This window comes from Triticum urartu, chromosome 2 (assembly GCF_003073215.2).
Source record: "Triticum urartu cultivar G1812 chromosome 2, Tu2.1, whole genome shotgun sequence".
NCBI classification, from domain to species: Eukaryota; Viridiplantae; Streptophyta; class Magnoliopsida; order Poales; family Poaceae; genus Triticum; species Triticum urartu.
The window spans coordinates 34,080,335-34,152,009 of NC_053023.1; the positions used below are offsets into that span (position 1 = coordinate 34,080,335).

Below are 71,675 nucleotides of genomic sequence, written 5' to 3' on the forward strand. Positions count from 1 at the left end.
CGGTAGTGCGCGGCGTGCTAGCTGCCGGTGCAGCGTGCACTCACCTCGCGGGCCAGCGCGCTGTCGGCACTGCTTGCGGATTCGTCTCCAAACACCGGCGATCGGCGACGAGCGGCGTTGGTGGACTTCGCCCACCGTACACCGAGCTCGAGCTATAAAATAGCCGGGGTGCCCCTCTTCTTCCTCACACCTGGCCTCACTTCTCCTCCTCCTTCTTCCTCCATTACTGCTTACAAAAGCTCGGGTTAGGCTCTAATGGCGGAGGCGATGCCGGACTGGTTTGCGATCCTGATATGCGGAGGGCTGGCGACACTGCTGGGGCTCTCCGCTCTGTGCGCGATGATCCTCGACGATCGTCGCGACGCTGCTGCTCGGGTGTTGGCTCTCCGCGGTGGTGGTGATCACGAGGAGTAGATGGGGTGTGCCGGGTGCTAACTGTTGTTAGGGGGTGATTAGCTGGATGCAACACTGTTGCAAAGTTTTGCAAACAGTGTATGTGTCCGAATGATTATGGTTGTGAGTCTGCTGCCGTGGTGCTGTGTGAAATTAATAATCCACGCCGTGAGAAGGTCAGATGTAGCAACTCAGGGAAAAGGAATCTCACTCCAGAATTTTGCGAGGGAAAAACAGTTAATTTAAAGGAGCATAAACCACAACAAAAACTACACACATTAGTAGAAAGCCAAATAATTGACTCGTCGTACAAACTCAGGGTATCACGCATAAGTCACACACATAAATAAATGTTGCAATAATGAACACCGCAGCGACGTCTAAAATGGAAACGGTAACTGGACGGGGTCCCTAGAAAACGTCTCTGGTACTGGGATACACTCCTCTTCTATCGGGGGAAGTGGATTGACCAGTCGATGCACGTGTCTCTCCTGGTCGGGCCTTAGTGCTCTGCCGATGGCGATCTGAGGATTTAAATCTGCGAGGCTCTGGAGATAACCCATCACACGTTGGGTTAAACGCTCTTGAGCGATGACGTACTGGACAAGGTTGGCCAGGACTGGGTCTCTCTCAATGCGTCCACCGGGAAAAGATGTCACTCCTCCGGGTGCTGCACGGCTCGGGAAGTAATAATACCCTCGTTCGCTGGCATAGGGTACCGCGAATCGAAGGCGAGCAAGCGCTGTTGGAATATGCCTAGAGCCAATAATAAATTGATTTATTATTATATTTCCTTGTTCATGATAATCGTTTATTATCCATGCTAGAATTGTATTGATAGGAAACTCAGATACATGTGTGGATACATAGACAACACCATGTCCCTAGTAAGCCTCTAGTTGACTAGCTCGTTGATCAATAGATGGTTACGGTTTCCTGACCATGGACATTGGATGTCGTTGATAACGGGATCACATCATTAGGAGAATGATGTGATGGACAAGACCCAATCCTAAGCCTAGCACAATATCATGTAGTTCGTATGCTAAAGCTTTTCTAATGTCAAGTATCATTTCCTTAGACCATGAGATTGTGCAACTCCCGGATACCGTAGGAGTGCTTTGGGTGTGCCAAACGTCACAACGTAACTGGGTGGCTATAAAGGTACACTACAGGTATCTCCGAAAGTGTCTGTTGGGTTGGCACGAATCGAGACTGGGATTTGTCACTCCGTGTAACGGAGAGGTATCTCTGGGCCCACTCGGTAGGACATCATCATAATGTGCACAATGTGATCAAGGAGTTGATCACGGGATGATGTGTTACGGAACGAGTAAAGAGACTTGCCGGTAACGAGATTGAACAAGGTATCGATACCGACGATCGAATCTCGGGCAAGTATCGTACCGCTAGACAAAGGGAATTGTATCGGGATTGATTAAGTCCTTGACATCGTGGTTCATCCGATGAGATCATCGTGGAACATGTGGGAGCCAACATGGGTATCCAGATCCCGCTGTTGGTTATTGACCGGAGAACGTCTCGGTCATGTCTGCATGTGTCTCCCGAACCCGTAGGGTCTACACACTTAAGGTTCGATGACGCTAGGGTTATAGGAATAGATATACGTGGTTACCGAATGTTGTTCGGAGTCCCGGATGAGATCCCGGACGTCACGAGGAGTTCCGGAATGGTCCGGAGGTAAAGATTTATATATGGGAAGTCCTTTTGGTCACCGGAAAGGTTTCGGGTTTTATCGGTAATACCGGGACCACCGGGAGGTCCCGGGGTCCACCAAGTGGGGCCACCTAGCCCGGAGGGCCACTAAGGACATGAAAATAGGAGATGGTCAAACTTGCCTATCATGCCAAGGCACCAGCGCCCACTAGCCCATGAAACCAAACTAGAAGGGGAGCGGAGCAAACCTTAAGGGCAATGCCCTAAGCCCATATCTGGTGCGCCTCCCTCTCCTCTCCCCTCTTGGCCGCCACCCAAAACTCCATCTAGGGCTGCCGCCCCTAGGGGTGGGAACCCTAGAGGGGCGCAGCCCCTCCCCTTCCCTATATATAATAGGCCTAGGCTGCCCATCAACCACGATTCGATCCCTGTTGGTGCAGCCCTGCATCTCTCTCCCTCCTCTCTGTGGCTTGGGCGAAGCCCTGCAGGATTGCCACGCTCCTCCATCACCACCACGCCGTTGTGCTGCTGCTGGATGGAGTCTTCCTCAACCTCTCCCTCTCTCCTTGCTGGATCAAGGCTTGGGAGACGTCACCGGGCTATACGTGTGTTGAACGCGGAGGTGCCGTCCGTTCGGCACTTGGTCATCGGTGATTTGAATCACGACGAGTACGACTCCATCAACCCCGTTCACTTGAACGCTTCCGCTTAGCGATCTACAAGGGTATGTAGATGCACTCTCCTTCCCCTCGTTGCTAGATTACTCCATAGATCGATCTTGGTGATGCGTAGAAAATTTTGAATTTCTGCTACGTTCCCCACAGTGGCATCATGAGCTAGGTCTATGCGTAGATTCTATGCACGAGTAGAACACAAAGTAGTTGTGGGCGTTGATTTTGTTCAATATGCTTGCCGTTACTAGTGTTATCTTGATTCGGCGGCATCGTGGGATGAAGCGGCCCGGACCAACCTTACACGTACTCTTACGTGAGACCGGTTCCACCGACAAACATGCACTAGTTGCATAAGGTGGCTGGCGGGTGTCTGTCTCTCCCACTTTAGTCGGATCGGATTCGATGAACAGGGTCCTTATGAAGGGTAAATAGCAATTGGCATATCACATTGTGGTCTTTGCGTAGGTAAGAAACGTTCTTGCTAGAAACCCATAGCAGCCACATAAAACATGCAACAACAATTAGAGGACGTCTAACTTGTTTTTGCAGGGTATGCTATGTGATGTGATATGGCCAAAGGATGTGATGAATGATATATGTGATGTATGAGATTGATCATGTTCTTGTAATAGGAATCACGACTTGCATGTCGATGAGTATGACAACCGGCAGGAGCCATAGGAGTTGTCTTTATTTATTTATGACCTGCGTGTCAACTTAAACGTCATGTAATTACTTTACTTTATTGCTAACCGTTAGCCATAGTAGTAGAAGTAATAGTTGGCGTGACAACTTCAAGAAGACACGATGATGGAGATCATGATGATGGAGATCATGGTGTCATGCCGGTGACGATGATGATCATGGAGCCCCGAAGATGGAGATCAAAAGGAGCAATATGATATTGGACATATCATGTCACTATTTGATTGCATGTGATGTTTATCATGTTTATACATCTTATTTGCTTAGAACGACGGTAGTAAATAAGATGATCCCTCATTAAAATTTCAAGAAGTGTTCTCCCCTAACTGTGCACCGTTGCTACAGTTCGTCGTTTCTAAGCACGCCGTGATGATCGGGTGTGATGGATCCTTACGTTCACATACAACGGGTGTAAGACCGTTTTACACAGCAAAACACTTAGGGTTAACTTGACGAGCCTAGCATGTGTATAGACATGGCCTCGGAACACAGAAGACCGAAAGGTCGAGCATGAGTCGTATAGAAGATACGATCAACATGAAGATGTTCACCGACGTTGACTAGTTCGTCTCACGTGATGATCGGACACGGCCTAGTTGACTCGGATCATGTAATCGCTTAGATGACTAGAGGGATGTCTATCTAAGTGGGAGTTCATAAGATGAACTTAATTATCCTGAACATAGTCAAAAGGATTTTGCAAATTATGTCGTAGCTCGCGCTTCAGTTCTACTGTTTAGTTGTGTTCCTAGAGAAAATTTAGTTGAAAGTTGATAGTAGCAATTATGCGGACTAGGTCCGTAAACTGAGGATTGTCCTCATTGCTTTATAAAAGGCTTATGTCCTTAATGCACCACTCAGTGTGCTGAACCTCGAACGTTGTCTGTGGATGTTGCGAACATCTGACATACACGTTTTGATAACTACGTGATAGTTCAATTAAACGGTTTAGAGTCGAGGCACCGAAGACGGTTTTTTGAAACGTCGCAAAACATATGAGATGTTTTGAGGGCTGAAATTGGGATTTCAGGCTCGTGCCCACGTCAAGAGGTATAAGACCTCCGACGATTTTCTTAGCCTACAAACTAAGGAGAAAAGCTCAATTGTTGAGCTTGTGCTCAGATTGTCTGAGTACAACAATCGCTTGAATCAAGTGGGAGTTGATCTTCCATATGAGATAGTGATGTTTCTCCGAAGTCATTACCACCAAGCTGCTAGAGCTTCGTGATGAACTATAATATATCAGGGACATATATGATGATCCTTGAGATATTCGCGTTGTTTGACACCGCGAAAGTAGAAATCAAGAAGGAGCATCAATTGTTGATGGTTTGTGAAACCGCTAGTTTCAAGAAGGGCAAGGGCAAGAAGGGATACTTCGTGAAACGGCAATTCAGCTGCTGCTCTAGTGAAGAAACCCAAGGTTGAACCCAAACCCGAGACTAAGTGCTTCTATAATAAGGGGAACAACCACTGGAGCAGAATTACCCTAGATACTTGGTAGATTAGAAGGCTGGCAAGGTCGATAGAAGTATATTGGATATACATTGTGTTGATGTGTACTTTACTAGTACTCCTAGTAGCACCAGGGTATTAGATACTGGTTCGGTTGCTAAGTGTTAGTAACTCGAAATAAAAGCTACGGAATAAACGGAGACTAGCTAAAGGTGAGCTGACGATATGTGTTGGAAGTGTTTCCAATGTTGATATGATCAAGCATCGCACGCTCCCTCTACCATTGAGTTTGGTGTTTGCGTTGAGCATAGACATGATTGGATTATGTCTATCGCAATACGGTTATTCATTTAAGGAGAATAACGGTTACTCTGTTTATTTGAATAATACCTTCAATGGTCTTGCACCTAAAATGAATGGTTTATTGAATCTCGATCGTAGTGATACACATGTTCATGCCAAAAGATAGTAATGATAGTACCACCTACTTGTGGCACTGCCACGTAAGTCATATCGGTATAAAACGCATGAAGAAGCTCCATGTTGATGGATCTTTGGGCTCACTCGTTTTTGAAAGGTTTGAGACATGCGAACCATGTCTATTGGTGTATATGCATGAAGAAACTCCATGCAAATGGACCGTTTGGACTCACTTGATTTTGAATCACTTGAGACATGCAAATCATACCACATGGGCAAGATGACTGAAAGCCTCGTTTTCAGTAAAATGGAACTAGAAAGCAACCTGTTGGAAGTAATACATTTTGATGTGTGCAATCCAATGAGTGCTGAGGCATGTAGTGGATATCGTTATGTTTTTACTTCACAGATGATTTGAGTAGATGTTGAGTATATTTACTTGATGAATCACGAGTCTGAATTATTGAAAGGTTCAAGTAATTTCAGTGTGAAGTTGGAAGATCGTCGTGATAAGAGGATAAAAATATCTATGATATGATCATAGAGATGAATATCTGAATTACGAGTTTGGCACAGAATTAAGACATTGTGGAAATTGTTTCAAAACTAATACAGCCTGGAACACCATAGTGTGATGGTGTGTCCGAACATCATAACTGCACCCTATTGGATATGATGCATACCATGATGTCTCTTATCGAATTACCACGATAGTTTATGGGTTAGGCATTAGAGACAACCACATTCACTTTAAATAGGGCACCATGTAATTCCGATGAGATGACACCGTATGAACTATGGTTTAGAGAAACCTAAGCTGTCATTTCTTAAAAGTTTGGGGCTGCGACGCTTATGTGGAACAGTTTCAGGCCGATAAGCTCGAACCCAAAGCGGATAAATGCATCTTCATAGGACAACCCAAAAACAGTTGGGTATACCTCCTGTCTCAGATCCGAAAGCAATAAAGGATTGTTTCTAGAATCGGGTCCTTTCTCGAGGAAAAGTTTGTCTCGAAAGAATTGAGTGGGAGGATGGTGGAGACTTGATGAGGTTATTAAACCGTCTCTTCAACTAGTGTGTGGCAGGGCACAGGAAGTTGTTCCTGTGGCACCTACACCAATTGAAGTGGAAGCTTATGATAGTGATCATGAAACTTTGGATCAAGTCACTACCAATCCTGTCTTGGAAGTCATGTTTCTAGACAACAATGAACCTACGAGCTATGGAGAAGTGATGGTGGGCCTGGATTCCGATAAATGGCTCGAGGCCATATAATCCGAGAGAGGATCCATGTATGAAAACAAAGTGTAGACTTTGGAAGAACTACTTGATGGTCGTAAGGCTGTTGAGTACAGATGGGTTTAAAAGGAAGACGGACAATGATGGTAAATGTCACCATTAAGAAAGCTCGACTTGTCGTTAAGATGTTTTCTGACAAGTTCAAGGAGTTGACTACGGTGAGGTTTTCTCACTCGTAGCGATGCTAAGAGTCTGTTGGAATTATATTAGCGATTACTGCATTATTTATGAAATCTTGCAGATAGGATGTCAAAACATAGTTTCCTCGACTATTTTCTGAGGAAAGGTTGTATGTGATACAACCGGAAGGTTTTGTCAATCCTGAAAAGATGCTAATAAGGATGCAAAGCTCCAGCAATCCTTCTGAGGACTGGAGTAAGCATCTCGGAGTTGGAATGTATGCTTTGATGATGATCAAAGATTTTGGGTGTACGCAAAGTTTATGAGAAACTTCTATTTCCAAAGAAGTGAGTGGGAGCACTATAGAATTTCTGATAAGTATATGTTGACATATTGTTGATCAGAAATGACGTAGAATTTCTGGAAAGCATATAGGGTTATTTGGAAAGTGTTTTCAATGGAAAGCCTGGATTAAGCTACTTGAACATTGAGCATCAAGATCTATAAGGATAGATCAAAACGCTTAAAAGTACTTTCAAATGAGCACATACCTTGACATGATCTTGAAGGTGTTCAAGATGGATCAGTCAAAGAAGGAGTTCTTGCCTGAGTTGTAAGGTATGAAGTTAAGACTTAAAGCTCGACCACGGCAGAATAGAGAGAAAGGACGAAGGTCGTCCCCTATGCTTAAGACATAGGCTCTACAGTATGCTATGTTGTGTACCACACCTGAAGTGTGCCTTGCCATGAGTCAGTCAAGGGGTACAAGTGTGATCCAAGAATGGATCACAGGACAGCGGTCAAAGTTATCCTTAGTAACTAGTGGACTAAGGAATTTTCTCGATTATGGAGGTGATAAAGAGTTCGACGTAAAGAGTTACGTCGATGCAAGCTTAACACCTATACGGATAGCTCTGAGTAGAGATGTCGGATACGTATAATGGAGCAACAATTTAGAATAGCTCCAAGTAGAACAGTTATTTGGAATAGCTCCAAATAGAACGTGGTAGCTACATCTAGGAGATGACATAGAGATTTGTAAATCACACACGGATCTGAAAGGTTCAGACCCGTTGACTAAAACCTCTCTCACAAGCAACATGATCAAACCCAGAACTCTTTGGGTGTTAGTCACATGGCGATGTGACCTGTGAGTGTTAATCACATGGCGATGTGAACTAGATTATTGACTCTAGTGCAAGTGGGAGACTGTTGGAAATATGCCCTAGAGGCAATAATAAATTGATTATTATTATATTTCCTTGTTCATGATAATCGTTTATTATCCATGCTATAATTTTATTGATAGGAAACTCAGATACATGTGTGGATACATAGACAACACCATGTCCCTAGTGAGCCTCTAGTTGACTAGCTCGTTGATCAATAGATGGTTATGGTTTCCTAACCATGGACATTGGATGTCGTTGATAACGGGATCACATCATTAGGAGAATGATGTGATGGACAAGACCCAATCCTAAGCCTAGCACAAGATCATGTAGTTCGTATGCTAAAGCTTTTCTAATGTGAAGTATCTTTTCCTTAGACCATGAGATTGTGCAACTCCCGGATACCGTAGGAATGCTTTGGGTGTGCCAAACGTCACAACGTAACTGGGTGGCTATAAAGGTACATTACAGGTATCTCCGAAAGTGTCTGTTGGGTTGGCACGAATCGAGACTGGGATTTGTCACTCCGTGTAAACGGAGAGGTATCTCTGGGCCCACTCGGTAGGACATCATCATAATGTGCACAGTGTGATCAAGGAGTTGATCACGGGATGATGTGTTATGGAACGAGTAAAGAGACTTGCCGGTAACGAGATTGAACAAGGTATAGGGATACCGACGATCGAATCTCGGGCAAGTATCGTACCGCTAGACAAAGGGAATTGTATACAGGATTGATTAAGTCCTTGACATCGTGGTTCATCCGATGAGATCATCGTGGAACATGTGGGAGCCAACATGGGTATCCAGATCCCGCTGTTGGTTATTGACCGGAGAACGTCTCGGTCATGTCTGCGTGTCTCCCGAACCCGTAGGGTCTACACACTTAAGGTTCGATGACGCTAGGGTTATAAAGGAAGTTTGTATGTGGTTACCGAATGTTGTTCGGAGTCCCGGATGAGATCCCGGACGTCACGAGGAGTTCCGGAATGGTCCGGAGGTAAAGATTTATATATGGGAAGTCCTGTTTTGGTCACCGGAAGAGTTTCGGGGTTTATCGGTAATGTACCGGGACCACCGGGAGGGTCCCGGGGGTCCACCAAGTGGGGCCACCTGCCCCGGGGGGCCACATGGGCTGTAGGGAGTGTTCCTTGGCCTACATGGGCCAAGGGCACCAGCCCCACTAAGGCCCATGCGCCTAGAAGGGGAGAGGGGGCAAACCCTAAGGGCAGATGGGCCCTAAGGCCCATATACCCTGCGCCTCCCTCTCCTCCCCCTTGTGGCCGCCACCCCTTGGCCATCTAGGGCTGCCGCCCCCCTAGGGGTGGGAACCCTAGAGGGGGCGCAGCCCCTCCCCTTCCCTATATAAATAGAGGCCTAGGGCTGCCCCAAAACACACGTGATTCGATCCCTGTTGGTGCAGCCCTGCATATCTCTCTCTCCCTCCTCTTCTGTGGTGCTTAGCGAAGCCCTGCAGGATTGCCACGCTCCTCCATCACCACCACGCCGTTGTGCTGCTGCTGGATGGAGTCTTCCTCAACCTCTCCCTCTCTCCTTGCTGGATCAAGGCTTGGGAGACGTCATCGGGCTGTACGTGCGTTGAACGCGGAGGTGTCGTCCGTTCGGCACTTGGTCATTGGTGATTTGAATCACGACGAGTACGACTCCATCAACCCCGTTCACTTGAACGCTTCCGCTTAGCGATCTACAAGGGTATGTAGATGCACTCTCCTTCCCCTCGTTGCTAGATTACTCCATAGATCGATCTTGGTGATGCGTAGAAAATTTTGAATTTCTGCTACGTTCCCCAACAAGCGCTTCGTATGCAACAGCTTCTATGGCCATATGTGGGGTTGGCATAGATTTCCCCACGAAGGAGACCTCCGTTGGATCTTGGTTTGAGTTTACGGGTGGGATGTGTACTGCTGCCCAATATCTCAAGGTGGAAGGGGTAATTCTCGATTTGAACAGCTCGTACTGGGGTGGCTGGGTAGCGCCCATGGTACTGTAGGTAAAATCCCACAATATCTTGACAAAACTACCCTGGATTGCATCTGGGGTTCTCAGGTAAATGCTGGGGGTCGACATGGCAAGAAATGGTTGTGAGGGTGGTGCACAAGGTGAGAGGTGCTTGGCAAGGTCACGCGGTGGCTTTTTTATAGCACCGGAGCTGGGTCCTTTTTTTTATCATGGTGAATGGTAAAGAAAAATTTTCAGCTCTGTTCCAAGGGTCGGGTTCAAGCCACAGATTCACACATTTCACTATAGTGATGTGTTACTGTTGGGGTTGTCGGGGAGGTTTTTTGTGACTGTGTCTGGGATAGAAATCTTATACTGCATACTGGCGTATCCAGGCAAGGCTACTATTAAAACAGAGGCACGACAACAGGCGGCATTTAATTACAAGGCCACACGATTTCAAAGCGAGGGTACACTGGAACTCGATACGACTCGGGTGACCTAGTCTACCTCGTTTACATCCAAGTGGGCGTGCCTTGTGGATGTTGAGGCTTCTTCACGGGTCTCGCCGTCGGAATTAGCTGGAGTGTGGTGAGGGGCTGCAGGCTCGGGGTAGCGATGAGGACCATCTCGGGGATTGTTGGCCACAACCTCGTTGGAGTGTGCTCCCAATATGCGACGAAGCACTTCTGGGGTTATCACAGCACCTTGGCCGATGGCTGGGGCAGGCCTCAGGGACTCGATCGGGTGTCCAAACAACACGACTGGGTTGTTGGCGTTGGGCTTGTTCTCTTCTCTCGCCGGGGCTCGACGAACCAGCTCTCCACGAGCTGCGATTAGATCAATAGTGATTTGATCGCACAGTTCCTCTAGTGCACTTACATAGCGCACTAGGTGCAACAATGCAGGATCTGTCTCGTGATCTCCGTTGGCAACTTGGGGTGGTCTACCATACCCTTCACGTCTGGGGTAGTAGTGGAACGAGCGACAGTTAACTTTGGGCGACAAGTGCCGGAGATGAACTATAGCTTCTCGAGCAGCTAGTTGGATGGCTTGTGGCTCAAAGGAAGTCGTTCTTCCGGTGAACCTGTAGGGGCGCTCGGGCTCTAGACCCCTACCATAGATGTGTACAGTGGCCCAGAATTGACGGTTCTCACCGCTCATGGGTCCTTGGTACACAACATATTCTGGGGGCTCTTCTAATGCATAGGAACGACGGGTGAGGTTTGCGAGTATGGTCACAAAGCCTCCAAGGTTGGTTGCCGTGGTCTCATTGTGCACGACAGGGCCAGGCACTGTAGCTTGGTTTGGGGTAGAGGCTGTGTTGTGCTGTGTTGGGGCTAGCGTGCCCCTCTTTATAGGAAAAGGGGACGGAGTCTTCCTTCGCACGTTTGCGAGAAAGGACTATTTAGGATTCGATCACTGGCGCATGAGCGACAGGTTAGGTTGATAGGTTGGGCACCGACTGCCAAAAGGTGTTGGGTCACTGTGTGGCTATCTTGCACGAGAAGCTTGGCTGGGGTGTGGTTATGGTTTGGTGGGTTGGTTTGCCTAAGTTTATAGACCCGGCTAAGATAGGATTAGCCAATGGTCAGCCTGGCTCTGATACCAAGTCTGTCACGACCGGGTTTTCCGGGTATAAATTTCCATAAAATGGCCGTCGTGCTCACCAGCCCCAGGATTACTGTTAGCTGATGAGGCACCAACTTGATACAGAAATTCCAAGCAAAAATACAAAATATGTAGTACAAGACCATTCTAGCCTGTGAGTACAACAATTGGGTTTCTAGTGGTCGATGGCGGAAGCGGTTTGTGAGTCATCAGTGTCTATGGGACTCCATTTCCCACAGGAACAGCTGACCAGGTTAACTCCTATCTTCGCGAGGCTGCTATCACCGTTGCTTAGGTTCCGGGGCTGTCACCGCAATGCTCCTCTCCAGGCAGAAATCTGGCCAAGACAATAGCCAGGGACAAGCCAGTGAGTACTTTGAATGTACTCGCAAACATTAAGAACACAGGTATAATATAATTGATAATCATGCACTGAAAAAAATTCCATGATCACATCGTCAGTCATAAATAAAACATCTTTTATGCATGCAAGCAGGTTATTTTCATGCAACATGAATAAGCAGTAATAGAGTGGGAATAAAATGCCGCAGTCGGGCGTCTGAGCGACACCACATAAAGGGCTTTAAAAGAAATGCCACAGTCGGGCGTCTGAGTGACACCACATAAAGGGCTTATAAGAGAAATGCCACAGTCGGGCGTCTGAGCGACACCACATAAAGGGCTTTAAAAGAAATGCCACAGTCGGGCGTCTGAGCGACACCACATAAAGGGCTTTAAAAGAAATGCCACAGTCGGGCGTCTGAGCGACACCACATAAAGGGCTTATAAGAGAAATGCCACAGTCGGGCGTCTCAGCGACACCACATAAAGGGCTTAAATAAATAATCACAATGAATATCCAGGGGGTAGAACCGTCCCAGGGATACTCGATAATACAGATAATGCAACGGGTTAGTTCATCACAAAATAATAATCATGGTCCTCACAAGTAACCAGTCAGTATCCAAGTTTGGTTTAACAATTTCACCTCCGAAGACCGACACTAAGACCAACACTTGACCCATCCCAGACTGTAATCCTTAACCATGGACACGGCTATTCGAATAGGTTTTAATCTCTGCAGAGGGTGTACTCTTTACCCACGAGTAACGGATTCCTTTAGTCCATCGGGACTAATTCCGTCTACGGCCTTTTAGTAGAAAACACGCCTAACTTGCACACACCAGCTTAACTCATCGGTGTCTGGAATCACCCACGACACTTGTTAAGCAAAACTCTAAGTGGGGAGGCTACAACCTCGCGTAGCATGGATCAAATTTATATCGCGCGCTCTAAGGGGTGGCCTCCCCTCTCGGTCCCAACCGGAAACACCCATGCCCCCGGACCAGGTGGCCTGCCTACCGGCTACAACCGGTATCTTCCACCATGGCCTCTCTGTATGGTGTGTGCTTGAAAGGGGTTGACGACTTACTGAACCGTACCCTACCTGCGGCAGGGACGAGTGGTAGTACGAGGCAAGTATGGGGTTACTGGAACAAGACTCGGTCTACAGTCGACTCAGGAGGTTTATAAATTCCCTGCATGACATGTATATCAAATATATTTCAACCGACGAAATCACCACCCATTATACCTTACTATGCCATACCGGACCTAACCGTCCCGACGGGGACCGGCGACAAGCTCACTCCTACCCAAGGCAGAGGCTTTCCCGGATTCCTTTCCGGCATGCATGCAAGGCACATGAGGATGATTACCATCACAAGTATATTCATTTCCAATAGCAAGGAAATCAGTAGTATGCATTCATGCAAATGATCGTATCACCACATAAAATAACGAGTTCTCCGAAATAAGGTGGTGTTATAAACGTGCCATCTAACACATCAAAAATATTATTCCGGGGTTCAGGATGCTTGCCTTCAAGTTGTGGAGGGGTGAGGTGCTCTCCAAAACTTTTGAAAGTTTTCTTCTCTTCCAAAATCCTATTTTCAAAAATATGCAAATAACACATATTTCAAAAACAGTACAAAAAAATTGTTTGGAAAATTTTCAAATAAATCTTAAAATAAACTAGACAGAATTTGAGAGATGTAGGAAAAAGAATCAATTCATTTGGAGTTATATTTAAAAAGTTATAGACAGTCAAAGCTGTGGTCAAAATCTGTTTTTAATAAAATCAGGAAAAAGAAAACGTTTCAAAAGAGATTACACCTTCGGTGCAGAGAAAACGTACTGGGGAATTATACGCTTTCACTTAATCCCACGTGGACAGGCACGGGGTCGCTGACAGTGGGTCCAGGGGGCCCACTGGTCAGGTTTGACCAGTCGCCTTTCCCTCTCCTTCCTCTGCCCGAGAGGGGGCGGGACTCCGGCGATCGCCGTCGGCGAACGACGGTTCTTTGCGGGCATCTGAATGCAGGGATGGATCCGCCACTCCTAGGCGGTCCTCCCGGTGGTTGTAGGGTCGTCGGGGGTGGAGGGAACTGCCGGCGGCGAGCTTCTCGGCGGAGGTGGCCTCGGGAGCAAAGTGCTTTTGGGGCTGCGGTGGCTCCCGATCAAAATCGAGCAAGGGGAAGTGTTCACGGGAGGAAGAGAAGGCTCCTGGTGGAGAGAGTGGAGAGGGGGAGGTACTAGAGGTGCCGAAATGGCCGGGGCGGCGGCGGCGACAGGAGTTGCCGGAGACGGGGAAGAAAACCTCCCTGGGTCGAATGCGAGCTAGGGGAGCGCCATTGGGGTGGCCTGAGGTCGCCTGAGTGCTCGGACGAGCTCGGGGGCCTCCTTTTATAGCGCGATGAGGTCGGTTCCGCAGCGGTGGATAAGGCTGCCGGCGACCGACGTTCTGTAGCTTGCAGGGCAACGCGGCGGGGCTGGGGATGGCGGCAGGAGCTAGCGGATGAGCGGGCACTGTTCCAGCGGTGAGCTGGCGAGCGGGAGAGGCTCGGGCGGCGCCGACATGAGCAGGGGCTGTCGGGCGGCCGTGGCGGCTAGCTCTTGGCTTGCCGGAGCCGTGGCGAGGGGCTCTTGGCGCGTTGCGGTGGGAAGGGGAGCGCGTGGCGTGGTGCTGCAGAGCGGGCCAAAACCAGGGGGGCCAGCGTGTCGGCTCGGCGCACGTGCGTGCCAAACGCACGCTCTGCTCGCGCTCTGGGCGTGCACGGGACATGCTCGTCGTAATGCCAGGGCCTGCTACAGGGCTTGGGTGAGGCTGGCACTTAACAGACCCAGGTTAGGAGTAACTGGAAGCCTAGTGGACAAGTTGGTTTGATCAAAGGTGCAAGCTCACAGTGCAATGTCAAAATTCATGTCAAAACAGATCATGCCCGTAAGGTGTTTGACAAAATGCCAAGGGCACTTAGGCATTTCTTGGAGTGGCCAAATTCTCCAGATCAGGGTCTCCTTAGATGCAAGAGAGAGTGGTCAGGTCATTTGGACAAAAGGAGAAACTTTCTAGTGCAAGTTTTACAAAACTTAATTCTGGACAGGAGATAAATGGCATTATTTCATGAACCAAAAATGACCCAAAGGGTGCATGCTCCTGGACTTAAGGGTTTGGTAAGGCTGTCGAAAAAGTAGGAGAAGGTACAAGGTTACTGGAGCAAAAATAAATAGGGTTGTAGTAGAAATCACAAGGCTGGACCAGAATGAAAATGAGGTTGATTCACTCAAAATTTTCAAAGAACAGTACTAGGTTTTTTGCATAATGTTGAATCATATGCTACTACCAACATCCCATAATTTTGGTGGAGGCTAGAAAGAAATATTTAGATGGGTTGTAGTGCAAAATTGCACTCTGGACCAGAGAAGAAAAATTGAGTGTAGAGCTCAAAATATTTCATGAATAAAAGATATTTTTGTATAAAAGTGATTTAAAAACATCACATGACATCTCCAAATTTTGGTTAGAATTTTAGGTGAATTTATCAAATGGTTGTAGTTCAATTATGGCCATATAACCTTGGAAAACCATTTTTCAAGAAAATAAAGATTAAGCAAATTAATTATGTAATTAGTTATACTGATAAAATAAAAGTTTTTCTTGAGAGGTTAAACAAGTCCAATAACATATTTGAAAGATTTTCACTTTAGGAAACAACTCCATGATAATAAGAAAGGGAATGTTTAAAAAAATCAAAAGGGAGTCCAAAAAAATCAAAGTTTTAATTCCTGGCAAAAATTTTAATTTAATAAAACAAGGCCAAAATTTTGGGGTGTCACACTCGGGGTATTCTTCATCGAATGACTTCCATGCTTCCCCTCCCGATGGATGTACGGTTTTTTTTGGATTATACCTTACACCTTCCTTGTGCCACTTCATCATTTTGGCAGACTCCTTCGTGATGAAAAGGCGCTGCAGTCTTTTTATAAAATCAAGATACCGAAGAACCTTAACGGGGATGGTTAGCTGCTTTTTCTCACCATCTGCTTAGAGGGAATTTTTCGGATACTTCTCCATCACCAAAAATTATGAAAAAATACCATCCTTCCTATAGCACATGTGCCCACGTCGTGCAAAAAAACTCATGATTTTATCGCGCTCCGAGTATTTAGTAATATTGACGCCGCATCGTTACCGCAGAACGTCTACTACCATGTCATCGCCGTCCGTGAGGGGGGGCCACGCACCGGAGACGCGTCCCGCCTCTTCGGACATGCCACCACACCACCCCGCATGTATGAGGGCCCGGTGCGACGCTCTGGTGGCATTGCTACCCCCCCCCCCCCCACCCAGTGCCCCCGTCCCGCCTAACCCTGTAGCGTTTGACCACGGGATCTAGCCCTTTGACTTTGCACGGACGGGCATTGACCAGTGGACCTCCCCACCCGGTTGTGTTAGGTCAGGCCATAGGAACACTTTGGAGCAACATCCGGGCCAGACCCATAGCAAGATCCCCTTCGTGTAGACCCCACGCGTCCGTTTCCCCCCTCCAGGTGCCGGCGGCGGCGCCGTCCGTGAGGGGGGCACACCCCGGACACGCGTGCCGGGCGTTTGCAACCGCCACAACACTTCCAGACTTGTGAGAGGCCGCCTACGCAAGATTTGGCGGCATGCTAGCCCCCGGAGGCCGCTGGCCACAGCCGTAGACGCGCGAAGGGCAATCTGCGTAGAGGGAATTTTTCGGATACTTCTCCATCACCAAAAATTATGAAAAAAATACCATCCTTCCTATAGCACATGTGCCCACGTCGTGCAAAAAACTCATGATTTTATCGTGCTCCGAGTATTTAGTAATATTGACGCCGCATCGTTACCGCAGAACGTCTACTACCGTGTCATCGCCGTCCGTGAGGGGGGGCCACGCACCGGAGACGCATCCCGCCTCTTCGGACATGCCACCACACCACCCCGCATGTATGAGGGCCCGGTGCGATGCTCCGGTGGCATTGCTACCCCCAGTGCCCCCGTCCCGCCTAACCCTGTAGCGTTTGACCATGGGATCTAGCCCTTTGACTTTGCACGGACGGGCTTTGACCAGTGGACCTCCCCACCCGGTTGTGTTAGGTCGGCCCATAGGAACACTTTGGAGCAACATCCGGGCCAGACCCACAGCAAGATCCCCTCCGTGTAGACCCCACGCGTCCGTTTCCCCCCTCCAGGTGCCGGCGGTGGCGCCGTCCGTGAGGGGGGGCACACCCCGGACACGCGTGTTGGGCGTTTGCAACCGCCACAACACTTCCAGACTTGTGAGAGGCCGCCTATGCACGATTTGGCGGCATGCTAGCCCCCGGAGGCCGCCGGCCACAGCCGTAGACGCGCGAAGGGCAATCCGCGTAGAGGGAATTTTTCGGATACTTCTCCATCACCAAAAATTATGAAAAAATACCATCCTTCCTATAGCACATGTGCCCACATTGTGCAAAAAAACTCATGATTTTATCGCGCTCCGAGTATTTAGTAATATTGACGCTGCATCGTTACCGCAGAACGTCTACTACTGTGTCATCGTCGTCCGTGAGGGGGGGCCACGCACCGGAGACGCGTCCCGCCTCTTCGGACATGCCACCACACAACCCCGCATGTATGAGGGCCCGGTGCGACGCTCCGGTGGCATTGCTACACCCCCAAGTGCCCCTGTCCCGCCTAACCCTGTAGCGTTTGACTGCGGGATCTAGCCCTTTGACTTTGCACGGACGGGCTCTGACCAGTGGACCTCCCCACCCGGTTGTGCTAGGTCAGCCCATAGGAACACTTTGGAGCAACATCCGGGCCAGACCCACAGCAAGATCCCCTCCGTGTAGACCCCACGCATCCGTTTCCCCCCTCCAGGTGCCGGCGGCGGCGCCGTCCGTGAGGGGGGGGGGCACACCCCGGACACGCGTGCCGAGCGTTTGCAACCGCCACAACACTTCCAGACTTGTGGAGGCCACCTACGCAAGATTTGGCGGCATGCTAGCCCCCGGAGGCCGCCGGCCACAACCGTAGACGCGTGAAGGGCAATCCGCGTAGAGGGAATTTTTCGGATACTTCTCCAACACCAAAAATTATGAAAAAATATCATCCTTCCTATAGCACATGTGCCCTCGTCGTGCCAAAAAACTCATGATTTTATCGCGCACCGAGTATTTAGTAATATTGACGTCGCATCGTTACCGCAGAACGTCTACTACCGTGTCATCGCCGTCCGTGAGGGGGGGCCACGCACCGGAGACGCGTCCCGCCTCTTCGGACATGCCACCACACCACCCCGCATGTATGAGGGCCCGGTGCGACGCTCCGGTGGCATTGCTAACCCCCCCCTAGTGCCCCCGTCCCGCCTAACCCAGTAGCGTTTGACCATGGGATCTAGCCCTTTGACTTTGCATGGACGGGCTCTGACCAGTGGACCTCCCCACCCGGTTGGTTAGGTCAGCCCATAGGAACACTTTGGAGCAACATCCAGGCCAGTCCCACAGCAAGATCCCCTTCGTGTAGACCCCACGCGTCCGTTTCCACACTCCAGGTGCCGGCGGCGGCGCCGTCCTTGAGGGGGGCACACCCCGGACACGCGTGCCGGGCGTTTGCAACCGCCACAACACTTCCAGACTTGTGAGAGGCCGCCTACGCAAGATTTGGCGGCATGCTAGCCCCCGGAGGCCGCCGGCCACAGCCGTAGACGCGCGAAGGGCAATCCGCGTAGAGGGAATTTTTCGGATACTTCTCCATCACCAAAAATTATGAAAAAATACCATCCTTCCTATAGCACATGTGCCCACGTCGTGCCAAAAAACTCATGATTTTATCGCGCTTCGACTATTTAGTAATATTGACGCCGCATCGTTACCGCAGAACGTCTACTACCGTGTCATCGCCGTCCGTGAGGGGGGGCCACGCACCGGAGACGTGTCCCGCCTCTTCGGACATGCCACCACACCACCCCGCATGTATGAGGGCCCGGTGCGATGCTCCGGTGGCATTGCTACCCCCCCAGTGCCCCCGTCCCGCCTAACCCTGTAGCGTTTGACCACGGGATCTAGCCCTTTGACTTTGCACGGACGGGCTCTGACCAGTGGACCTCGCCACACGGTTGTGTTAGGTCAGCCCATAGGAACACTTTGGAGCAACATCCGGGCCAGACCCACAGCAAGATCCCCTCTGTGTAGACGCCACGCGTCCGTTTCCCCCCTCCAGGTGCCGGCGACGGCGCCGTCCGTGAGGGGGGGCACACCCCGGACACACGTGCCGGGCGTTTGCAACCGCCACAACACTTCCAGACTTGTGAGAGGACGCCTACGCAAGATTTGGCGGCATGCTAGCCCACGGAGGCCGCAGGCCACAGCCGTAGACGCGCGAAGGGCAATCCGCGTAGAGGGAATTTTTCGGATACTTCTCCATCACCAAAAATTATGAAAAAAATACCATCCTTCCTATAGCACATGTGCCCACGTCGTGCCAAAAAACTCAAGATTTTATCGCGCTTCGAGTATTTAGTAATATTGACGCCGCATCGTTACCGCAGAACGTCTACTACCGTGTCATCGCCGTCCGCGAGGGGGGGCCACGCACCGGAGACGCGTCCCGCCTCTTCGGACATGCCACCACACCACCCCGCATGTATGAGGGCCCGGTGCGATGCTCCGGTGGCATTGCTACCCCCCCACCCCCAGTGCCACCGTCCCGCCTAACCCTGTAGCGTTTGACCACGGGATCTAGCCCTTTGACTTTGCACGGACGGGCTTTGACCAGTGGACCTCCCCACCCGGTTGTGTTAGGTCAGCCCATAGGAACACTTTGGAGCAACATCCTGGCCAGACCCACAGCAAGATCCCCTCCGTGTAGACCCCACGCGCCCGTTTCCCCCCTCCAGGTGCCGGCGGCGGCACCGTCCGTGAGGGGGGGCACACCCCGGACACGCGTGCCGGGCGTTTGCAACCGCCACAACACTTCCAGACTTGTGAGAGGCCGCCTACGCAAGATTTGGCGGCATGCTAGCCCCCGGAGGCCGCCGGCCACCGCCGTAGACGCGCGAAGGGCAATCCGCGTAGAAGGAATTTTTCGGATACTTCTCGATCACCAAAAATTATGAAAAAATACCATCCTTCCTATAGCACATGTGCCCATGTCGTGCAAAAAAACTCATGATTTTATCGCGCTTCGAGTATTTAGTAATATTGACGCCGCATCGTTACCGCAGAACGTCTACTACCGTGTCATCGCCGTCCGTGAGGGGGGCCACGCACCGGAGACGCGTCCCGCCTCTTCGGACATGCCACCACACCACCCCGCATGTATGAGGGCCCGGTGCGACGCTCTGGTGGCATTGCTACCCCCCCCCCCCACCCAGTGCCCCCGTCCCGCCTAACCCTGTAGCGTTTGACCACGGGATCTAGCCCTTTGAATTTGCACGGACGGGCTCTGACCAGTGGACCTCCCCACACGGTTGTGTTAGGTCAGCCCATAGGAACACTTTGGAGCAACATCCGGGCCAGACCCATAGCAAGATCCCCTCCGTGTAGACGCCACGCGTCCGTTTCTCCCCTCCAGGTGCCGGCGGCGGCGCCGTCCGTGAGGGGGGGCACACCCCGGACACACGTGTCGGGCGTTTGCAACCGCCACAACACTTCTAGACTTGTGAGAGGCCGCCTACGCAAGATTTGGCGGCATGCTAGCCCCCGGAGGCCGCCGGCCACAGCCGTAGACGCGCGAAGGGCAATCCGCGTAGAGGGAATTTTTCGGATACTTCTCCATCACCAAAAAATATGAAAAAATACCATCCTTCCTATAGCAGATGTGCCCACGTCGTGCAAAAAAACTCATGATTTTATCGCGCTCCGAGTATTTAGTAATATTGACGCCGCATCGTTACCGTAGAACGTCTACTACCGTGTCATCGCCGTCTGTGAGGGGGGGGGCACGCACCAGAGACGCGTCCCGCCTCTTCGGAAATGCCACCACACCACTCCGCATGTATGAGGGCCCGGTGCGATGCTCCGGTGGCATTGCTACCCCCCCCCAGTGCCCCCGTCCCGCCTAACCCTGTAGCGTTTGACCACGGGATCTAGCCCTTTGACTTTGCACGGACGGGCTCTGACCAGTGGACCTCCCCACCCGGTTGTGTTAGGTCAGCCCATAGGAACACTTTGGAGCAACATCCGGGCCAGACCCACGGCAAGATCCCCTCCGTGTAGACCCCACGCGTCCGTTTTCCCCCTCCAGGTGCCGGCAGCGGCGCCGTCCGTGAGGGGGGCACACCCCGGACACGCGTGCCGGGCGTTTGCAACCGCCACAACACTTCCAGACTTGTGAGAGGCCGCCTACGCAAGATTTGGCGGCATGCTAGCCCCCGGAGGCCGCCGGCCACAGCCGTAGACGCGCGAAGGGCAATCCGCGTGGAGGGAATTTTTCGGATACTTCTCCATCACCAAAAATTATGAAAAAATAGCATCCTTCCTATAGCACATGTGCCCACGTCGTGCAAAAAAACTCATGATTTTATCGCGCTCCGAGTATTTAGTAATATTGACGCCGCATCGTTACCGCAGAACGTCTACTACCGTGTCATCGCCGTCTGTGAGGGGGGGCCACGCACCGGAGACGCGTCCCGCCTCTTCGGACATGCCACCACACCACCCCGCATGTATGAGGGCCCGGTGCGATGCTCCGGTGGCATTGCTACCCCCCCACCCCCAGTGCCACCGTCCCGCCTAACCCTGTAGCGTTTGACCACGGGATCTAGCCCTTTGACTTTGCACGGACGGGCTCTGACAAGTGGACCTCCCCACCCGGTTGTGTTAGGTCAGCCCATAGGAACACTTTGGAGCAACATCCGGGCCAGACCCACAGCAAGATCCCCTCCGTGTAGACCCCACGCGTCCGTTTCCCCCCTCCAGGTGCCGGCGGCGGCGCCGTCCGTGAGGGGGGGCACACCCCGGACACGCGTGCCGGGCGTTTGCAACCGCCACAACACTTCCAGACTTGTGAGAGGCCGCCTACGCAAGATTTGGCGGCATGCTAGCCCCCGGAGGCCGCTGGCCACAGCCGTAGACGCGCGAAGGGCAATCCGCGTAGAGGGAATTTTTCGGATACTTCTCCATCACCAAAAATTATGAAAAAATACCATCCTTCCTATAGCACATGTGCCCACGTCGTGCAAAAAAACTCATGATTTTATTGCGCTCCGAGTATTTAGTAATATTGACGCCGCATCGTTACCGCAGAACGTCTACTACCGTGTCATCGCCGTCCGTGAGGGGGGGCCACACACCGGAGACGCGTCCCGCCTCTTCGGACATGCCACCACACCACCCCGCATGTATGAAGGCCCGGTGCGACAATCCGGTGGCATTGCTACCCCCCCCCAGTGCCCCCGTCCCGCCTAACCCTGTAGATTTTGACCACGGGATCTAGCCCTTTGACTTTGCACGGACGGGCTTTGACCAGTGGACCTCCCCACCCGGTTGTGTTAGGTCAGCCCATAGGAACACTTTGGAGCAACATCCTGGCCAGACCCACAGCAAGATCCCCTCCGTGTAGACCCCACGCGCCCGTTTCCCCCCTCCAGGTGCCGGCGGCGGCACCGTCCGTGAGGGGGGGCACCGGGAGCTATTGCAGGAGATTCCTCGGTCTCGCAAGCTATTGTAGGAGATTCGTCGAAAACTTTTCCAAAATCGCGAAGCCTCTCTCAAATCTTCTTCAGAAGCACGTCAAGTACGTTTGGTCTCCGGAGTGTGATATGGCTTTCAACACTTTGAAAGAGAAGTTGATCACTGCTCCAGTTCTGACTCCACCTGATGAATCCAAGCCGTACGAGGTCTTTTGTGATGCCTCTCTCCAAGGTCTTGGCGCAGTATTGATGCAAGAGAAGAAAGTTGTTGCTTATACATCTCGCCAGTTGCAGCCTAATGAGAAGAACTACCCCACTCATGATCTCGAGTTGGCGGCAGTTGTGCATGCTCTTTTGACTTGGAGACATCTTCTATTGGGAAGAAAAGTGGACATTTTCACTGATCACAAGAGTCTCAAGTACATCTTCACTCAGCCTAATCTCAACCTAAGGCAAACTCGATGGGTCGAAATGATTCAAGAGTATAATCCGAGTATTGAGTATACTCCAGGCAAGGCCAATGTGATTGCTGACGCTTTGAGCAGAAAGGCCTATTGCAACAGTCTGATTCTCAAGCCTTATCAACCCGAGCTTTGTGAAGCTTTCCGCAAACTGAATCTGCAAGTTGTTCCTCAAGGTTTCCTCGCCAACCTTCAAGTCTCTCCTACCTTAGAAGACCAGATTCGCCAAGCACAGCTTCTTGACGCTATGGTGAAAAAGGTGAAGATTGGGATTGCCAAGAGTCAGTCCAAGTACAAGTGCTACCGCCTTGATGACAAGGACACTCTCTTCTTCGAGGATCGTGTTGTTGTGCCCAAAGGTGAACTTCGTAAAGTGATCATGAACGAGGCTCACAACTCTCTCCTCTCCATCCACCCTGGTAGTACGAAGATGTATCAGGATCTCAAGCAAGCTTATTGGTGGACTCGAATGAAGCGCGAGATCGCTCAATTCGTGAATGAATGTGATGTCTGCAGAAGAGTGAAGGCAGAACACCAAAGGCCAGCTGGTCTCCTCCAACCTCTTGCCATTCCAGAATGGAAGTTTGACCACATTGAAATGGACTTCGTGACTGGGTTTCCAAAGTCCAAGCGTGGCAATGATGCTATATTTGTTGTCATCGACAAGCTCACCAAAGTGGCTCATTTTCTGCCTATCAAAGAGTCGATCACTGCAGCTCAATTGGCGGAACTCTATACCTCTCGCATTGTCTCTCTGCACGGTATTCCTCAAGTGATCTCTTCAGACCGTGGCAGTATCTTTACCTCGAAGTTTTGGGATTCTTTTCAGAAGGCCATGGGCACCAACATCCGCTTCAGCACAGCTTTCCATCCTCAAACGAGCGGTCAAGTCGAGCGTGTCAATCAGATTCTTGAAGATATGCTCAGGGCTTGTGTGATCTCCTTCGGCATGAAGTGGGAGGATTGTCTTCCTTATGCTGAATTCTCCTATAACAACAGTTTTCAAGCAAGTTCGGGCAAGGCCCCCTTTGAAATTCTGTATGGCAGGAAGTGTCGTACCCCTCTCAACTGGTCTGAAACCGGTGAACGTCAGCTGCTGGGCAATGACTTAATCACAGAAGCAGAAGAAATGTGCAAAGTCATTCGTGATAACCTCAAAGCAGCCCAATCCCGCCAGAAGAGCTACTATGATAGTAAGCACCGTGATTTGGCTTTCCAGATCGGAGATCATGTTTACCTCCGCGTCTCTCCTATGAAAGGTACTCGTCGCTTCGGTATCAAAGGGAAGCTTGCCCCTAGATACGTGGGACCTCTCAAGATTGCTAGCAAGAGAGGTGACCTCGCCTATCAGCTCGAGCTTCCTTCAAACTTTGCCAATGTTCATGATGTGTTCCATGTCTCCCAACTCCGAAAGTGCTTCAAGACTCCTGACTGCACCGTCAACTTCGAGGACATTGAGCTCCAAGAAGATCTCTCCTATCGTGAGCACCCAGTTGCTATTCTTGAAGAGACTGAACGCAAGACTCGCAACAAGTCAATCAAATTTCTCAAAGTCAAGTGGTCTCACCATTCCGACCGTGAAGCTACCTGGGAACGCGAGGATCACCTCCGTTCTGAGTACCCGGAATTCTTTCAGTCCTAGATCTCGGGGCGAGATCTTTTCGTAGTGGTGGAGTGTTGTAACACCCCGGATGTAACTTTCCATATTTGTATCCAACTCTTGCCGTTTCCGGTGTTAAGTTATATTTATTTTCGGGTTCGGGTCTTGGTCTCCGTGTGTTGTTTTTCTTTTCCATGCATCTCTTATCATGTCATCACGTGCATTGCATTTGCATACATGTTCATCTCATGCATTCGAGCATTTTCCCCGTTGTCCGTTTTGCATTCCGGCGCTTCGTTCTCCTCCGGTGGCCATTTCTAGCTTTCTTTCGTGTGTGGGGATTAAACATTTCCGGATTGGACCGAGACTTGTCATGCGGCCTTGGTTTACTACCGGTAGACCGCCTGTCAAGTTTCGGGTCATTTGGACTTCGTTCGATACTCCAACGGTTAACCGAGGGACCGAAAAGGCCTCGTGTGTGTTGCAGCCCAACACCCCCCAAATTTGGCCCAAAACCATCCAAACTCTGCTCCATGTCCTAGAGCGTTCGATCACGATCGCGTGGGCGAAAACCGCACCTCATATGGACTCTCCTAGCTCCACTTATGCCTATATATACACCCCCATTCCGAAATTCGCGGGTCTCCCTCCCCTAACCCTAGATCCAACTCCTCCCGCCGCCGCCGGACACAACCGCCGCCGACGGACATTGTCCGCCCGTCATCCCGCCGCCGCGCCCAGCCACTCAGGGGCCGCCACGTCACCCCGCCGCCGCCGCCTCCCACCGCGGCCCGGGAGCCCGCGTCCGGCCCCCGCGGCCCGGTGAGCTCCGCCGCCGCCCGGGTCTCGCCTCCCGCCCGGATCCGCCGCCTCCCTCGTCTCCGGCCACCGCGCCGCTGTCTCCGGCGACCGCGACTCCGGCGAGCCGCGCCGCTCCGCCTCGACTTCCGCGCCGCCGACGCCCGAGCCGGCCCCGCCGCCTCTTCGCCGCGCCGCCGCGGGACGCCGCCCCCGCCGGCGCCGCCGACCGCCGCCGCCGCCGACCGCCGCCGCCGCCCCGGCCTCGCCCCGCCTCGTCGGCCTCCTCCCCAAGCTCCGGCTCCGGCGAGCTCCTCCGGCTGCTACAATAACTCGGGCGGTGCCTCGGTTTCCGTGCGCTGGATCTGGATCTGGGTTGACCCCTCTCCCCCGAAACCCTAACTCCCAGATCTTTATGCCTACTTTGACTGCTTGTATCTCCGCAACCGTAGCTCCGTTTTAGGCGTATAATATATCAAAATCTTCGTCTCGACATGTACATCATTTCATTCCATTGCATCGTTTGCATTTGAGTTCATCTTGATGCCCAAAATGCTGTTAGAAGGAGGCTTCGTGAGTTAAATTGCAGATCCGTTAGTTCATCATGCACTTTTGTCATTTTTTCCATGTTTAATCCGTGCATGTTATGCCTGTGCCCCTTTGGGATGGATTGTTAAGCATTTTGTCTTCTTTCCAGAGGTGTCACCCATGCATTTTTAGGATGTGTGTGTTGTCTTGTGCAAGCTTGTGAAGAGAGGTACCTGAGATTGCTGATTTCAGGGACTTAGTGATTTTCACTAAGTCTGGGATATTTTAGTTCGTGATGCTATATGTCCAGCTTGTTTCCTAGTGATCCGTGCCTCTTTTGAGGATGATCAGTAAGGGAGTTTTGATATTTATGTTATGCTCTATCCATCCGTGTCTTTGTTTGCATATGTGGAGTGCTCTAGGTTGACTCAATCGAGCTCAACTTTTGCTTCGTTGTTAATCTGGGCAGATCGTCAACTTGTTTGCGATTTTGCCGATGCTACCGTTAGTGTTCCGTGCATGCTATGCCTTTGTTCTTGCCATGTGTAGCTAGCATATTGTGCCTTCTTGCTGGTTATATGCTTGCCTTGCCATGACTTGCACCGTAGTGAGTGCATCGAGCTCGTTTACATGCCTTCGTGAGTTATAATTTCAGCATGTCTCAGTTTTCACTAAGTCTGAAAACTGATTGTGTTCGAGCTATGTTCGTGAGCTCGGTAGAGTATTTTGTGAACCCTTTTGGGCCCAGGTCACTTTGGGTGTTTTGTTAATCTTGTTGAGTAGCTCCATGCCATTTTCTTACTTGTCATGTTCAGGTTATCTATCATGTTGTTTTGCTGCTCCAAAGAGAGCATCGTGATCTGAAATTTCAGGCTAGTGTTAATTTCACTAAGTCTGGAATCTGTTTTGCATTTGCGTTTTTTCCATGCTTGTTTGAACCTCTTATTGGATGAATTTGCCTATGGCTCAGTGCTAGTGTTTTGTTAAAAATCTTGTGTACATCACTGCCATGCATTTTGTTTTCATGTTTGGTGGCTGTAGCATGTTCATTTCGTTGCGTTTAGATGCCTACTTGCTGTAAATCGCAGACCGGTGACATATCTTAAAACGCTTGCCATTTCCAAACCGTAACTCCGATTCCAATGATCTTTATATCGTTTTCAAGCGATTTCATCCCCTCTATCCAGTGGCACACTTGGTTTTCCAAGTTGAGGCCAGGTTCATGCATTTCCTGTCATATCTTGCATTTTGCATCCCGCATCGCATCCCGCATAGCATATCATCATTTCATCATATTGCTTGGTCTTGCACGTGGTTGATTGTATCCTTGTTGCTTGTTTGTATTGTTGGGTAGAGCCGGGAGAAGAGTTCGCTACCGAGGAGCCCGTTGAGTTTGCTTGTGAGGATCCAGTCAGCTTTGACAACTGTGCAGGCAAGATGATCATACCGTCGAAATCACTACTATCTTTGCTATGCTAGTGTGCTCGCTCTTTTGCTTTGCCACTGCTACGATGCCTACCAATTGCTTGTCAGCCTCCCAATTGCATGATTGAACCTCTAACCTACCCTTGTCCTAGCAAACCGTTGATTGGCTATGTTACCGCTTTGCTCAGCCCCTCTTATAGCGTTGCTAGTTGCAGGTGAAGATTGGAGCCGTTCCTATTGGAACATCTTTTATTTGCTTGTTGGGATATCACCATATTGCTATGTTACATTAATGCATCTATATACTTGGTAAAGGGTGGAAGGCTCGGCCTCTCGCCTAGTGTTTTGTTCCACTCTTGCCGCCCTAGTTTCCGTCATATCGGTGTTATGTTCCCGGATTTTTGCGTTCCTTACGCGGTTGGGTTATAATGGGAACCCCTTGATATTTCGCCTTGATTAAAGCTTTTCCAGCAATGCCCAACCTTGGTTTTGCCATTTGCCACCTAGCCTTTTCTTTCCCTTGGGTTCTGCAGACTCAAGGGTCATCTTATTTTAACCCCCCCGGGCCAGTGCTCCTCTGAGTGTTGGTCCACCTGTCAGCTACCGGTGGCCACCAGGGGCAACTCTGGGCTGGCCTACCCGTACCTAGGACAATCTGAGTGTGCCCTGAGAAAGAGATATGTGCAGCTCCTATCGGGATTTGTCGGCACATTCGGGCGGTGTTGCTGGTTTTGTTTTAACCTGTCGAAGTGTCTTGAATTACCGAGATACCGAGTCTGATTGGAACATCTTGGGAGGAGGTCTTTTCCTTCGTTGACCGTGAGAGCTTGTCATGGGCTAAGTTGGGACTCCCCTGCAGGGATTGAACTTTCGAAAGCCGTGCCCGCGGTTATGGGCGGATGGGAATTTGTTAATGTCCGGTTGTAGATAACTTAAACCTTAATTAATTAAAATGAATCAACTGCGTGTGTTGCCGTGATGGCCTCTTCTCGGCGGGGTCCGGGAAGTGGACACGGTGTTGGAGTTATGCTTGCGCAGGTTGTTCCTCTAGTTTCTCGCTCGCGCCTTGCCTCCTCTTCTCGCTCTCTTTTGCGGATAAGTTAGCCACCACATATGCTAGTCACTTGCTGCAGCTCCACATACTTGCCTTATCCTTCCTATAAGCTTAAATAGTTTTGATCGCGAGAGTGCGAGATTGCTGAGTCCCTATGGCTCACAGATACTATAATTCCAGATGCAGGTCCAGGTGATTCCGCTCCAGGTGACGAGTACGAGCTCAAGTGGGAGTTCGACGAAGACTCTCAGCGTTATTATGTTTCCTTTCCCGACGATCAGTAGTGGTGCCTAGTTGGGGTTATCGATTCAGGGCCTTGTCGCATGTTGGGTTCTTTTCCATTTTGGCGCCGTAGTCGGGCCATGAGTGTTTGCTTGATGGATGTTATTTATGTACTTTGATGTGACGTGGCGAGTGTAAGCCAACTATGTTCCTCCCCTTTATATTATTTATGTACATGGGATGTGTGATGATTTCCTGACTTGCGACATTGCTTTCAATGCGGTTATGCCTCTAAGTCGTGCCTCGACACGTGGGAGATATAGCCGCATCGAGGGCGTTACACGGGGCACGGCGGCATCGACGCCCGTGAGGGGGGAGGGGGCACACCCCGGAGCCGCGTGCCTACGCCTGCCACCACGTTTCCACAACCGTAGGAGGGCCCACCGCAACACCTGGCGGCATTGCTACCCCCCACAGGTACCCGGCCCGTCCCGTCTAACCTCTCCGTGACACGACGGAAGAAGGCCCGTGTGGGGGGCAATCGGTATATGTTTTATGTACATTTAAGTTAATGAAATTAGTATTGAAAAAAAATTAAAAAATAAGAGAAAATACAAAAAATATAAAAATATTATTAGAAATCTAAACGCCTACGGCAAAAACCATGGGCCAGGCCTATGCCGACGGCCTAGCCGTCAGCATAGAAATGCCACCCCACGGGACCGGCGAACGACGCGGATCGATAACGTGGCGGCGCAGCGGATCGATGACGTCGGCGTAGCTATGCCGACGGCCACCGTTAGCCCGTCGGCGTAGCCTGACGCCGTCAAACTGTCGTCGCCGCCTTGGTAGACAGGCCCACGCGATATGCCGACGGCCTGCTCTATGCCAACGGCCCCTGTCGGTATATTCGGAGAAACGCCGACGGCTTATCTATGCCGACGGCCCCCGTCGGCATAGATGGTTATACGCCGACGGCCTTTCTACGCCGACGGCTTTTATTGGGCCGTTGGGGTATGCCCATATATGCTGACGGGGGCCGTCGGCATAGATATGGCCGTCGGCAAAACAAGTTTTTCTGGTAGTGAATACAAAGTCTGATAGATAAAAAGAAGGTGGAGTTGGCATCCAGCAACCGACAAGGGGAAAATCAAGGTGGTTAAAATATTCTGTCGAGCAAGCTAAGCCCAGCCGCTGACCAACATCTTGCCTCATCCATGATTCGTCCCATGAGTTGTTGAGCGGAGCATATGTCAGCATTGAACACACGGTTGTTTCGTTCCTTCCATATCATCCAGGAGACCAAGCAGATGACCGACTTCCATTATTTCTTCTTATTAGCTGGGAGCAACTGCAGTTGCATCATCCAATTGTTTTTGAGATGAAGGCGTTGCTGATGGGAGTTCACCATTGGCGCTAGGTTGAGAAAAGGGCCCCCAAGGTTGCTGATGACCATCATCCAGAGCTGCTTGGAGAAACTGCAATCTGCGAGCAAATGGGTGGCCGTCCCCGGTGCAGCACAGCAGAGCGAGCAAACAGGGTTGTGTGGGATGCCCTTGATAGCCAGGTTGTCAGCCGTGAGGCAGCGCCCGCGGGCAGCAAGCCAAAGGAACGTCTTGGCTCGTGGCGCCGCTCTGGTGGACCATATGAGTGCTTTATCGTCTGACCGCACAGCTCCTTCGAATTGGCATAGGTACGCCGACTTGGCTGTGTAGTTGCCATCCGCGGTCCAGCACCAAGTCATCGTGTCCTCCACTGCATCATTGAAACTGATACCCGCCGCTATCTCTGATAGGCAACAGAGCTGTCTGAGCACCAGCGCAGATGGATTGGGCTTAACTAGGCGCATCCATCGATTGCCTGTTATGGCTTCTCGCAAAGAGAGATGTCGCTTGGTGCAGTGCTGCAACAGCACCAATGACGCCACAAAGTCGTCCCCGCACCTGGAGTGGAACAAGCAGCTTGATGAGCAATTTATCTTAGTCAAGGAATTATACATATTATCAAGGCAAACAGGATATATGCACACAATGGAAAAAAACACAGTCACTTTTTTCCTGCTTTCTACACAAAAAATATTTGAAAGATGAGAATTCAGACACCGGCAAGTAGTGGCGGCATGAATCCGACTGAAATGCATATGATCTTCAGTTTGTCTTCAGTTGACTGATATATGATAATAAAAGAAAACAACCCAATTTGGACGGGACAAAGTAGAAAATTGATGGCTTGGGATCTGGCACATACGGATACGGTGGCTGATAGCAGAAAGGCAAGGGGCGGCCCAGGGTGGAGCAGACTCTGTTGATGATCCCCTGCATGCTAGGGCACGACCGGAAGACGCAGCAGGGGAGGTGGGTTCTGGTGAAGTAACCCCCATCAACATCTACCTCGACAAGGACGAGCGGGCCCTCGCCGAAGGAGGTGACGACGTCGGGCATGGTCTCCCGGCGCTCGCAAGGACCGTCCGGCCAGCTCCGCAAGGTCTTCCCGGACCCATCGACGGACAGCAGGACGTCCGGGCCGCGCCCCATGGGAATCCGGAAGTCTATCGGCGTGTCGAGCGGGATGGGGATGGGATCCACCGGGTCGAGTGAAGGGACGGAGGTGGGGGGTCGATTTTCCATGCCCGGCCGATCTCCGGTGCGGTGGAGGGGAAAGGAGGGGGAGGGCGAGCGGGGCGAAGGGTGTAGACGAGAGAAAGCAGGAAGCGATGCACCTTGGGTGTCGCTGTGTGTATTACAGTATTACTCGAGGCTATATAGCCTGTGTTACAACAGAGCGCATGAGCGCGAAAGGTTACAAAGGCGCGACGTGCACATGCGAGGGAGGATCGTGGGATTAGTGCATGGGGCACGTACAAGCATGCATGGGAGACGAGGAGTTACAGTCAACACCCCGCCGCAGGCTGAGCATCGGGAGGCCGAATGCACAGGCTGGACCTGAACTCCTCGAAGGCCGGCGTCGGGAGGCCCTTCGTCATGACGTCGGCGAACTGCTGAGCCGTGGGCACGTGAAGGACGTGAAGCTGCCCCAAGGCCACCTTCTCTCGGACGAAGTGGATGTCCAGCTCTATGTGTTTTGTGCGCCGATGGTGGACTGGGTTGGCCGCCATGTACACGGAGGAGATGTTGTCGTAGTAGGTGACCGTGGCGGCAGGTAGTGGAACACGCAGCTCCCTGAGAAGTTGACAAAGCCAGCAACACTCAGCTACCACATTGGCGACGGCGCGGTACTCGGCCTCGGCACTCGAGCGCGAGACGGTGGGCTGGCGTTTGGAGGACCAGGACACCAGCGCATCACCGAGGTAGACGACGAAGCCTGACGTAGAGCGCCGCGTGTCCGGGCAGCCGGCCCAGTCGGCGTCAGAGTAGGCGACCAGGGTGAGCTCGGGGGAGCGACGGAGATGCAGCCCGTGCGTTGTCGTGCCATGCAGGTAGCGTAGAATGCGCTTGACCAGCGCGAGGTGATGCGTCCGAGGATCGTGCATGTAGAGACACGCCTGTTGCACGGCGTACGCCATGTCCGAGCGGGTCAGGGTGATGTACTGAAGGGCACCCACTAGGCTCCGGTACTCGGAGGCGTCCTGGACAGGTGCACCGTTGGCAGCGGAGAGCTTTGAGCGGGTGTCGAAGGGTGTTCACCATCAGCGCCGAGAATTCATCATGCATAGCTGTTAGCCAATTGACATCATGTAGCGCGGCGTGCGCGGATTTGGGGATGGGTGAGATGGTAGGAGTGGTCGAGACAGAGTTGTTTTCAGCGTATTTGGGGTTGGGAAAGAATTTGTCGGCGCGAGCGCGTGTGATCATGGTGTGGGTAGGAGCAAGGGGACGGGCCGAGGGCTCAGACGGGTCGGGGGTCGGGGAGGGGCTCGCGGTGGCAGATGCGCCTGGGCAAGTATGGTCTATTGACGCTGGGTTTGTCATGATAGTGTTTGTGGACGTGCAGAGAGGTGTCGGAGGGCTAGGCTCGGCAGCCACTACAGGTGTGTGTGGCGTCGCCGTGGTGTGGGCGGCGTGTGGTGGCCGAGCGGAGCACGGTCGCCGTGGGATGACGGGGAGGTGGGGTGGTTCCTCGTCGGCTATGGTGGGAGGGGGGCTAAGGATGGTACTGAACGGGAATTGCGTCTCGTCAAAGACCACATGGCGAGATATAAGGACGCGATTCGTAGCGCTATCAAGGCACCTGTAACCCTTGTGGGCGACAGAGTAGCCGAGGAAGGTACACGGCATGGACCGCCGCGCGAGCTTGTGTGGCGTCGTGGACGAGATGTTGGGATAGCAAAGGCATCCAAAGACACGCAAATGAGTGTAGTTCGGGTGAGCACCGTACAGGAGGTAGAACGGGGTATGCCCATGATGAGCGCGGCATGCACGGCGGTTAAGGAGAAATGTGGCAGTGTTGAGGGCCTCCGCCCAGTAGGTGTATGGCATGGACGCGTGAACGAGCAGCGAGCGAACGATGTCGTTCAGTGTGCGGAGGATCCGCTCAGCGCGCCCATTTTGCGGCGACGTGTAAGGGCAGGACATACGTAAAACAATGCCCTCGGTGGATAAGAACGTGCGTGCCATGGCGTTGTCGAACTCACGTCCATTGTCACACTGGACAGTGAGAACGTTGAGGTTAAACTGACGACGAACGAAGGCGGCAAACGAGTGGAGGATGTGGTACACATCAGACTTGCGATCGAGGGGGAACGTCCATATAAAGTGGCTATAGTCGTCGAGTAGAACAAGATAATATTGCTTGCCAGAGACACTAGATACAGGCGAAGTCCACACATCACAGTGAATCAACTGGAAAGGAAAATACGAAACATGTTCTGAAGATGAAAATGGCAACCTAACACTTTTCCCTAACTGGCAAGCATGACAGAGCTCGGAAGACGATGGCGGTGGAGGGATGGAGCAGGCACGCAGAGTGTGGGCGAGGGTGTCGTGGCCGGGGTGCCCTAGGCGTTGGTGCCACACCTTGGCCGGGATGACGGTGGCGGAGAGGGCAGTGTGGCATGGCGGCTGCGTGACTGGATACAGATCCTCGTCGGAGTTACACCGGAGGCTGACCCGCTTCGTCCTTCGATCCTTAACAGAAAAACCGAGATCGTCAAACTCGACGTTAAGAGGATTATCACGTGCATGCTTTTTGACAGAGATTAAGTTTTTGATCAGGTGGGGGAGACTAGGACATTCTGAAGATGGATGGGGGTACTGGAGGTGGGAATGGAGGTAGAGCCGGTGTGTGTGACCGCGAATGTGTTGCCATTGCCTACAACAATGCGTGAAGAATTATAGGGCTGATATGTGGTGAGCAGACCTGATGAGGACGCCATGTGTGTAGTCGCCCCAGTGTCGAGGTACCAGTCCCCGCCGGAGTGGGCGCTCTGCTGCTGCTGGAGTCCGAGATTGTTCAGCGCGTGGACGAGTGCAGCTTGGTCCCACATGGGTGGCGAGGGCGTAGTCGAAGACGAGGCACCCATGTTGTACAGTGGGGGAGCAGGGACGACACCCGGGGTCTAGTGCGTCGGGGCGGCGCCGGGCAGGATCAGGGGAGGTGCGCCGTAGTGGGCGGCGTGGCCAGCGAACGGAGCAGGAGCGCCCGGACGGGGCCCGAGCACACCAGCGCCAGGTGTGTGGGGGCGCCAGGGCATGGGCCACGCATGGACCATCCCAGTCCAGGGCGTGGTTGCAGGCGCCGGCGGCCCTGCGGGACGCGGCACGGAGGAGCTCCCACCGCCACCGCCATCAGCGGCGGCCTTGCCCTTGCCCTTGTTGCGACCGCCGTTGCCACCCGAACGGCGGTTGGTGTTGTCGCCCGTGGACGAGCCCCCGCCGGAGTTGGGGGCACGCACAGCATGCCATCTCGCTAGAGCTCTCCGGCGTCAGGCGGCTCTCCTCGAGCAGCAGGAAGGCGCGGCAGCGAAGAAACAAAGGAAACGGAGTCTGCATTGTGAGGATGGGAATAGCATAGCGAAGGCGGGGGTGCAACCCACGAAACATGTTCAACACTTGTTCACGATCACCGACGGGCTCACCGAGGTCCGCGAGTCTGTCGGCGCGGTCCTTCAGTCGCGCAAAGTATGAGAGGACGGAGCCGGCACCTTGCTCGATGCGACGAATGTCGGTGGCGAGGAAGACGGCTTGGTGCTCGCGGTTCTCCAGGAAGATGGAGGAGATGGCCGCCCAGAGCTCGGCGGCGGTCGCGTCGCGCTGGTGGACGAGCCCGAAGATCTCAGGGCTGATGCGGTTGTAGAGCCACGAGATCACATAGGCGTCGTCCTGGAGCTACACGGGGTCGTCGGGGAGCGCCGGAGCAGTGATGTGAGGGAGCACGCCGGTCTTGCAGAAGGTGACCTCGAACAGCGTCCGCCACTGAGAGAAGTTGGGCGGGTTGAGGTTGAGGACGATCGACACATGTTGGTTGATGTAGACAGCCGCAAGGTGTGATGGAGCCGGCGCGATCGCCGCAGAGGGGCCGCCGGAGCCGTGGACGAGCGCGTTAGTGTGCGAGGCAGCGGCAAGGGCCGATGGGGTGAGGAGCTCGGTGCGGTTGGGGGTGGCCGCGCCAGCGGCGGCGGCCGTGAAGGCGTCGTGGAGACCACGGCCAAAGGAGGGAGGGGGTGGGGGTGGGGGTGGCGGCAGAGGCGTAGCCATGACGCCGCGAGGAGAGATCGGCAGCGGAAGCGATCTACAGGCGCTGGACGATGCCGGCGTCTGATACCATGTAGACGAGAGAAAGCAGGAAGCGATGCACCTTGGATGTCGCTGTGTGTATTACTCGAGGCTATATAGCCTGTGTTACAACAGAGCGCATGAGCGCGAGAGGTTACAGAGGCGCGACGTGCGCATGCGAGGGAGGATCGTGGGGTTAGTGCATGGGGCACGTACAAGTATGCATGGGAGACGAGGAGTTACAGTCAACAAAGGGGAGCTCTTTTTTTTTGATTGAAGGGAAGGGGAGCTCCTATTCCGCGCCCCTCTTGCCTAGCCCATCCGCCGGGCCGGAAACAGATTTTTTTTCTGGCTTTTCTCTGTTTTAACTTTTTTTAAACAATAATTTGGGATTTTGAAAAAAATTGCAATTTGTGAAATTTTCCTGAATTCAAAAATCATAGTTTGAACAAATTTTCGGGAAATGATAAATGCTCACGGATTTAAAAAAATGTTCACCGAATTCAAAATATTTCTTGAATTAAAAAATGTCCGCAATTTCAAAAGAATGATTTTTTTTAATTTTAACGAACCTTTTTTATTTTTATGGAAAATTTTGTATGATAATTTTCTAATAATGATGAACATTTTTTTGTATTTGATGAACAATTTTTGAATTCGATGAATATTTTTTGAACTTGGTGAACAAAATGTATACGGGCGGTCTGCGGGTCCGCCTTGAAGATGCCCTTAAGAGCTATCTCTTTGGTTTGTGATTTTGTTATCTTGTGTGCGGATGTTGTTCAATAGAGTGCTTTCCCCCTTTGTGATCTTTGTGTTCCTCCTCAAATCCACCTCCAATTCATGAAGGTCAGACAAACAAGAGCTTGACCCTAAATCACTCCCCAACTGCCTATTTTATCTAGTGATAAAATTAAACACACATTCTAAAGAAGAGCTAAGCAGAATTCACGGATTATAAGATGAACAAAAATTGCATATATTTTTGGATTGTCCAGATTTCCAAATAATATTAATTCTACAAATTTCCACAAAATCTAATATAACCAAATAGCTCAATGAAATTCACACACTTCAAATTAATTCATAAAATAGTTTCAATATGAGCTATGTCTAATTCTTAATTTTAATTCAAAATTTTCAATTATTTTGGCGATGTTTAAACAAAAATCATTTTTATTAAAAAATATTCAATTAATTTAGTTACTATTCATTGATCTAGAAGAACTTATAAGTATGATCCATATATATTTACATAATTTTCAATTATTTAAGTCATATTCCAATGTATTTAAAAAATTCCATAGAAATTGCACAATGATTGTAATTGCTTTACTCATATGCAATCAATTTCATAAATACTCAAGAGATGTTTCACACAAATTTAAATTAATTTAGCAATTTTAAAATCAACTTTAGAGGCATTTCTTACAGGTAACAAAATGCCCATTCCTTTAACAAAGTTTAGAAATATAATTTAATAATATTCAATAATTTTCAGTTTCAGTAGCATCCCATAGTCATGTCACACCAAGTTCAATTCTTGTATTCACATTTTTATATGAAAAGATGAAATGTGCATTTCAAACTTCTGAATCTTTTTAAAAAATTATATTGAATTTTATAGACTTGATTTTTTAGATTAACTAGAAAATTGTATTGAAATTCATAGGTGATATTATTTTTGATATTATCTTGTAGTTTCTAGGGTGCCAATATAAAAAATATCCATTTTGTGTGTGTTTGTACTATAATGTTGTTAAGATATCTCATCGGTCCTAAATTATTTGTAGACGGCTGATACTGCTCCACTAAACTAGAAATGCAGGCGGGCGACACCTGCATATACATGCTCAAGTTTTGAAGCAACAATGCATTCTTGTTGGGAAATATTTGCGGCCGGACGACCGGCTAACAACTCGGCCGGTCCCATGTGAGCCACGCGATTGAAGCGCGACCGCGTGTCTCGTAAGCATCATCTCGTGTGGGCCATGCGTTGTCCTTCCACTTCCCTCAGCCTGATCCCCTTCCCCTCCCTTCAATTTTATTCGACAAACATATCACACCCCATCCTCCCTCGCATCTCCCTTTCTCATGGCTCACGGACAAGCTCCCCCCATGGCTGCTCCGCTCGCATGCGTCCTCACCAGAGCTTCATACGGCTGCGAACTGGAACCCCGGCGCCCTTCGCAGCTGCATCTCAGGCTGGCCGCGAGCTGCAATGGGCAGGCGATGGTGGGTGACCACGACTGATGAGTGATACAAGCGCGATGCGGCCGCTGCCGATGCTGCATATGACAGAAAAAAAAGCTGCAACTGGCGACAAAAAAGTTGGCACCGACTAGAGCATGGGCTAGGAGAGAAACGCCCGCGTGCTATCGACGTTGCAACAGACGGATAAAAATGCTGGAACCAGCCACGCCCAATGCTGGAACTAGGGTCTTCTTTTGCTACCACCGGCTCGGTTGGCTAGTGACGTCGTGGCCGTATTAATACTGGAGGGACCACAACGCCTGCGAGGACCGGTGTTTTGCGACCGGCGCCAGAGAGGGAGCACCCATGGATGCAACAGGGAGCGGGGGGAGGCAACAAAAAAGCTACTACGGGTCAACGCCCTATTTTTTTTTTTTGCGTTTCTGACGACGGTGAGCATCAACAGGGAGCTTCAACGGCGAGCATCGGGGGGCAACGCAAATAGGTGAGGCCGGACGCACGCTGCACGCGGTGGCGGGGGAGGGGAAGCGGAAAGAAGAGAGGGACAACCCGCCATGGATTTCCCCCCGTGTTCTGTTCCCTAGAGAGAAGACGCACAAGATGTGAGGTAGGCGATAGCTCCCATCGAACGGCTACGCGGACCAAGATCCCACGGCTATGCGGCGACCAGCCAAATTTTGGGCTGGTCCACGGATGCCTGGTGGTCGCAATTATTTTATTACTCCTCCCGTCCCATAATGTAAGAGCGTTTAGTGTCAAAACCACTCTTATATTATACTCCCTCCGTTCGTAAATACTTGTCGGAGGAATGGATGTATCAAGACGTATTTTAGTTTTAGATACATCCATTTTTATGCATTTCTCCGATAAATATTTTTAAACAGAGGATTAGAAGCGAAAGAGTACCTCAGAAAAGAAAAGAAAAAAAATGTATGTATTAGTACTCTATCCATTTCAAAATATGTGTCGTGATTTTAGTTCAAACACTTGTTTCTGAAACGGGGAGAATAGTAATTTTCGGCTGCCGCCGACGTACACAGACGATGCGAACGTGTCCGCTTGCATCCCTACACCAGGTAGCCAAGTCTTTGGAAAATCCCGTTGGGTGAACTGACACAGATTGGAGTATGATACGTGCCTGCACTTCGTCTACGTCCATCAGATCCGACACGTGTCACCACACCGTAGAAGTGTCCACCTCCGCGCGACGCAGACGATTACAACTCCGAATCTCCTCAAAAGGAGGAGAAACGTTACAACTCTGAATCAGATGGCCGTTCGAATTCAAACTCCCGATGCAATGCGATCGTGCCCTTTAAATCTCTAGCTACCTGCCGTAAACGAACTCACGCAAACCCGCAAATCGTTCTGCTCGATCGACGGAGCGTTTGTTCCGACGAAACCACCGGCGCTGCAGCTCATGGGGCGCCGCGGATCCGCGAGCGGGTGGCTCGTCCTCCTGCTCGCTCTTCTCGTCGTCTCTGTGGCCCCGTCGTGCTCGGCCGCGGAGGTAAAGACCAGCCCGACGGAGTGGAGCCTCCACCTCCCCCTGCCCAACGGCGTCACCGGCGCCGAGAGCCTGGCCTTCGACGCGCGCGGCCAGGGCCCCTACACCGGCGTCTCCGATGGCCGCGTCCTCAAGTGGGGCGGCAGCGCCGTCGGCTGGACGACCTTCGCCCACCACGCCAACTACAGGAAGTTCCCCATGTGCACCGTGCCTGTGGCGCCGTCCGAGGAGACCGAGAGCCTGTGCGGGCGGCCGCTGGGGCTCGCGTTCCACCGCAAGTCCGGCGACCTCTACATCGCCGACGCGTACAAGGGGCTCATGAGGGTTGGCCCCGACGGCGGCGAGGCCGAGGTGCTTGCCACGACGGCCAATGGCGTCCGGTTCAACTTCGTCAACGGCATCGACATCGATCAGGTCACCGGTGATGTCTACTTCACCGACAGCAGCGTGACATATCCACGAAGGTACGTACTTAATCCAGATCCCTTCTGCATGCTCAACTTCACAAATTGGTAATACGAAAGTTAAAACTACTGACCTCGGCAGATTTAATACGGAGATCATGATGAACGCGGATGCGACGGGGAGGCTGCTCAAGTACGACGCGCAGACGAAGCAGGTCACCGTGCTCAAGGACGGCTTGCCGTACCCCAACGGCGTCGCAGTGAGCTACGACAGGACGTTCATCGTCGTCGCGCACACCGTGCCGTGCCAGGCACACAGGTACTATCTCCAGGGACCAAAGGCTGGCCACTACGAGCTGCTCGCCGACCTGCCGGGCTATCCGGACAACGTGCGGCGGGACGGGAAGGGCGGCTACTGGGTGGCGCTGAACCAGGAGAAGGGTCGCCCGGGCGCCACCACAGCCCCCGTGAAGCACTTGGTCGGTGTCCGGCTCGACGGCGGCGGCGTGGAGGTCGAGGAGCTGACGGCAGCCAAGGGTGTGACGCTCAGCGAGGTGACGGAGAGGAAAGGACAGCTGTGGCTCGGCTCCGTCGAGCTCGATTATATCGGCCTAGTTGCCTAGTCTTTTTTTTTGTTAGAAGATTGTCATAACATGGTCAGTTATGTAGGTTAAAAATTTGTTGGTGGACGTAATTGATCTCGTTTTTAGTTTGACATAAATTCAAAGACAATATTTCATTTTTTGAATTCTCTTTGTTCTCAATCTTGGGTGGAAGTTTCTTTTCATGGGACATTTTGGCATGCACATATCGTGTGGCAGTGTGCGTGCACGTCCTAAAACTTAATACATTCGTTCAAAAAGTCCAGTTAAATAGCTATTTAAATTCTCTCAATTCACTAAATCTATTTGGCGAACAAAGGCCGTACGCTTGCATGGTTTTCATATTGGGTCAGTCTATTTTCTGACCTTTGATTCTTTTGTCAAGATTTGTGCTGTTCTTTTTCCCTCTTTGTGTTCTTTCACGGCTTTCGGGTTGAATTTTCGACTTACCCTTGTTTTGGGTCTATCAATTTTCTTATTGAGCTTGAAACCCATAGTTTTTCTTTTTCTATGTTTATGTGTTTTTGCTTTTGCCTTTTCTGTTTTTAGTTAGTTTTTTCCTTTTCCTTTATGGGTATTTTTGGGATGTTGGATGAGTGTAAGTTTTTACACACAAATACTATACAATATGTGTGTTAATTATCCTAGAGTGCATAAATTGCACTATTATATGTTTATCATTTGCATATATTATAAACAGTGTGGTTTCATTGCATAGTTGCGTGAAAGTTTTCAGTTTTTATTTTATTTTGTTTCTTCTTAAAGGGTATTCATTCTTAGAAGAACAATGCCACTAATACAGTCTTCAAAACTTTTTTGAGTTTATATTTCATCTTCTTTCTTATTTAAGGGTATTCATTCTTAGAAACTTCTTATTTGTGAATCCACCATTACATGTTCATTCTTAAATATTATAAAAATCAAATTTATATGTACTAGTGTGACTATTTTTTCATTATTTATTTTATTTTTTGCATCTTCTTTCATCTTATAAAGGAAAATGTCAATGCCACTAGTTCATGCTTCCTGAAAACATTAATTTTGTGTGTGTAAGTATACGTGCAAATACTATACATTACGCGTTTAATTATACAATAGCGCGGAAATTGCATGTGCATATTACAAAAAGTTCAGTGCAAAAGTTGTGTGCTAGTTATATTAGAGTGTGAAAGTTGCAGTATTAAATGCTTATTCTTTGCATATTACCAAAAAGTCAATTTCAATGCAAAGTTGTGTCCAAGTTTTGTAAAGTTTTTTCAAAACAAAGAAAACAAATAAACCAGAATAAGATTTGAGATTGCTAAGTGGGTTTGTCTCCTGATAAATTTCCAAACATATTAGATATACCGTCAGTGAAAGATTTAAAAACCACGTACACCGTCTGCTATAGAAGGCATGCGAGGAATAAGAATTGGATCATTTCATGTTCATTGCAAAAACAACACTTCTTCAGTTTTCGTACATATATATACATTTGCGACGACGGAGCGGGTGGATAGGACATCAAGGTGTATGTAGCATTATTGACATGATCATGAGAAAACCTGATGGCGCGGTGGTCTTCGCGGCATATTGCTATTTGTTTAACTGTAATGACGCACCAGAGGCAGAGTTACACGCTTTGATGCAGGGGATGTATTGGCGTTGCAGCATAGTGATGGCCCGATTATTGCATAGTCAGACTCCTCGGAGGCGCTGTCAGCTTTGACGGGGAATGGCTTGTCGAGATTGGCACACGGGCATTTGGTGGCGGAGATCGGGTTTCTTATGGAAGATGGAGAGTTTATTCCCTTGAAAATTAAACGTGAGCAAAATAGGGTGACAGATCGGTTGGCGTCGTATAGTCGTACGGAGAGCACCACTGCCGTATCGCTACAAATATAGAGGACCGCCATGTATTGAGGAATTTCTGCCTCTCGACTGTAATCCTGTTATAACGGAATAAAACTCTTTTCACTCGCAAAAAAAAAGAAAGAAAAAAATTTGACATTGTTTTTGGACCTGACAATGCCCTTGTTCACAAAGGGGTAAACAGTCGGTGTAAAATTTGCTTCCTTTGGTCCCGTTGGAAATTTCCTATTTTCAAATGGCCGATTCTCGTGTTCTTTTTCTTTTTTGCTCTCAGTCAAAGGACTTTTCTGTATGAAAAACAATGCCCGGTCGCACTAAAAAACCTTTGTTGCGTGATTGGGATGTATGCATGCATGCGCCCTCCTGGAAGAGACGCGCGCGGGTGGCTTGAGCGGCCATGGAGGTGGCCATGGTGTTGATGTGTGGACGAAGAGCGAGACACGATCGCGCAACCATCGCCGATCACCTGAAAGCAAGTAGGAATCTCGATCCGAATACTCTCGGCCGCCGTTCATGATTATAGAATCCTCCAAACTGTGACGTTTTCTGTTGACGGAAAATGTTGACGCGTCCAGATGCATGTGCAGCGACACTTCCTTCCTAGTACCCATCCTTATCGCTCCCGGGAAGACGACGACACGGGCGGGCGGGCGGGCGGTTCCGGGCAACAAGCAAACTTGCCGTGCAATCACTCATACCATTCAATCGAGTGAACGATGACTTGGTCCGTGCTGCTTGCCTATATATAGTGCCGCCGATCTTATAGGAGAGCATTGTGCAGTCAGTCGACGATCCCCGCTCCACATCCACAGTGCCTAGCTCAAGAAAGCAACACGCCGCCATGGCCATGGAGCAAGCAGTTTATCTCGTCTTGGCTCTTGTGCTCCCCCTCCTACTCCTCAAGCACATCATAAAGCGCAGCGGCGGCGCTGGGCAGAAGCTGCCGCCTGGCCCCTGGCGGCTGCCGGTCATCGGCAGCCTGCACCACCTCGCCGGCAAGCCGCTGGTCCACCGCGCCTTCGCCGACATCGCGCACCGGCTGGGCGACGCGCCGCTGGTGTACCTCAAGCTCGGCGAGGTGCCGGTGGTGGTGGCCTCGTCCGCCGAGGCCGCGCGTGAGGTCATGAAGACGCAGGACGTCACGTTCGCGACGCGGCCATGGAGCCCCACCACCAAGATCCTCATGTCGGACGGGGTCGGGGTGGCGTTCGCGCCCTACGGCGCTCACTGGCGCCAGCTCCGCAAGATCTGCATCATGGAGCTGCTCAGCGCCCGCCGGGTGCAGTCGTTCCGCAACGTCCGGGAGGAGGAGGCGGGACGCCTCGTGGCAGCCATCGCAGCGGGTGCCGGTAACGGCGAGCCCGTCAACGTCAGCGAGCGGCTCGCCGTTCTCATCGCGGACATGACCGTGCGCGCCATGATCGGGGACAGGTTCAGTAGGCGGGAAGAGTTCCTTGAGGTGCTCCAGCAGGGAGTCAGGATCCTCTCTGGGTTTAACCTCGGCGACCTCTTCCCCTCATCCCGGCTCATCGGCTTCGTCAGCGGCTCCGCCCGACAGGCGTGGGAGAATCACACCAAGGGCTTCGAGCTCATCGAGTGCGCCATCAAGCAGCACGAGGAGGTGAAGGCCGCCGCCGCTGCGTCCAACGGCGACGGGAAGGAGGAGGAGCAGGAGGACCTATTGGATGTGCTCCTCAGGGTACAGAAGGAAGGCGGCCATGATGCGCCTTTTACCATGGGAAGCATCAAGTGTCTATTAGTGGTAAGCTGCCGCTTGGCTAATTATTTTGTTTTCATTCACTAACTAGTAAATTTTAATTTTCTTAATTTGCATGATTTGGAAGTTAAATGACCTTCTCTTCTATTCTGCAGGACCTGTTTAGTGCCGGGAGCGAGACGTCGGCGACGACGCTCATCTGGGCCATGTCGGAGTTGATGAGGAACCCAACCATCATGGCAAAAGCACAAGCCGAAGTACGTAGCCACCTACAAGGGAAGGCAAGCGTAACCGAGGACGACCTGGCTGACCTCAAGTACATGAGGCTGGTCATCAAGGAGACGCTCAGGCTGCATCCGTCGGTGCCCCTACTGCTGCCGCGTGAGCCCACCGAGGCGTGTAAGGTCCTCGGCTACGACGTGCCGACGGGCACCACTGTGTTTGTGAACACGTGGGCGATCTGCCGAGACCCCAAGCACTGGGATGCCCCAGAGGAGTTCAGGCCGGAGCGGTTCGAGTCGGGCGAAGTGGACTTTAAGGGAACCAATTTCGAGTACACACCGTTCGGGGCAGGCCGGAGGATCTGTCCGGGGATGTTGTTCGCGCAGTCTAGCATGGAGCTCGCCCTTGCCGCCCTCCTCTACCACTTTGACTGGGAGCTTCCTGCCGGAGGAGAGTTGGACATGGAGGAGAAGATGGGCATCGCCGTCGGCCGGAAGAACGACCTGTATCTGTATGCCAAAGTCCTTGTGCCGCTTAATTAGCGCATGCTTCATATGTCGCATGCTGGATGCCATCGACTAGATTGGCTAGATCGAACATTCCAGCTGTATATTACAATTTTGTTACCAAGTGTGTCATGGTGGTAATGTAGTAATGATTGTATTCTGTTGTTTTCATGGTTTATTAAAAAAATCTAATATTTTTGTATTGATTATTAAATATATGGTTTCCCATCACCAATCTGATTTTCTTTGTTTTATATTATGAGCTCAAGCTATATTTTCCAAACTCTACTCCTTGTGTGAACTCCCTTTTGGTCTTTCGGCCACGTTCGCCACCGTAGTGAGGGTATTGGTGGTTTCCCGTACCGTCAACCACCTCATTGGAGAATCTTTAAAAAAGAAAACAACAGTGGAAATACCATCTTCAAGAACTATCGGCACAAGCCAACAACTGACTAAGAATGTGTACTTGGTGTCGCCAAGACGTCTACGAAGTACTCTTCAGCATGGGATCTTCTTCCATGTTTTGCTAAGTCAACAAGCAGCGAATGGTTTGGGCTTTCGGAGATCTAATTTTTCAATTGCAATAATTCCAGTAGTTTGCAAACAGTTTTGAAAAGTCTTTTCCGTACCCAATATATAGGTACTCTCGACAGGGAAAATATCATGTGATACTAGTCGTTAGATGATACCATGATACCAACTTGCAAAACTCAAATTTAAAGATGTCAAAAAATTCTGAAAAAAATCATGGATGTTCACAATACATATGTCAACAACCCCTAAAAAATTCAGATCAAAATTCGGAATAGAGAGGGAGAAAGAAAAAAGACAAATCCATCATGAATAGTGTCAAAAGAAGACAAAAGCTAGAATGCCACTATTCACATATGAATTTGTCTTTTTTGTTTCTCTTGTGTATTTCGAATTTTGATCTAAATTTTTTAAGGGTTGTCGACATATGTGTTGTGAACATTCATAATTTTTTCAGAATTTTTTGACATGTTTAAATTTGAGTTTTGCAAGTTGGTATCATGGTATCATGTAAGCAATGGTATCACCTGATACTTCCCCACTCTCGACATTCGCAAATGAATAGTAGAATGACCTTAGATTAAAAATATACCCTTAAAAAGTAGGAGAGAGAAGAGAAAAAAAATCAAAAGGGGCATTTATGTAAGATGAATCTCTCTCTGTCTCTCTCTCATGCATCCCAGGAGTAAAGACCGGGAGGGAATGAGCTTCTCACATCGATTAGCGAATGTGGACCGTCCGATCGATTTCCCTGTCTAATATTGACCGTCTGATCTCGGATAAGATCTTTCTGGGCCGCCGGATCTTTACCGTGATCGTGCTCGGCCGTCGGATAAAATTCCAATTGCATCAATATGTAAATATTGTGCCCCCACCGGGCCATTTCCGTCACTTCGCTTCTTGGGCCAGGAGGCGATACACATACGCGACCACATCCACCTTCTCCCCTCGCTCCTCTCTTCCCCCCACTCACGAACCCTAGCTTCTCTGTGCCGCTGCCGCTCGGTCCGGATTTGGAGCTGACGTGCTCGCCTTGCCTCAGGTACGTCGTCCCGCACTCTTCTCCATCCATCCTTCCCCTTCTCGCGGCCGTTCCTCGTGGCTAGGCTGTTTTCGTCCTCGTGCTGCAGTTGGTTCCGGATTTGGCCACACGCTCGCGTCCGTCGTCCGTCGTTTGCTCGGCCGTCGCCATGGGAAAGGTTCATTCTTCTTTCTTTGTTAGTCCTTTCGTTTTTCCTGCTCGCTGTGCATCTGTGCGTGGCTCACGCCGTGGTTGTTCTTTGCGGATGAACTGGGAGGTGGATATGGTTTGTTCCTTCTTCGGATTTGGCCGTGCTTGGTCCTGCTTTTCTGTTTCAGGTGCGGATCTGAACCATCCACATATGCGTTTATTTTTTGTTGATTCTTTAACTGTCCGCTGTTGCCGTTGCATGGTTGTCTGGTTTGGGTATGTAAGATTACAATCAAACTGAACTATAACAATTTATACAGCATAGTTAGGTATCAAACTAATTATGTATTCACGTGAAGACTATGCAAAGCAAATGGATGTACAGTCGTTACATATGTTCAGGTTTAGGAGATTTACCATGACAGCTTCTGACAGATGCAAAACATGGATGCAAGCAAGTGTGATTGTATGATGGTTGTGAGGTGTGTGCACTCGGTTGCTGTTGTTTTATCGCAGTTGGTGTATTGTAAAATCAAGCACTAAACAATTGGCAGTATTTTTTATAATCTTGGGTGTTGTTATTTCTAATGTGTAAGATTGGTTGTACATCATTCGTAGTTTGTGTTGTTCGGCACATAACTCGCTCCTCATTGTAAAATGATGATGGTCTGTGATGTGTTGTCCTGCACATCACTAAGTAATGATGCATTTCTGTGGGAAGCTTCTGATAAACTGTAATTATGCTTGCTGTTATGTGCCAGGTTCGTCGCTGCAGTTGTTGTGGTGTCTCTAGCTGTTATTCATTCCCATTGACACGTTTCGCCTAGCTCTCAGGTGCTTTTCTTCTAACTTTTTTATGTTACTGTTATTTACCTTTGCATGTTGATCTATGGTGGGGTCTATTTTTGGGCACTACCTTCTGGCTGATCGGTTCTAAGTTTTGGTTTTGGGGTGCTTTCTAGCTTTTTTGTGTGAGTGGCCTTATTCTAGGTTATATTTTGTGGGTGGCAGGATGTTTGCTGTGAGTTGTTCGTATATGCATCTATTGGATGTGGTTGCCACCCGGTGTTCGTTGCCATTCCATTCGTACTTGAGAGAGATAATGGACGATGGGGTCGTGCTCGGAGGAGTTGAGCTCGAATTTGATGTGCCCGGAAGTGATTCTGGGAGCATGAGGAGGTTTTTTTGGGCTCAAGATGGTGTGGATTTTCTCTCTCTTTACGAGAAGGCTGCTTTCCAGGCCATTTGCTTCTTACAGAGTTTGTATGGGTTTGTGATTCTGGACTATAATTTTGAGTGTATGTCGACTTACAGGGAGCTTGCTCGCTCTGCAGTTCTTTTAGCTGCAACGATGGTTAGGTCTGCGGTGCCTGTTGGTTGTGCCGATGCCCTTGCTGCTGTGATTGACCATGATGTCCTTTTGCAGCGGCAGATGTTGCACGCCAGATTGGTCTCGACGGCGTGCAATATTTAGTTTTTATTTATATTGTGTGAGTTGTTTCTATTTCTTTTGTTTTCCATTGCTCCTAAAATGTACATTGGAGTTGGTGTGGCTGTATTCAGATAAATGAACTGCTCTTTAGACATTATTTGTATTTGTTATGTACCCACTTAATCATCGTTATGTTCATTGTTGCTACTTTAACCACCGTTTCCTAATTGTCATGCTGAGATCATGCTGGATTGTACGAAATGTGTGTATGCGGCTCTTTAACCATCATGTTCTCTGGACTTGGGTTCTGCTTAGGATGTACTTTTAGGCCTTCAATGCCTCCTGGCCGTGGACCGAGCCGCGGCCGTGCCGCTGCTGATGGCCCTGCCCGTGGAAGTGGGCGTGGGCGTGCCGTTGCTGATGGCCCTGCCCGTGGAAACGGGCGAGGGCGTGCTGTCACTGATGGCCCTGCCCGTGGAAGGGGGCGAGGGCGTGCCGCTGTTGGTGGCCCTTCCCGTGGAAGGGGGCGTGGGCGTAGTAGGGTTGGTGGCACACTTCCTTCCCCTCCTAGAATTCATCTTGCTCCTCCTGTCATTCGGCCACATTATGTGCCCCATGCCTCACCTGGGATCGAGAATCGCAAACGTAAACGTGAGTTAGAGCTACCTGATCCTGCTTAGTAATACAGACCCTTGGCCTTGTGATAGCATCTGATGTTGTTCTTCTTGTGTTCCCTGACCAATGTTTAGGAGATGGTTGGTTACCCTATGTGAGTGAGGTTGAGGCGGCGTTGAACCGCAGGAAGCGCAAGGCAATTAGAAAGCTGCGCCATTCTGGATTTGAAGGTCCATTTGTTTTCCAATTGCTTAGCTCAGTCTTAGACCCACCTGGACTTATTAGTTTTGTCTGTCATGCTAGACCATATTGTTATGGGCCCTTTGCCGAAAGACTGGCATGGTTTCGATCATGCATTTGCTGAGCCGCTTAAAGGTATCATTGTCCTTGGATTTGTTTGTTTGTTGCCTTGTGATTTGCCTTGTGCTTTTATAATTGGTGTTTGTTTTTCGTTGGGGCTATTAGCTTCATATGCAGATGTATCGTACCTTGGTACACCAGATTATATCTGTGGATATTGTGGTGCTTCTTTCTGGTACGAGGAGAGGGTACAGGGAAAATCATCATATACAAAACGTAAGATTGTCTACAATCTTTGTTGCAAAGGTGGTCAGGTTTCTATCCCTCCTTTCAAGGAGCCCCCGCCATTTCTCCGGGAGCTTCTCCATTTTGATGGAACTTCTCGTGCCAAGAAATTCCTCCGAAATATACGTCAATACAACTGTATGTTCGCCTTCACCTCGATGGGTGCTACTATTGATCGTTCGCTGAATGCTTCTCGGGGTCCCAAGGTCTTTAAAATTAGTGGCCAGGTGTCTCATCGCATAGGTTCTCTCTAGCCAAAAGACCCTAACACTCCTAAATTTGCCGAGCTTTATATATATGATCCAGCAAATGAGATTGCCCATAGGATGCGTGCTTTAAATCCGGATGATAACCCTGTGGACCAAATAGATGAGGATATAGTGGTTGGCCTGAGAGATATGCTTAATGAGTTCAATCCATTGGTACAGAAATTTAGAGAGGCAAGTAAAATCATAGAAGATAGTGGCGATGATCCTATGGAAGAAATTTCCATACGAATCATTGGTCCTTCCGATGGTGATGGCCCACAGTTCAGTTTGCCCACGTCTGCGAGGCTTGCTGCTTTGATTGTGGGTGACCTTACTGTTGAAACCTCTGCACGCGATATAATTATTTCCAGCCATTCGGAAGGCCTGCAACAAATCGCTTCTCTTAAACCTGCCTTTATGCCTTTGCAGTATCCCTTGCTTTTTCCGCGTGGGGAAATGGGGTTTTAGATAGATGTTCCTTATATGTCTGTTCAGCTAGCTGATGATATCGATGTGCCTGGTAGTACTGGGAATGTTGGTACGTCTCCTGGTTCATTGCCAGTTGCCGCTCCTGGTAGTGCACCTACTAAAAATACACGTAGAAAGATGACCATGCAGGATTACTATCGTTATGTATGCCATTATAGAGGTGACCAGCCAAACCCATTCTTGTGTTATGGTCTTTTGTCGTCCCAGGCTGTTGTTGATGCACGAGCTTGCATTGACGAAAACAGACTATGGTACATACTGAGAAACCAAGATAAACTTAGATCTGAGCATATGCAGGGCATCACCGATGCCGTTGGTGGTGGTTGTGTTGATGGTGCGACTCTAGGTAAAAGGATTATCCTGCCTTCGAGCCACACCGGTGGTCATCGTTACTTTCAGGAGAACTTTCAAGATGGCCTTGCCATATGCCGGGTGCACGGTGCACCTGACATATTCACCACTTTCACCTGCAACCCCAAGTGGCCAGAAATTACACAGACGCTAGAACCGGGACAAAAACCACATGACAGGGCAGATATTGTTGTCAGGGTTAACCACATGAAGTTGATTGAGTATCTCCATGATATTACGTCCGGAAGAGCCTTTGGAAAAGTAAAGGCTGGTACTACATTTTGCTGTTCTTATCACCTCTGTTGTGCCTACTATCTGTTTGTATGATATCTGCTATGTGTTGATGCTAAATTATTTAATCCCTTTTGTGTATTTTGCAGTGCTTTATACTGTTGAGCACCAGAAGCGGGGACTACCTCATGCTCACATACTCATCTGGCGGAAGGGAGAACAAGGTATGATAGGACCTGATGGCATAGATGCATTTATTTCTGCTGAGATACCAGATCCATTGGGGGACCCTCTAGGCTATGCCTTAGTCTCTGAATTCATGATGCACGGTCCGTGTGGTAAAATGAACGATAAATGTGTTTGCATGAAGAAAGGGTGTTGTTCTAATTTTTTTCCTAAGGAATTTAGGGACGAAACAGTCATAGATGAAGACGGGTTTGCGTTATATCGACGTCGTGACGAAGGTCGTACAATTTATAGATGGGCACTATCTTGATAACAGGTGGGTGGTTCCTTATAATATGGCTGTGCTTAAGCGTTTCCAGGGTCATATTAATGTTGAGTGGTGTAACAAAACCCAGGTCATGAAGTATTTGTTTAAGTATGTGACTAAAGGCGCCGATTACTCGAAAGTCCTATTAGAGAAGTCGAAGGGTAAGGGTAAAATTGATGGGATAGAAGATGGAGGGCCGATGGATGAGGTCAAAGAGTATTTACGATGTCGGTTCATATGTGAATATGATGGATTGTGGCGTATATTTGGGTACGCCATACACTGTAGGTTTCCTTCAGTAGAGAGGCTCCCTGTTCACCTTCCTGGAATGAATGTTATTCGCTTTCGTCCCGAAACAAACCTTAAGAAAATTGTTGATTCAGACTTCTTGAAAAAAAACCATGCTCACTGAATGGTTTGTTGCAAATGCTTTGTATGAACATGCTCGATCTTTAACGTATTGTGATTTCCCGACTGAATGGACATGGGATTCCGAAATGAGATCATGGCATGAGAGAGAAGGTTGTAAAAAGATTGGTCGTGTCTACTATGTCTATCCTTCTGTTGGTGAACTGTATTACCTGCGAATGCTTCTAATGATTGTTAAGGGTTGTAGATCTTGTGTTGACCTTAGGACCTATGAAGGGCGTGTTTATCCTACCTTTAGAGAGGCGTGTGCTGCTCGAGGTTTATTAGGCGATGATAATGAATGGTACATTGCATTTGATGAAGCGATGGTTTGGGGTTTTGGGCACCGGCTTAGGCATTTGTTTGTGACCATGCTTATTCATTGTACTGTTAAGGATGAAATAAACTTCTTTGAACGATATTGGGAGAGTATGGCTGATGACATCAAACATGGGCTAAGATCCGCTTTAAATAACAAATCTTATGATCCTCCTGTGTCAAGACTTAGAGACATACTTCTCGATGAATTAGCTGAGCTATTTGTGAAACGTGGTTCTAACATAAGTAAATTTAATTTGCCACCACGGATCAGCGACACTGGATTATTTATTGAAAATCGATTAATCCATGAGGAGTTATCTTATGATGCACCTGCTTTAGCTAAAGAAGCGGTAGTCTTGCTTCAGAACCTGAATGTTAATCAAATTGTTGCTTACAAGGCGATATTACAATGTCTTCAGGCCAAGGAGCCAGGATTCTTTTTTGTTTCTCGGTATGGGGGTACCGGGAAAACCTACCTATGGAATGCTATTTGTGCTTTCTTACGGGGTAAAAGGGAGATAGTTTTAACTGTTGCATCTTCTGGTATTGCGTCGCTCTTATTGCCAGGTGGGAGGACTGCTCATTCCCGTTTTAAAATGCCGATCGATAATGATGATGAAATGGTATGTGATATAAAGATAGGCTCACGCCTGCATAAACTGTTGGTGACCTCCTTGATAATCTGGGATGAAGCGCTTATGTCGAATAGAAGGTGTTTTGAGGCTTTAGATAGGACCTTGCGTGACGTCCTTTCTACAGATGACCCTTTACTCTCTGATGTCCCGTTTGGTGGGATGGTTGTGGTATTAGGTGGGGATCTTAGACAAATTCTTCCTGTTATTGGGGGTGGTACCAGGCCTCAGATAGTTGACGCAACAATTACCAATTCTCCGTTGTGGAGATTTGTCAAAGTGTTGTCCCTTACTGTTAACATGCGTTTGGCTATGCCAGATGCAGATCCCAGTGTGCAGGAAAGTGTTGCACTATTTAGTAAATGGGTCCTCGATCTTGGAGAGGGTAGATTACCTACCACGCATAAAGGGGATGAATCTGACCCTTCTTGGATAGAAATACATGATGATCTGTTGGTAAAACAGACGGTGATCACATAGGGGCCATTGTTTCTTCTATTTACAATGACTTTGAGTCTAACTATATGAATGCCGCCTATCTGCAAGGAAGGGCTATTCTGTCGACTACTAATGATTTTGCCGAGGAGATCAATACTCATGTGATGGTCTTAGTTCCTTCTGTTGGCAAAGATTACCTGAGTGCCGATTCTGTAGATACCTCAGGAGAGGCCGTGCAAGAGGAAAACCTTTTCTACCCTACTGAGTACTTGAATACTGTTAAGATTATTAATTTTCCAAATGATAGGTTGACTCTTAAAAGGGGTGTTCCTATCATGCTTCTCAGAAACCTGAGTCAGGCAAATGGTCTGTGTAACGGCACGAGACTTATTGTGAAGGACCTAGCTGATCGTGTCATTGAGGCTGTTATTATGACTGGTTCGTACGTGGGTGATATTGTCTATATCCCCCGGATAGAATTGACGGCAAAACAAACAAAATCATCCTTTGTGCTTCGACGTAGGCAGTTCCCTGTACGTGTGTGCTATGCTATGACAATAAACAAGAGCCAAGGACAAACTTTGTCTGCTATTGGTCTCTATCTTAAGAAACCTGTCTTCACGCACGGCCAGTTGTATGTGGCAGTTTCCCGTGTTACTTCGAGGAATTCTTTGAAAATCCTTATAGAGTGCGAGGATGGTACATGTGGCTCCGAGACTAAAAATGTGGTCTTCCCAGAGATATTGCGATCTGCTGGGATCCTTCCATGATCTGGATAGGTGATTCTTAACTATGTACAGCGGCTGTTTTTGGAGATACCCATTGGGTTAGCTATATATAAGTTCGCTGTGTTCTTTGATCTTTTGTTCATGCATGTGGTTGGTGTGGCTGGTCTTTTGTTCGTGTCTACGCCTATTATGCTTGGTGTTGTGAATCTGTTGGATGAATCTTTTGTCTCTGTGACTCCTGTAACAAATTGCCACCTTTGCCTGTGTTACTGGTTTTAGTACTATTCCTTTGGCCACAAATGCTATAATTTTGTTGTTGTGATTATGTTACAGATGGCGATCGTTGCTTTAGATGAGCTTGTACAAGGAAATAGCAACGATTCAGTCTGTGTGTATGTCTCGTGACTATGGAACCATCGTGGAGGCACTGACACTGGTCCGATCAAGCACACTGACATGGTTCTTATGGATGCCGTGGTACTTGCTTTCATCTTGAATTATGTGTTCCATGTTAGTTTTGGGTGTTGGCTGAGACTTATTGTACTCATAATTGTTCTATCTTTGCAGGGCAACCACATGTATGCTGAGATTTCTGAGAAACTGGTTCCTACATTTGCGCCAGGATTCGTGAAGGCTGTGCTTATGTGATTTCTCAGTTCTTGGTGTTTCCAAACAAACGCTATTTCAAGCCTGTCGCTGGACCACATATGATCAGATTCAACCGTTTGACCACAACTGACCCTCCAGCTGATGAAGAGATTGAATTCCCATTCTGTACTTACTCAATCACTGCTTTGGCTCATCTTCCTGCGCCGGTTGAGAACCCTGACTATTTCACATGTGTGTTTATTGCCTTCTTATTTTTGCAGCTTCTTTGTCTATGCTTTTAACTGTCCTCCCTCTGATTATGTAGACATCCTAGGACTTATTGTCGGTGTGTCTGATGCCATGGTATACCACAGCTCTAACAGAGCTGAGCCTTCTGTAAAGCGAACTATCACTCTCGCTGACCCGAGGTTTGTTGCTCACTATTTACCTTGTGTTCTGGACATTGCTAGATTTCATATCAATTCTCTTCTTTTGTGTGTGTAGTGGATATCAGATCAATGTCATACTGTGGGGAGAGCAGGCAAAAGCCTTTGATGGAGATGATGTCATGCAGATAGGCCAAACTGGACCAGTCATTGCTCTAATTGTTGGGACCCTGGTTAAAAACTATGAAGGTTAGTCCTAGATAAGGTGAAGCCTATTTTATTATCTGGCGCTTTCTATTTGACTTGGTGTTTTTCTTGAATGTTTTGTAGGACGCAGGGGGGTTAGTGGTAGCGCAGCATGCCGATGGTACATTAATGATGATATCTCTGACATCACCCAATTTCATGAAAGGTGCTACGATTGTACTGGGCTGTTTGTTGCTTTCTATTTTGTCCATATGCTATTTTGACTCCACTTATTTCTTCTTCTCCGATTTGTGTAGCCTCCAAGGAAAGTTCTCTCCTGTAACGAAAATTATTCTTCCTGGTCAAACCGCAGATGAGAAAAGTGCACAGGTCAATCTACAAACTAAAACAGTTGGTCAACTTCTCGACTTGAAGGACCATCTTACGTTTGTTTGTGTGTGGCAGTGTGGGATTTTTAGCTATGATATATTCTGATATTGTGGTATGTCGTTTCTTTGTAGAGCACATGTTTCTTCTGCTCGGTCACTCTGTCCAGGCTCAGTCCTGGTCAGCGTTGGTGGTTCATGTCTTGTGAGAAGTGCCATAAAACAGCACAGCGACATGGCTCTGTCTACAGGTGCATTGACCCCACATGTGCCTCCACCGACGCAATGCCAAGGTATTATTATTCATCATGCACATTTTTCTTCTCTTTTTCCCTGTAAACTAATGTGTCATTTCATATAGATATCGCATATGCTTCAGATGCACTGACGATTCAAGGGAGGCCGAGTTTATTTTCTTCGACAGGGTTGGAAAAGAGATTGTTGCTAAATCTTTGATCACTTTGCTACGTGAAGGGTATTCCAGTCGTACAACCCTTGACGAGATTGTTGAAATAGCACGTGGAGACCCAGGCATCCCTAAAGACATATCCACTTTGATTGGCAAGAAGTACAGATTTGTGGTGTCTATCTCTTCAAAGAGCTTTATGCCTGATGCCGAGGAGACATCCTTCCAAGTTATCAGCATAGATGTGCCTGTGGAAAAGACATCAAGCTCTGCGGTTTTATATCGCAAGGCAGATTCCTCTGGACCTTCTACTGGTGATGTGGGGTGTCCTGGTTCTGGTGATGTATCACCCTTAGTGTTGCCCGTTGGAAGCTTCTCAACTGATACTGGTGCCTTTTCTCTTCCTGCATTACCTGTTGGATCTGTCCCGGTCTTGCCCATCTCCGGTGATCAGTTTGCAAAGGTATGATTTTGTGTGTTGTATCTATGTAAGTTGTTGCTATTTTCGGTTGTGCAGTTATTCTTATTAGCTCTAACCGATATGTTGTTTAGGTTGCTGTTGCTCTTGGCTCTCAATCGACCCTTGCTTCCCCGCCGTCCGTCAATAAAAGGTGGCTTAATGGGTTGTCCTGTCAATAAAGTACTCCATGTGAAATACATGTGTGGCTACATAAGCAAGCATGATAATTGTGAGTTACCATACAATTGTGTCAAAGTACTAGCATTCATATGTACTCATGTTTGGTCTGTGATTGGTTGACAAGATACCTAAAGTACTTAATTTCAATTTATGCTTTGGTTTTTATTTTGACAACTGGCGTATTGCACTCACTCTATACATATCCTTTGAGATCGGCTGATTGATAGTTCATAGTTCTAATGTACCTCGGACCAGGCTCGAGGTTAATGCATGTCTTCTGATGGCGTCCATCTTACAAAAAGCATACAAGTATCTAGCCAAGTCTAAAAAATCGCAGTCGACATGCCTCTTGTGTGTCCTATAACTTCTAAAACAACATCAATATATTAACATTGAATAAATATTTAGCTAAGGATACAAGTTATGAATAGCTAAGGAATACAAGTTTTATGAATAAAAGATTGTTGCATCAAAGAGCATTAGCACCTCCTTGTCATTGTCCTTGGTCGCCTTCGGGTAGACCATATGTATATTAAGATGCCTTTCAATTTGTAGTCCTTGTCTGTCTTAGCCGACTTCTGGTGCTTATCTTGAGACAACATTTCTACATTTTTGTTGTACTCGGTATGGTTTCGGTGGAAAGAGATGACCTAGATACAATAATAATTAGATCTAACAATCAAACCAATTCTTGATTGAGAGCTGTGTCAATGTCTAGGTCATTGTTATTGACTGAAGATTGTTTATTTCGTTGTCTACAGCGGCGGTGGCTTGAAGAAAGGCCTTTCTAAAACCGAACTAACGAATGCTGACGTTTGCAAGCCTTTGTTCCCAGTTGACAAATCTAAGGTATTCCTTCCATCTTTTGCAAGCATTGGATCAATATCAGTAACATGTTTATCTAATTGAGTTGCGTGTTCTTTGGGCTTCTAGGAAAATGCAACGCTGGGCGATGGTCCTGCTGTCCTAGGTGAAGAGGTGGACGGTACTACAAGGTATATACTTCTAATTGCCTCCAGAGCTTCCTGTTTTGATCCATCGCTGACGAGTAGGTGGGTCTGACTTTTCCCCCTCTCTGTTGTGAACTAAGCGAGGTGCCATTGGCTGTTGAGGGCACCACCATTCAAAAAAACAAAAACGCAAGGAGGGCCTGAGACCGAAGAGGTCAGGTGTTGTTGAGTGCTCGCCCTTTTGGTACGCCCGTTTTATCTTCTCCTTGCTTCAATGACTACTGTGATGAGCATTCAGTTGATCCGTGGTTGGTTATGTGTATCCAGGACCTTATCCTTTTGTTTGTGGATGCGTGAAGAAATGATGAAAATGCTTGATGAATCAGCCACAAGAGGAGGATGAAGCGCTTTTGGTTTATCGCTGGGCTTTCTAAGTTGGTGCAAATTTGCATTGCCCTTATTGTACATTATGTCTGCTCTACCTCAACCATATCAGGCAGTAAATGTGACTGCATCTGACTGATACCCCTTGCCTATTGTAGTCTAAGTATGTGTGTATCCTACCTCTATGCTATCAGTCAGGACATGTCTGTATAAGACTTGAGCTCAACTATTAGTGTATGCTAAGCCATCTGCTAGCAACTGAACTAAAGAACCGTCAATGTAATATCATCATGTGTGTACTTAAACATGATCGATCATGCACATGTGACCTCTTATGTATTGATCATATGTTATCGATTACTTCTGTTTATGATCGTTTGGTAATGATAGTTAATGACGGTTATACTATGATCTCATTTGATGTTCTGCATTTAATCACTTCCAGTTATTTTGTTACCGGGTTGGGAATGACCGCACCCCCGCAGGGGTGTGGCAAGCCGCACTTCCTACCTAGTTATAGGAAAATGGTAGTGTAAAATGGGCTTTGGGTATTTTCAAGGGTATATTTTAGAGTGCAATAATTTATTTGGTGGTTTCATCCCTCTATTTGATGGGACTATAGACTGTCAGCCTTTGTTTTTATGGACTAGTAGCCAAAGTTTGACTTTCAAAAATGTAGACACCGTAGTGCATCTACAACCAGGCGCCCCAAACCCGTCTCAAATAGTTGGACGAGCGTACCGATCACTGACCGATCATAAAAGATCAACCTACCCGGGCGCTTCAAACCGGCCTCAAACGCCCGGGTTGTCCGGCGCCCCTCATATGCACCCCAAATGTTGGGCGGATATGGAGCAGCCTGGGTACGCCCGGGCGTGTCCGCCATGTCGGAGCTGGCAGGCCCAGCCCACCACCGACCCCACGGCCATCCCACAAAAAACCCCAATCCGACTCCTCGCTCGGAACCCTATCTCACTCACTCTCCTCTCCCCTCTCTGATTCCGATCCAATCTAGCGCAATTCAAGCTCCAGCAGTCACTCCGGCTCCGACGTCGACCTTGACGAGGAGTTTGCCCTCCGCATTGCATTGAAGGTGTCGCGGGCGTTTGATGTGCCGAATTTGCAAAGTCCGGCTGTAGAGGCTCTTACATCCTGGAACTGAGTGAGTATGGCATAGCTCTTACATCACGTGGTGAAAATTGACATTTGGTAATCTGCTAACTAAAGACCAATTTCATATCCTGGGTCTGACATTGCCTACTGATAGAACATCATTTATATTGGTTGAAGAAAATCCATGTTACGTGGTTGACCTTGCACCTAGAAGCAGAGGCATGAGGTTTTAACCCCTTCTCCAAAAAATGTTGGTCGCAGCCAGAGACCACCTCTACAGACTAAAGTGAACGCCCCATCTGGATCCAATACATGGCTATGTGGATATAGATGCCGGCAATGAAAAATTAAAGCCACATACACCGTTTGCTAGAAAAGGTGACCAAAAGGACATGCGAGAAATAAGGATGACCAAGGAAGGCGGCCAGGAGGTCCCTTTTACCATGGGAGCCATCAAATGTCTATTAGTGGTAAGCTATCACCCGGCTAATTGTTTTCATTCACTAACTAGTAAATTTTAATTTTCTAAATTTGCATGATTTGCAGGACCTGTTTAGTGCTGGGAGCGAGACGTCGGCGACGACTCTCATCTGGACCATGTCAGAGTTGATGAGGAACCCAGCCACCATGGCAAAAGCACAAGACGAAGTACGTAACAACCTACAAGGGAAGCCAAGCGTAACCGAGGACGACCTGGCTGACCTCAAATACATGAGGCTGGTCATCAAGGAGACGCTTAGGCTGCATCCGTCGGTGCCCCTGCTGCTGCCGCGTGAGCCCACCGAGGCGTGCAAGGTCCTCGGCTACGACGTGCCGACCGGCACCACCGTGTTTGTGAACACGTGGGCAATCTGCCGAGACCCCAAGCACTGGAATGCCCCGGAGGAGTTTAGGCTGGAGCGGTTCGAGTCCGGCAAAGTAGACTTCGAGGGAACCAACTTTGAATACGCACCGTTTGGGGCAGGCCGGAGGATATGTCCGGGGATGCTGTTCGCACAGTCTAGCATGGAGCTGGCCCTTGCCGCCCTCCTCTACCACTTTGACTGGGAGCTTCCTACCGGAGGGGAGTTGGACATGGAGGAGGAGATGGGCATCGCCGTCGGTCGGAAGAATGACCTATACCTGCATGCTGAAGTCTGTGTGCCTCTTAATTAGCGTCTGCTTAAGATGTCGCATAGTGGATGTGATCGATTAGGTTGGCTAGATCGAACATTCCAGCTGCATATTGCACACAAATTCCTTGAACATTTTGTTACTAGGGTGTCATGGTGGTAATTATAGTAATTATTGTATTGTACTGTTTTCATGATTTATTAAAAAATCAATAATATTTTTGTATTGATTATCAAATATGTGGTTTCCCATCACCAATCTGATTTTCTTTGTTTGATATTATGAGCTCAAGCTAAATTTTCAAAGATCTACTCCTTGTGTAAATTCCTTTCTAGTATTTTCGGCCACGTTCACCACCCTGCTGAGGGTACCGTCAACCACTGCATTGGAGAATCTTCAAACGAACAACAATGGAAATACCATCTTCAAGAACTATGGGCACCAGCCAACAACTGACTAAGAATGTGTACTTAGTGTCACCAAGACGTCTACGAAGGACTCTTCAACATGGGATCTTCTTCCATGTTTGGCTAAGTCAACAAGCCGCATGAGTGTACCGAATGTCACAAGCAAAATCAAGGAGGATAAAAATTGGCAGGCCTCTAGCTACTGTAAAAAACGAGTGGTTTGGGCTTTCGAGATCTAATTTTCAATTGCAATAATCCCAGTAGTTTGCAAACAGTTTTGAAAAGTCTTTTCCGTACCCAATACATATGTACTCTCGACATTCACAAATGAATAGTAGAATGACCATAGATTAAAAATATACCCTTAAAAAGTAGGAGAAAGAAAAAAAACAAAAATGACATTTATGTAATCTCAAACTCTCTCTGTCTCTGTCTCTCATGCATTATAGGAAAATGGTAGTGTAAAATGGGCTTTGGGTATTTTCAAGGATATATCTTAGAATGCAATAATTTATTTGGTGGTGTCGTCCCTCCATTTGACCGGACTATAGACTCTCAGCCTTTGTTTTTATGGACTAGCTAGTAGCCAAAGTTTGACTTTCAAAAATTTAGACACCGTAGTACATCTACAGCCATGCGCCCCAAACACGTCTCAAACACCCGGACGGGCGGACCGATCACTGACTGGTCATAAAAAACCGACCCACCTGGGCGCATCAAACGCCAGGGCTGTCCGGCACCCCTCATATCCTGCCAAATGTAGGGCGGATATTGGGCGGCCCGAGTATGCCCGAGCGCGTCCGCCATGTCGGAGCTGGCAGGCCTGGCCACCACCAACCCCGCGGCTATCCCACAAAAAACCCCAATCCAACTCCTCGCTCGGAACCCTAGCTCACTCACTCTCCTCTCCCCTCTCCGATTCCGATCCAATCCGGTGCAATTCGAGCTCCAGCAATCACTCTGGCTCCGACGTCGACCTTGACAAGGAGTTGGCCCTCCGCATTGCCTTCAAGGTGTCACGGGCGTTTGAGGTGCCGAATTTGCCAATTCCGGCTGTAGAGGCTCTTACATCCTGGAACGTGGTGAAGATTGACATTTGGTAATCTACTAACCAAAAACCATTTTCATATCCTGGGTCTGACATTGTCTACTGATAGAACATCATTTATACTGGTTGAAGAAAACCCATGTTAGGTGGTTGAGCTTGCACCCAGAAGCAGAGGCCTGAGGTTTTAACCCCTTCTCCAAAAAATGTTGGTCACACCCAGAGACCACCTCTACAGACTAAAGTGAACTCCCCATCTGGATCCAATACATGGCTATGTGGATATAGATGTCGGCGGTGGAAAATTAAAATATAGATGTCGGCGATGAAAAATTAAAGCCACATACACCGTTTTCTAGAAAACGTGACCAAAAGAACATGCGAGAAATAAGTGTTGGGTCATCTCATCCTCATCACGACAACAATATTTGTCAAGTTTTTAATACACATACGTACATTGCAAGGACGGTCGACGGAGCATGTGGATTGGACATGTATGTAGTATTATTGAGTTCTAAACAGGATAATATGGCCTTGTCCAGTTTTCACAAGCAGATAACAGTCAGTGACAAAAAGAACATGTGAGAAGTAAGTGTTGGATCGAAAAAACAAAAGGCATTCTGGGGTATAATCTGACTATTGTACTCGGTTTACACATGTAAGTTGAGCATAGAACTCATCTTACAAGACATGTGTCAGCCCCTGTGAGCTCCTATGACCAAATGGCACTGCCAATACAGGTCTAAACCGAGAGCAAGGCACACACCTTACATATAAGGCGTGAGCAGATTAATGTTCTCGGCTTACATATACAACTTGAACAGAAAGAAACACGAGCTCGGTTTACACATGTAAGCCGAGCATAGACCGCGTCTTACAAGACACGTGTAAGCTCCTTGGAACTCCTAGGACGAAATGACATTGCCAGTACAGATTTAAGCCGAGAGCAAGGTACATGGCTTACATATAAGCCATGACTAGATTAATGTTCTCGGCTTACATATACGCCTTGCACAGAGAGAAATACGGTCACAGCTTATTCCTGGGCACTGGCACCATGTGATTACTCCATGTAGGAAAATTAAGCCGAGAGTGACACTCGGCTTACAGAGGGCCCACGTGGTGCCTTTAGGTTGCTAGGAGCCAGGGTTTTTCTTTTAGAGAGGGGTCAATGCCTAGTTCATAGTACTAAGACTACTCATAGTGGGAATTAACATATGTGTGGTGTCATGCAACACTTCATATAAGTTATATGTATAACTCATCTTATCAGTATGTGTGATGTTACTTATAGTGTGAGTAACATACTATATTATCGCATGAATCTCTTTCCTCATTAATTATTTACCATATCATCTATTTTGCCTGCATATATATGATGTTACCACCTACCTCTGTTCTGGTTTATTGGTTTTAACTAATAAAGTATTAATGCATGTCACCAAAAATTTATAGCGTTGTATTTGTATTTAAACATAGATTACAACAATATTATTTTTCATGACAAGAATTAACATTTTGTTAGTTATAAGTAAAATCAAAATTTAGTATAAAATACAAAGGGATCAATAAATCAGGATGGAGGTAGCATGCTACTTCCACTATGGGTAGTCTAAAAAGACCTATTGTTCGGTTTTTTCACTACGTAGTGTGTGGATGAAGAACAAAGCGCGATCGTGCACCCATCACGATCGTCTAGGGAATCTCCGCTCCCTAGTAGAAGTAGTACGTATCCTTGGCGCATCGGAGACGACGACGAGACGGGCGGTTCGTTCCGGACGACAACCAAACTTGCCCTGCAAATATCTGGTCGTCTCGCTCGCATAGCGATCCACGCCAGTTTACAGTAGAACATCCTAGCGTACTCGATATATTTAGTCTGTGCCGCATGCGTATATACAGTGCAGTTTATCCCCAGCCTTCTCTCGAGTGAGCTCAAGAAAATAACAGGCGCCATGACCACGGAGCAAGCAATTTATCTCGTCTTGGCTCTCCTCCTGCCTCTCCTGCTCCTCAAGTTCATCAGGAAGCGCGGCCACGGCGCTGGGCAGCAGCTGCCGCCTGGCCCTTGGCGGCTACCGGTCATCGGCAGCCTGCACCACATCACCGGCAACCCACTAGTCCACCGTGCCTTCGCGGACATCGCGCGCCGGCTGGGCGACGCGCCGCTAGTATACCTCAAGCTCGGCGAGGTGCCGGTGGTGGTGGCCTCTTCTACCGAGGCCGCGCGCGAGGTCATGAAGACGCAGGACGTCACGTTTGCGACGCGGCCGTGGAGCCCCACCACCAAGATCATCATGTCCGATGGGGTCGGGCTGGCGTTCGCGCCCTACGGCGCTCACTGGCGCCAGCTCCGCAAGATCTGCATCATGGAGCTGCTCAGCGCCCGCCGGGTGCAGTCGTTCCGCAACGTCTGGGAGGAGGAGGTGACGCGCCTCGTCGCCGTCATTTCAGCTAGTACCGGCGAGCCCATCAACGTCAGCAAGCGGCTCGCCATGCTCATCGCAGACATGACCTTGCGCGCCATGATCGGGGACAGGTTCAGCAAGCGGGAAGAATTCCTGGAGGTGCTCCAACAGGGGGTCAAGATCCTTTCGGGGTTTAACCTCGGCGACCTCTTCCCCTCATCCTGGCTCGTCGGCTTCGTTAGCGGCTCCGCCCGACAGGCGTGGGAGAATCACACCAAGGCCTTCGAGCTCATCGACTGCGCCATCAAGCAGCACGAGGAGGTGAAGGCCGCCGCCGCCGCGTCCAACGGCGACGGGAAGGAAGGGGAGCAGGAGGACCTATTGGACGTGCTCCTCAGGATACAGAAGGAAGGCGGCCACGACGTCCCTTTCACCATGGGAGCCATCAAGTGTCTATTAGTGGTAAGCTACCACCCGGCTAATTGTTTTCATTCACTAACTAGTAAATTTTAATTTTCTAAATTTGCATGATTTGCAGGACCTGTTTAGTGCTGGGAGCGAGACGTCGGCGACGACTCTCATCTGGGCCATGTCAGAGTTGATGAGGAACCCAACCACCATGGCAAAAGCACAAGCCGAAGTACGTAACCACCTACAAGGAAAGCCAAGCGTAACTGAGGACGACCTGGCTGACCTCAAGTACATGAGGCTGGTCATCAAGGAGACGCTCAGGCTGCATCCGTCGGTGCCCCTACTGCTGCCGCGCGAGGTCACCGAGGCGTGCAAGGTCCTCGGCTACGACATGCCGACGGGCACCACCGTGTTTGTGAACACGTGGGCGATCTGCCGAGACCCCAAGCACTGGGATGCTCCAGAGGAGTTCAGGCCGGAGCGGTTCGAGTCGGGCGAAGTGGACTTCAAGGGAACCAACTTCGAGTACACACCGTTCGGGGCAGGCCGAAGGATCTGTCCGGGGATGCTGTTCGCGCAGTCTAGCATGGAGCTGGCCCTTGCTGCCCTCCTCTACCATTTTGATTGGGAGCTTCCTGCCGGAGGGGAGTTGGATATGGAGGAGGAGATGGGCATCGCCGTCGGCCGGAAGAACGACCTGTATCTGTATGCCAAAGTCGTCGTGCCGCTTAATTAACGCCTCCTTCGTATGTCGCATATTGCAATTAGTACACAAATTTCTTGTACATTTTGTTACCAGTGTGTTATGGTGGTAAGTACTGTACTGTTTTCATGATTTATTAAAAAATCAATAATAATTTTTTTTCGAAACGGAGGCAAAAGATTTGCCTCATCGATTAATTAAGAAGAAGAGAGTTGACCAGTTAATTAACGGAAAACCGGGCGAAAACCGATACATATAGACCACATACGGACTACTCGCTGAGAAAGAAACTGCATAACCACACGGTTAACCCGACAAACATACATAGGACGAAACAATCATGATCCTTCACACTTCTACATCGCAAAGAAACCCCCAACGAAACCAAGGTTAAAGACAACAGACACCACCAAATCCATGGAGACGAGCCAATCGAGGATGGTGGTCGAAGAGATTGAGTATCATCCATTAAACAGCCGCTGACGCCTTACCAGTGACGCCACTCTTCTTGCCTATGCTCCTGAGAGCCTTCTTCACCTGCTTGATTTTGCCCGTAGAAGCCTCCTCCGCTACGAGGCAAGCAATCGCCTTGCCAGATCCAGGACTAACTGCCTCCAAACGGGTGAGCAAGCCGCCGAGCTTTTTCACGAAGACCAACTCGTCAATATGTGCCAACATACCATCACGGTCAAAGATGGGCGGCCGGATGGACTTTACCGCCTCAGAATTAGGTGCCAAAGCACCTACACCCACAGACGGCACCTGGCCAACAGCCACAGGTGAGAGAGCAATAGCAACATCCAACCCTCCATGGTCCACAAAGGCGAGTGGCTGACTGTGCTCCAACGACGGTGGTGAGGTCGAGGTCGGCATCATCAAGGCCCCTCCAAGCGACTCCATCTCCATAGGAAGCACCATCGAAATAGGCGAAGTGGGCTCCCCACAAAGCTTTTGCAGCTCAGGCATAATCTGAAGCACCGGAGCCACGACCTCGATAACAGCTTCACTTCCAGAAGTAATCGGCACGATAGGCAACGGCGATGGGCAGGATGCACTGCGAGGGGAGAGATCTCCATACATGCCAGCTTCCTCATCGGCCGAATTAACATGGATCTCGGGCAGCAGGGACATAACAGGCACAACCTGGAGCTTGGCAAGAGCGGCCTCTGCATTTGCCAAAACACTCCCAACTCTCGCCAAGCAGTCTTGCAGCTCGGTGCGGAGCAGCACAACCTGCTCCATGAGGACCAACTGTTACGGTACATCTGTCGGGGTAGCATCGTTGGCAGGAGCAAACATCGGGGTAGCATCGTTGGCAGGAGCAGACATTGGTGGATTCAGTGGAGTAACATGACTTAGCGGCGTAGTCTGGTCCCTGGGTTGTTTTGCGTGGCAAAAGCGAGCAATGTGGCCAAAGCGAAGGCAGTTCCTGGACCGAACTGGGTCCCTACAAGAGCGGGCATGATGACCTCTGCAGAGGCACCGAAAGCATCGGTCCCTCAGCCACGCCGGAGGAGTCGGTTGTGCATTAGAAGCGGGACGCCGGAAGTCTATTGAAGATGGTGAATGACGGCGCCCCTTGACGAGGTGCCAGTCCCCAAATGAATCTTCATGAGGTGCCGGCGCACAACACATGAGAGCAGCTTGAGACTTCTCCTTGCGGAAGCATCCAAGCCAATCTCCCCAAGCCGAATGCACGGGAGAAGTGACTGGGATGGTGCAAGACATGCTTGCAGAGTCGCCTGATGCCAGCGGCGACGACAACGACGTTCGGGGAGCAGTGTACTCAGTCGGCGTAGCCGTCGATAGGGGTGCAGGAGTCGATGCCGGAGGCGGCGACAGCTGGTCGGCGGAGTTGCTGGCAGGGGGAGCGGTGGTGGTGGCCTGCAGGATCGGAGAGGTCACTGTCGGCCCAGCAGGACCACGATTCTCCCGATCTTGAACGGGCAGAGTGCACTGGAGAAGAGCATGAGCCGCCGGAGTTGGACAACCACATTGCAGGGCCGACTGAAGGTGCAGATCCTGAACGGACGCGCGGCCATGGTAGCATGGACAACGGGCAGGCGCGCTGTAGCGCTCGTCTTCACGGTCCTTGGCAGACAACAACCATGGGCCAGATGACCACCTACGGCCAGATCGGCCTTGCGGAAGGCGAGTGCAGCCGCGGCCAGCTCGACGGCGGCGGTAGCCAGGGACGACCGAGCGAGAGCCAACAGTGTCGTTGGAGCGGGAGCCGGTGATGTCGTCTTAGCGGCTAAGGTCTTGGACACGGGGAGCATCACGGACACGGTAGGGCAAGCCAGCGTTGGCGGCGGCGCTGGATCCCGATCCAGATCCAACTGAGCAGGGGACGGGGATGGCAGCGGGATGATGCGCTGCACGGAGCCCGCGGGGAGCGCGGCAGGAGGTGGCGGCAGCATGCCGGCCGGCCGGACGCAGGGCTGCGGATTGGTGGCCGACGGGGCCGGAATGGCCACCGTCGGTGTGGGTGTGGGCGGCTGGTCGCGGTCGCTCAGCATGAATCGTTATGGCTAGTCTCATAAGTCTCAACTAATAATATTTTTTTGGTATTGAATAGCAAATACAAGGTTTCCCATCACCAATCTGATATTCTTTGTTTGATATTATGAGCTAAAGTCAAATTTTCTAAGCTCTACTACTTGTGTGAACTCCCTTCTGGTACTTCCGGCCACGTTAGCCAGCCTACTGAGGGTGCAGGCGGTTTCCATACCGCCAAGCGCCAACCACCTCTTTGGAGAATGTTCAAAAGAACAACAGTGGAAATACCATCTTCAGGAACTATGAGCACAAGCCAACAACTGATTAAGAATGTGTGCTTAGTGTCACCAAGACGTCTACAAAGGACTCTTCAGCATGGGATCTTCTTCCATGTTTGGCTAAGTCAACAAGCAACATGGAAGGTTTTAACCCCCTTTCCAAAAAATGTTGGTCGCACCCAGAGACCACCTCTGCATAATGCATGAGACCAATACATGGCTATGTTGGTCGTACACACACTAAAGCGAACGCCCCATATATATGGATCCAATACATGGCCATGTGGGTATAAATGTCAGCAGTGAAAAATTAAAACCATGTATGCCGTTCGCCAGAAAAAGCGACCAAAAAGATATGCAAGAAATAAGTGTTGGATCATCTCATCCTCATCACAACAACAATATTCGTCAAGTTTTTGATACATATATGTATATTTCAAGGATAGTCGACGGAGCATGTGGATTGGACATGTATGTAGCATTATTGAGATTCTAAACATGATAATATGGCCTTGTCCAGTTTTCACAAGCGGGTAAACAGTCGATGACGAAAAGAACATGTGAGAAGTAAGTGTTGGATGGCAAAAACAAAAAGCATTCTAGGGTATAAACTGACCATTGTACTCGTTTTACACATCTAAGCCGAGCATATAACTCAGCTTACAAGACACGTGTAGGCTCCTTGGAACTCCTAGGATGAAATGGCATTGCCAGTACATGTTTAAGCCAAGAGCAAGGTACTCGGCTTACATATACACCTTTCCCAGAAGGAAATACGGTCGGCTTATTACATGAAAAAGGGTTTCCCTCACTTTATATTATAAAGCATAACCACCAAGCATCCGACAATATAAAAGTAGTATAGGACAGAGTATAGAAAGCAAATAAAAGAGGTTCGGCTGGGGGCACAGCCAAACAAGCCCCAACGACAAGGAAAAGCTCTATTCAGGCTCCAGCGGTGGTGGTGGTGATGGCGGGGACATCGCGGCAGCCGAAGAATGAAGACCTGCGATGATGGAGTCAATGAGAGTATAGAAATACGGTCGGCTTATTCCTGGGCACCGGCGGTACGTGATTGCTCCCTGCAGGAAAATTAGGCCGAGTGGCACTCGGCTTACTGAGGCCTTGTACAATGATAGGTGCTTATGCACAGATGCTTGAGGAAAAAGAGCAGCGTCGCAAGTCGTCCTGCAATGCAGAGGTGCTTCGGTTGCTGAGCTGGAGAAGCTGGGCCTTTTGTTCTCTTCATTTTTCTTTTGATGGAGGCTGGAAGGGAGTAGTTATTCTTCTAAGCACCGGCTGGCACCGGGTGTAACATTTGCTTCTGCCTAGCTTCCCAAGCACCCGTGCAATCCAATATGAAGAAAAAAATCGGGTTTTTTTTTCTATGCCACCTGGCTAAGCACCTGCCGTTGTACTGGGACCCACGTGGTGCCTTTATGTTGCGTGGAGCCAGGGTTTTTTTAGATGGGTTTTAGCTCAGAGAGGGGTCAATGCCCAGTTCGTAGCACTTAAGACTTGTGGCTGTGGGCGATTAGGATATGCATGCGTCCTGCTGCAGGAGACACGGGGCGGCAGTTCGTTTTTTCACTACCTATCCTGGGCGCATCGGGTAGGAAGGAGTATTTGTCTTTTAGAGATTTCAACGAGTGACTATATTCAGAACAAAATGAATGAATCTACACTTTAAAATAAGTCTACATACGTTCATATGTTGTGTCCATTTGAAATGTCTAGAAAGACAAATATTTGAAAACGGAGGGAGTAGCGAACATGCTAAATGCTAAATGCATGTGCAGAGACACTTCCTAGTAGGAGTAGTATGTATCCTTGGCGCATCGGAGATGACGACGACATGGACGGTTCCTTCCAGGCGACAAGCAAAGTTGACCTCCAAACATGCGGTCGTCTTGCTCGCATAGTGATCGACGCCACTTTGCAGTATATCCTAGCGAACTCCATGACTTTGGCCCGTGCCGCATGCGTATATATAACTATATATAGTACAGTTGATCCCTAGTCTTCTCTCGAGTGAGCTCAAGAAAATAGCAGGCGCCATGATCATGGAGCAAGCAATTTATCTTGTCTTAGCTCTCCTCCTGCCTCTCCTGCTCCTCAAGTTCATTAGGAAGCGCGGCCACGGCGCTGGGCAGCAGCTGCCGCCTGGCCCCTGGCGGCTGCCGGTGATCGGCAGCCTGCACCACCTCGCCGGCAACCCACTGGTCCACCGCACTTTCGCGGATATCGCGCGCCAAATGGGCGTGTTAGATTTAATTCAGTAAAATAGATTAGATCTTATGCCTAGAATTCAGATCACCTAATTGCATATGAACAGAGAGGGGTTGAATTCTTACCACCAAATGGAAGAAGCCATTGGTGTAGGCGATGCGAAGTCCCGTGCCTGCTCGATGCAGGCTTGATGCAGGCTCGATGAAGATGCTCGCTGCAGGTAGCGGCGTCCCTCCGGGCGCCACCGGCACTGCCCTGGGACAGGGGCAGAGCTTGGAGATGATCTTCCCGTCGTGCAGCGCTCCCCCAGATCGGTTAGGGTTTAGGGATGTGGGGAGCAGGAGTAAACTATACGAGAACTCGTCTAGCGTAGGTGCCGGCTGCTCCCCCCATCTTTTTATGTGCGCTGGCGACAGGGGACCAAAACCATAGTTGGTTAGGGTGCCCCCGATCAGGGCGCGTAAGTTGAGATCAAGGGGTACGAACATTGGTTCGTGGCCTCCCTGTTTCTCTCTTTAACGTAACTTTATTTCTGGTCTTTTATTTTCATTTTGGCCCATTGGGCCTCTAGATCAATACCAACATTCTCCCCCTTGATTGTTAGGCTCAATGACTTTTGTCCATTCTTCATAGGAATAATATACCAGAGTAAGGTGTTACAATAGCCTATGAAAAGCCATTGAACCTCAATACTCATAGCACACATCCTATTTCAAAGTGGAACACATTTTGCTTATTGGGAGTGGTTTATATTAGCGGTCCCATAATTTCAGAATCAAGAGGCTTCCAATAATCCCATGCCGGCTACATGCTCATGAAATATATTGGGTGGTAAGCCTTTAGTAAGCGGATCCGCAAGAAGCATACGTGTCGTACTGATATGCTTAACATTAATAGTTTGATCCTGGATTCTATGTTGAACAACATGGTACTTTAGGTCAATGTGCCTGACAGCAGCACTTGACTTGTTGTTATTCGCATAGAAAACTGCGGGTTCATTATCGCAGTACAATATCAGTGGTTTGGAAATGTTGTTAACCACTTTAAGTCCGGGAATGAAATTCTTTAGGAATACAGCTTGCCCGTGGCCTCAAAACATGCTAGATATTCTGCCATCATCGTAGATGAGGCAACTATCTTTTGCTTGGAGCTTTTCCACGATATGGCTCCTCCAGCGAGTGTGAATATATAACCTGACGTGGATTTCATACTATCCACACACCCGACAAGATCAGAGTCTGAATAACCAATAACTTCCAGGTTATCGAACTTTCTATATGTAAGCATGAAATTTTTAGTACCTTGCATATAGCGCAAGACTTTCTTTGCGGCCTTCCAGTGGTCCGGTCCTGGATTAGATTGAAATCTGCCAAGCATCCCGGTTACAAAAGCTAAGTCAGGGCGTGTACATACTTGAGCATACATGATGCTTCCGACAGCTGAAGCATAAGGAACCGACTTCATCTGATCAGTTTCATTTTGGTTCCTCGGACATTGGAATGTCCCAAACTTATCGCCCTTAACTATGAGGGCATGTCAGGAAGAGCACTTATGCATATTGAATTTCTTTAGTACTCTCTCAAAGTATGCCTTTTGCGATAGTCCTAATGTTCCTTTGGACCTATCTCGATGAATCTCGATGCCAAGGACATACGAGGCTTCACCGAGATCCTTCATGTCAAATTTTGAGGACAGAAATCTCTTGGTCTCATGCAACATATCTTTATCACTGCAAGCCAATAGAATATCATCCACATATAGGACTAAAAATGTGAACCTACTGCGTCTTCTTCATTCTCTTTAAAACCAAAAGTTCTAATAATCTCGTCGAACTTTAGGTACCACTGCCTTGAAGCTTGCCTCAAGCCATATATGGATTTCTTTAAACGACATGCCATGTGTTCTTTTCCTTCCACGACAAAACCTTCAGGTTGAGTCATGTAAACTTCTTCTTTTACGTCACCATTCAAAAATGCTGTCTTGACATCCATTTGATGCAGCTCCAAATCATAATGAGCTACAAGTGCCCTGGAAATCCTGAAAGAATCTTTGGATGACACATGCGAGAAGTTCTCCTTATACTCGATTCCTTCTCTCTGTGTAGAACCTTTTGCTACAAGTCCCGCTTTGAACCTTTCGACGTTCCCTTTGGAATCATATTTGGTTTTGTAGACCCACTTGCAGCCTACCCTTTGGCTCCATCAGGAACTTCTACTAAGTCCCAAACATCATTCGAGCTCATAGATTTCAATTCGTCTTCCATGGCTACCAACCATTTGGACGAGTCTTCACTTTTAGTGGCTTCTTTATATGAGGTCGGATCTTGTGCCTTCCCTATGTCATTTTCATCCTCACACATGAAAGTGACATAATCACTAGAGATGGCCTTTTTCTTTTCCCGTTGTGATCTTCTCGTAGGCTCATTAGTATGTGCATTTTCTCTTGCCCGAGAAGGTTGAGGATCAACATTGGGTTGAGGCTCATCATTTGGCTGAGGATCCTCATCAGGCTGAGGATCTTCATTATGCTGAGGCTCCTCGTCGGGTTGAGGATCCACTTCAGGTTCGGGATCACCAGTAGGTGTCTCGTGCATATTAGGCATAGGGATAAAGATCAATCACCCT

At 49.2% G+C, this 71,675-nt stretch overlaps 3 protein-coding genes and 1 pseudogene across 3 annotated transcripts; all 4 read left to right on the forward strand.

Annotated features, from left to right (window-relative positions):
• The first annotated feature begins 38,857 nt into the window (after window positions 1–38,857).
• On the forward strand, window positions 38,858–39,971 carry LOC125540868 (protein STRICTOSIDINE SYNTHASE-LIKE 10-like). The gene is made up of 2 exons (XM_048704405.1): window positions 38,858–39,408; window positions 39,491–39,971. Exons 1-2 carry the CDS (start codon window positions 38,858–38,860, stop codon window positions 39,969–39,971), a joined length of 1,032 nt encoding a protein of 343 aa, XP_048560362.1.
• A 2,588-nt stretch (window positions 39,972–42,559) lies between these two features.
• LOC125540869 (desmethyl-deoxy-podophyllotoxin synthase-like) lies at window positions 42,560–44,435 on the forward strand. Its single transcript, XM_048704406.1, has 2 exons — window positions 42,560–43,563; window positions 43,674–44,435. The coding sequence occupies exons 1-2, from the start codon at window positions 42,643–42,645 to the stop codon at window positions 44,280–44,282; spliced, it is 1,530 nt and encodes a 509-aa protein (XP_048560363.1). The 5' UTR covers window positions 42,560–42,642; the 3' UTR covers window positions 44,283–44,435.
• An 18,043-nt stretch (window positions 44,436–62,478) lies between these two features.
• On the forward strand, window positions 62,479–64,078 carry LOC125540870 (desmethyl-deoxy-podophyllotoxin synthase-like). The gene is made up of 2 exons (XM_048704407.1): window positions 62,479–63,393; window positions 63,470–64,078. The coding sequence occupies exons 1-2, from the start codon at window positions 62,479–62,481 to the stop codon at window positions 64,076–64,078; spliced, it is 1,524 nt and encodes a 507-aa protein (XP_048560364.1).
• Window positions 64,079–68,879: 4,801 nt separating this feature from the next.
• LOC125534877 overlaps window positions 68,880–71,675 on the forward strand; it is an 18,920-nt pseudogene continuing 16,124 nt past the window's right edge.

Bases quoted from the DNA above. Each gene is read 5' to 3' on its own strand.
- LOC125540868 (XM_048704405.1), top strand. From the start codon at position 38,858: ATGGGGCGCCGCGGATCCGCGAGCGGGTGGCTCGTCCTCCTGCTCGCT. The intron at 39,409-39,490 runs GTACGTACTTAA...TGACCTCGGCAG, and splicing joins AGCGTGACATATCCACGAAG to ATTTAATACGGAGATCATGA.
- LOC125540869 (XM_048704406.1), top strand. From the start codon at position 42,643: ATGGCCATGGAGCAAGCAGTTTATCTCGTCTTGGCTCTTGTGCTCCCC. The intron at 43,564-43,673 runs GTAAGCTGCCGC...TCTATTCTGCAG, and splicing joins GCATCAAGTGTCTATTAGTG to GACCTGTTTAGTGCCGGGAG.
- LOC125540870 (XM_048704407.1), top strand. From the start codon at position 62,479: ATGACCACGGAGCAAGCAATTTATCTCGTCTTGGCTCTCCTCCTGCCT. The intron at 63,394-63,469 runs GTAAGCTACCAC...CATGATTTGCAG, and splicing joins CCATCAAGTGTCTATTAGTG to GACCTGTTTAGTGCTGGGAG.